This window comes from Pseudophryne corroboree, chromosome 5 (assembly GCF_028390025.1).
Source record: "Pseudophryne corroboree isolate aPseCor3 chromosome 5, aPseCor3.hap2, whole genome shotgun sequence".
NCBI lineage: Eukaryota > Metazoa > Chordata > Amphibia > Anura > Myobatrachidae > Pseudophryne > Pseudophryne corroboree.
This window is the reverse complement of record NC_086448.1, coordinates 13,285,389-13,357,298: the sequence shown is the minus strand read 5'-3', so window position 1 is coordinate 13,357,298 and position 71,910 is coordinate 13,285,389. Positions and strand designations below refer to the sequence as shown.

At 52.5% G+C, this 71,910-nt stretch overlaps 1 protein-coding gene across 1 annotated transcript; it reads left to right on the top strand.

Moving 5' to 3' along the window:
• Positions 1-32,744: 32,744 nt before the first annotated feature.
• On the top strand, positions 32,745-44,469 carry LOC134928741 (forkhead activin signal transducer 3-like). The gene is made up of 3 exons (XM_063924757.1): positions 32,745-33,291; positions 35,070-35,174; positions 43,560-44,469. Exons 1-3 carry the CDS (start codon positions 33,022-33,024, stop codon positions 44,295-44,297), a joined length of 1,113 nt encoding a protein of 370 aa, XP_063780827.1. The 5' UTR covers positions 32,745-33,021; the 3' UTR covers positions 44,298-44,469.
• The last annotated feature ends 27,441 nt before the right edge of the window (positions 44,470-71,910 follow it).

Genomic DNA, 71,910 nt, shown 5'->3' with positions numbered 1-71,910 from the left:
GACCCGAGTGCAGTGATGAACTGACACCTGTTTTAGCTTTAATAGGTTTTTTACCAGAGTCATTAGTTCCTGGGCCTTCTCTATCGGAAGATAAACCCATTTCTGGTCCGTATTCAGAATAATACCCAAGGAGGGCAGACGAGTCATAGGAACCAACTGTGACTTCGGGATAATGAGAATCCAGCCGAGTTGCTGTGACACCTTCAGCGAAAGTGACACTCTGTTCAACAACTGCTCTTTTGATCTCGCCCTTATTAGGAGATCGTCCAAGTATGGGATAATTGTGACTCCTTGCTTGCGTAGGAGCACCATCATTTCCGCCAATTACCCTGAAATTGGTAATGACAATATTGTATCGCAATTCTCAGGTACGCCTGATGGTGTGGATAAACGGGAACATGAAGGTATGCAGCCTTTATGTCTAGATACCCCATAAAATCCCCCCTTTTCCAGGCTGGCGATGATCGCACTGAGCGATTCCACCTTGAATTTGAACCTTTTCAAGTATAGGTTCAGAGATTTTAATCATATATTGAATACTTTTCTGCCAGTTTTGGCTGTAACTTTGCATCATCGTAGTCGACACTGGAGTCAGACTCCGTGTCGGTATCAGTGTCTATTATTTTGGATAGTGGGCGTTTTGAGACTCTGAAGGTCTCTGCGACATAGGGACAGACATGGGTAGATTCCCTGTCTGTTCTCTAATCTTTTGTGCAATAAATTTACCTCAGCACTTAATTCCACAAATCCAGTCAGGTGTCGGCGTTGTCGAAGGAGACACCACACACACACACACACATTTGCTCCATCTCCTCCTTAGAAGAGCCTTTTACCTCAGACATGTTGACACACACGTACCGACACACCACACACTCAGGGAATCCTCTTATCTGAAGACAGTTCCCCCACAAGGCCCTTTGGAGAGACAGAGTATGTCAGCACACACCCAGCGCCAATACCCCAGGAAAAAACACACAATATGTTTACCCAGTAGCGCTGTAATACTATTATTTGCTGCCAATTATGTGCCCCCCCCCCCCCTCTTCTCTGAAACCCTCTTTCACCGTGTGTCAAGCAGGGGAGAGTCCGGGGAGCTTCCTCTCAGCTGTGCTGTGGAGAAAATGGCGCTGGTGAGTGCTGAGGGAGAATTCCCGCCCCCTCGGCGGCAGGCTTCTGTCCCGCTTAAATGTAATAAAAACTGGCGGGGGCTCTTTATATATATATATATACAGTGCCTAGCTGTATATATATCTCTTTTGCCAGAAATGAGGTTTATATTGCTGACCAGGGCGCCCCCCCCCCTGCGCCCTGCACCCTTACAGTGACCGGAGTATGTGAGGTGTGTGGGAGCAATGACGCACAGCTGCACTGCTGTGCGTTACCTCAGTGAAGATCATGAAGTCTTCTGCCGCCTCTGAAGTCTTCTTTTTCTTCTCATACTCACCCGGCTTCTATCTTCCGGCTCTGTGAGGAGGACGGCGGCACGGCTCCGGGACGAACTCCGGGGTGAGACCTGTGTTTTGACTCCCTCTGGAGCTAATGGTGTCCAGTAGCCTAAGAAGTAGAGCCTTGAAACTCAGAGAAGTGGGTCTGTTTCTCTCTCCTCAGTCCCTCGATGCAGGGAGTGTGTTGCCAGCAGGCTCCCTGAACATAAAAAACCTAACAAATATACTTTCTGTCAGGAAGCTCAGGAGAGCTCCCTGAAGTGCACCCATCTCCTCTGGGCACAGTATCAAACTGAGGTCTGGAGGAGGGGCATAGAGGGAGGAGCCAGTGCACACCAGATCTAAAGTCTTTCTTAAAGTGCCCATGTCTCCTGCGGAGCCCGTCTATACCCATGGTCCTTACGGAGTCCCCAGCATCCTCTAGGACGTAAGAGAAAGTAGGGATACGTAGGTGTGATCAGCCCCCTGCGGAGGGAGAGTAGGGATACGTCGGGTGTCATCAGCCCCCTGAGGAGGGAGAGTAGGGATACGTCGGGTGTGATCAGCCCCCTGTGGAGGGAGAGTAGGGATACGTCAGGTGTGATCAGCCCCCTGTGAAGGGAGAGTAGGGATACGTCAGGTGTGATCAACCCCCTGTGGAGGGAGAGTAGGGATACGTCGGGTGTGACCAGCCCCTGTGTAGGGATAGTAGGGATACGTCGGGTGTGATCAGCCCCTGGTGGAGGGAGAGTAGGGATAAGTCAGGTGTGATCAGCCCCCTGTGGAGGGAGAGTAGGGATACGTCAGGTGCGATCCAGGGCCGGTTCTGGCGCTCTGTGCGCTCCGGGCGGCAATAGGGGCGTGGCTTCGTGCAGGGGGCGTGGTCATCCACGCCCCCTGTGCAGACTGAAATGATGTGCGGTGCGCGATGACGTCATCGCGCACCGCACAGTAAAGGACCTCTCCACGAAGGGAAACTAGACGCGTACGCGTCTTGTTTCCCTTCACAGCGGCGGGGGGGGGGGGGGCAGCGGCCAGCGGCAGCAGGGGGGCAGCGGGCAACGGGGGGCACACAGCAGCAGCCGATCTTGCCCTGGTACGGCGCCCTCCGGAAGGCGGCGCCCCGGGCAAAAGTCCTGCTTGCCCGTGGCAAGATCCGCTACTGGTGTGATCATCCCCCTGTGGAGGGAGAGTAGGGATACGTCGGGTGTGATCAGCCCCCTGTGGAGGGAGAGTAGTGATACGTCAGGTGTGATCAGCCCCCTGTGGAGGGAGAGTAGGGATACATCAGGTGTAATCAGCCCCCTGTGGAGGGGGAGTAGGGATAAATCAGGTGTGATCAGCCACCTGTGGAGGGGGAGTAGGGATACGTCAGGTGTGATCAGCCCCCTGTGGAGGAAGAGTAGGGATACGTCAGGTGTGATCAGCCCCCTGTGGAGGGGGAGTAGGGATACGTCAGGTGTGATCAGCCCCCTGTGGAGGGGGAGTAGTGATATGTCAGGTGTGATCAGCCCCCTGTGGAGGGGGAGTAGGGATACGTCAGGTGTGATCAGCCCCCTGTGGAGGGAGAGTAGGGATACGTCCGGTGTGATCAGCCCCCTGTGGAGGGGGAGTAGGGATACATCAGGTGTGATTAGCCCCCTGTGGAGGGAGAGTAGGGATACGTCCGGTGTAATCAGCCCCCTGTGTAGGGAGAGTAGGGATACATCAGGTGTGATCAGCCCCCTGTGGAGGGAGAGTAGGGATATGTCAGGTGTGATCAGCCCCCTGTTATGGGAGAGTAGGGATACATCAGGTGTGATCAGCCCCCTGTGGAGGGAGAGTAGGGATACATCAGGTGTGATCAGCCCCCTGTGTAGGGAGAGTAGGGATACGTCAGGTGTGATCAGCCCCCTGTGGAGGGAGAGTAGGGATACGTCAGGTGTGATCAGCCCCCTGTGGAGGGAGAGTAGGGATACGTCAGGTGTGATCAGCCCCCTGTGGAGGGAGAGTAGGGATATGTCAGGTGTGATCAGCCCCCTGTGGAGGGGGAGTAGTGATTCGTCAGGTGTGATCAGCCCCCTGTGGAGGGAGAGTAGGGAGACATCAGGTGTAATCAGCCCCCTGTGGAGGGAGAGTAGGGATACATCAGGTGTGATCAGCCCCCTGTGTAGGGAGAGTAGGGATACATCAGGTTTGATCAGCCCCCTGTGTAGGGAGAGTAGGGATACATCAGGTGTGATCAGCCCCCTGTGGAGGGAGAGTAGGGATACGTCAGGTGTGATCAGCCCCCTGTGTAGGGAGAGTAGGGATACGTCAGGTGTGATCAGCCCCCTGTGTAGGGAGAGTAGGGATACATCAGGTGTGATCAGCCCCCTGTGGAGGGAGAGTAGGGATATGTCAGGTGTGATCAGCCCCCTGTGGAGGGGGAGTCGGGATACGTCAGGTGTGATCAGCCCCCTGTGTAGGGAGAGTAGGGATACGTCAGGTGTGATCAGCCCCCTGTGGAGGGGGAGTAGGGATATGTCAGGTGTGATCAGCCCCCTGTGGAGGGAGAGTAGGGATATGTCAGGTGTGATCAGCCCCCTGTGGAGGGGGAGTTGGGATACGTCAGGTGTGATCAGCCCCCTGTGGAGGGAGAGTAGGGATACGTCAGGTGTGATCAGCCCCCTGTGGAGGGAGAGTAAGGATACATCAGGTGTGATCAGCCCCCTGTGGAGGGAGAGTAGGGATTCGTCAGGTGTGATCAGCCCCCTGTGTAGGGAGAGTAGGGATACGTCAGGTGTAATCAGCCCCCTGTGGAGGGAGAGTAGGGATACGTCAGGTGTGATCAGCCCCCTGTGTAGGGAGAGTAGGGATACGTCAGGTGTAATCAGCCCCCTGTGGAGGGAGAGCACTGGGATAAAGGAGTGCTGATGAGATAGTACAGGGGTCTCTGATGGGGAAATGAGTGTACACAAGCAGCAGCCTGGGGCTAGGGGCTGGTACAGTAAGCGGGAGGGGCGCTGATGGAGGTCACAGGGAGTGTGTTACTATTTGTATTGTAATGTGTTACTATTGGTACATTAGCTGCTATAATTGGGCAATTACTCTGGCATGTAAGAGGTTAATGATGTATGCAATAGATCTGAGTGTAAGCTCTCTGAGCTAGGAATGTGCCGGCCCCCATCTAGCCCAGTTGCACTATTGTGCTGCTGCATAGCCAACCAACTGGACTTAAGGGCCCCATACACTAGAACGATAATGCCCAATTTCATCCAATTTCTGGCATTCGGGCCGATATATCGGGTGATATCGGGCATTTTGGAGGTGTTTCTGATCCGATGCGCGTTCCCGTGAGGGTCGGATCGGCTCCCCTAGATCGTTAGTGCTGCGCTCGTGATATGTCGGTTCCCGCAGGCATGGCTGGGATCTCATACGATACATCGCATGCAAAATGTACCGAATGGTATTGAATCGTATGGAACCAGTCCTGGGAAGCTCCCGGGACAGTTCAAGGGAAATCGCCTCCAACTTCAGCCTCAGACATATTGCTGTAGTGTATGGGGGACTTACACTAGGGGACTCAGAATTACAGACCAGTGATCGTGTGCGGAATCTTGGCGTTGTCCTGGATGGTGGCTTCTGACACTTAAACATCAGATATCAGCCACAATCACATCCTCATTCTTTCACCTGAGGAACATAGCCAGAATCAAGCACTTAATTCCCTCAGATGATCTGCCAAAAGTCATACATGCATTTGTATCATCTCGATTAGACTACTGTAATGCCCTCTACCTGGGTCTCCCAGCAAAAGAACTGCACCGCTTACAGCTGCCAGGCTGTTACCCAACCAGCCCCGTTCTAGCCACATAACACCCATCCTCTACTCCCTTCACTGGCTGCCTGTAAAATGGCGAATCATCTTCAAGATTGGCTTACTGAGTTTCAAAGCATTACATGACCAGGGCCCAAGGTACCTGAAGCAGCTACTGACCCCATACTGCCCCACTCCATTACTGCGATCTGTAGATGAAGGACTTTTAGCAGCACCTAGAATCTCACGTAATTCATCTGGGGGTGGAGCTTTTAGTCATGCGGCTCCGACTCTATGGAACTCACTTCCCCGCACAGTGCGAGAGGCCCCAACTATAGAATCCTTCAAAAGAAGACTCAAGACTTTCCTGTTTACTCAGCGTTTCCATAATGTCCCCATAGTATCTTCATGTTCTCTGTGTTTTATGAAAATGTTCTTCATTATTTCTCTGACGTCCTAAGTGGATGCTGGGGACTCCGTCAGGACCATGGGGAATAGCGGCTCCGCAGGAGACAGGGCACAAAATTTAAAAGTTTGACCACTAGGTGGTGTGCACTGGCTCCTCCCCCTATGACCCCCCTCCAAGCCTCAGTTAGGTTTTTGTGCCCGTCCGAGCAGGGTGCAATCTAGGTGGCTCTCCTAAAGAGCTGCTTAGAAAAAGTTTTTAGGTTTTTTATTTTCAGTGAGTCCTGCTGGCAACAGGCTCACTGCAACGAGGGACTTAGGGGAGAAGAAGTGAACTCACCTGCGTGCAGGATGGATTGGCTTCTTAGGCTACTGGACACTAGCTCCAGAGGGACGATCACAGGTACAGCCTGGATGGGTCACCGGAGCCGCGCCGCCGACCCCCTTGCAGATGCCGAAAAGAGAAGAGGTCCAGAAACCGGCGGCTGAAGACTTCTCAGTCTTCATGAGGTAGCGCACAGCACTGCAGCTGTGCGCCATTGCTCTCGGCACACTTCACACCAACGGTCACTGAGGGTGCAGGGCGCTGGGGGGGGCGCCCTGGGCAGCAATGAAAAGTACCTATTCTGGCTAAAATACATCACATATAGCCCCTGGGGCTATATGGATGTATTTAACCCCTGCCAGGTTTTCAGAAAAACCGGGAGAAGAAGCCCGCCGAAAAGGGGGCGGGGCCTATTCTCCTCAGCACACAGCGCCATTTTCCTACACAGCTCCGCTGCTAGGAAGGCTCCCAGGCTCTCCCCTGCACTGCACTACAGAAACAGGGTAAAAACAGAGAGGGGGGGCACTTATTTGGCGATATTAATAATATTTAAGCTGCTATAAGGGGAACACACTTATTTAAGGTTGTCCCTATATATTTATAGCGCTTGGGTGTGTGCTGGCAAACTCTCCCTCTGTCTCCCCAAAGGGCTAGTGGGGTCCTGTCTTCTATCAGAGCATTCCCTGTGTGTCTGCTGTGTGTCGGTACGCGTGTGTCGACATGTATGAGGACGATGTTGGCGTGGAGGCGGAGCAATTGCCTGTAATGGTGATGTCACCCCCTAGGGAGTCGACACCGGAATGGATGGCTTTGTTTATGGAATTACGTGATAGTGTCAGCACGCTGCAAAAGTCGGTTGACGACATGAGACGGCCGGCAAACCAGTTAGTACCTGTCCAGGCGTCTCAAACACCGTCAGGGGCTGTAAAACGCCCTTTACCTCAGTCGGTCGACACAGACACAGACACGGACACCGAATCCAGTGTCGACGGTGAAGAAACAAATGTATTTTCCAGTAGGGCCACACGTTATATGATCACGGCAATGAAGGAGGCTTTGCATATCTCTGATACTGCAAGTACCACAAAAAGGGGTATTATGTGGGGTGTGAAAAAACTACCTGTAGTTTTTCCTGAATCAGAGGAGTTGAATGAAGTGTGTGATGAAGCGTGGGTTACCCCCGATAGAAAACTGCTAATTTCAAAGAAGTTATTGGCATTATACCCTTTCCCGCCAGAGGTTAGGGCGCGCTGGGAAACACCCCCTAGGGTAGATAAGGCGCTCACACGCTTATCAAAACAAGTGGCGTTACCGTCTCCAGAAACGGCCGCCCTCAAGGATCCAGCTGATAGGAGGCTGGAGAATACACTAAAAAGTATATACACACATACGGGTGTTATACTGCGACCAGCAATCGCCTCAGCCTGGATGTGCAGTGCTGGGGTGGCTTGGTCGGAGTCACTGACTGAAAATATTGATACCCTGGATAGGGACAGTATTTTATTGACTATAGAGCATTTAAAGGATGCATTTCTTTATATGCGAGATGCACAGAGAGATATTTGCACTCTGGCATCAAGAGTAAGTGCGATGTCCATATCTGCCAGAAGAAGTTTATGGACGCGACAGTGGTCAGGTGATGCGGATTCCAAACGGCATATGGAAGTATTGCCGTATAAGGGGGAGGAATTATTTGGGGTCGGTCTATCGGATTTGGTGGCCACGGCAACAGCCGGGAAATCCACCTTTTTACCTCAGGTCACCTCCCAGCAGAAAAAGACACAGTCTTTTCAGCCGCAGTCCTTTCGTTCCTATAAGAACAAGCGGGCAAAAGGACATTCATATTTGCCCCGAGGCAAAGGAAAGGGTAAGAGACTGCAGCAAGCATCTCCTTCCCAGGAGCAGAAGCCCTCCCCGGCTTCTGCAAAGGCCTCAGCATGACGCTGGGACCTTACAAGCGGACTCAGGGGCGGTGGGGGGTCGCCTCAAGAATTTCAGCGCACAGTGGGCTCACTCGAAGGTGGACCCCTGGATCCTGCAGGTAGTATCTCAGGGTTACAGGTTGGAATTCGAGAAGTCTCCCCCTCGCCGGTTCCTAAAGTCTGCTTTGCCAACGTCTCCCTCCGACAGGGCGACGGTATTGGAAGCCATTCACAAGCTGTATTCTCAGCAGGTGATAGTCAAGGTACCCCTTTTACAACAGGGAAAGGGGTATTACTCCACGCTATTTGTGGTACCGAAGCCGGACGGCTCGGTAAGACCTATTCTAAATCTGAAATCTCTGAACCTGTACATACAAAAATTCAAGTTCAAGATGGAGTCACTCAGAGCAGTGATAGCGAATCTGGAAGAAGGGGATTTTATGGTGTCCTTGGACATCAAAGATGCTTACCTTCATGTCCCAATTTGCCCTTCACACCAAGGGTACCTCAGGTTCGTGGTACAAAACTGTCATTATCAGTTTCAGACGCTGCCGTTTGGATTGTCCACGGCACCCCGGGTCTTTACCAAGGTAATGGCCGAAATGATGATCCTTCTTCGAAGAAAAGGCGTATTAATTATCCCTTACTTGGACGATCTCCTGATAAGGGCAAGGTCCAGAGAACAGCTGGAGGTCGGAGTAGCACTAACCCAAGTAGTGCTCCAACAGCACGGGTGGATTCTGAATTTTCCAAAATCCCAACTGATCCCGACGACACGTCTGCTGTTCCTAGGGATGATTCTGGACACTGTTCAGAAAAAGGTATTTCTTCCGGAGGAGAAAGCCAGGGAGTTATCCGAACTCGTCAGGAACCTCCTAAAACCAGGGAAAGTGTCTGTGCATCAATGCACAAGAGTCCTGGGAAAAATGGTGGCTTCTTACGAAGCGATTCCATTCGGCAGATTCCATGCACGAATTTTTCAGTGGGATCTACTGGACAAATGGTCCGGATCGCATCTGCAGATGCATCAGCGGATAAATTTGTCGACAAGGACAAGGGTGTCTCTGCTATGGTGGTTGCAGAGTGCTCATCTGTTAGAGGGCCGCAGATTCGGCATACAGAACTGGGTCCTAGTGACCACGGATGCCAGCCTGAGAGGCTGGGGAGCGGTCACACAGGGAAGAAACTTCCAGGGCTTGTGGTCAAGCCTGGAAACGTCTCTTCACATAAATATACTGGAACTAAGAGCAATTTACAATGCTCTAAGCCTGGCAAAACCTCTGCTTCAGGGTCAGCCGGTGTTGATCCAGTCGGACAACATCACGGCAGTCACCCACGTAAACAGACAGGGCGGCACAAGAAGCAGTAGGGCAATGGCAGAAGCTGCAAGGATTCTTCGCTGGGCAGAAAATCATGTGATAGCACTGTCAGCAGTGTTCATCCCGGGAGTGGACAACTGGGAAGCAGACTTCCTCAGCAGACACGATCTTCACCCGGGAGAGTGGGGACTTCATCCAGAAGTCTTCCACATGATTGTGGTCCATTGGGAAAGACCAATGGTGGACATGATGGCGTCCCGCCTCAACAAAAAACTGGACAGGTATTGCGCCAGGTCAAGAGACCCTCAGGCAATAGCTGTGGACGCTCTGGTAACACCATGGGTGTACCAGTCAGTGTATGTGTTCCCTCCTCTGCCTCTCATACCCAAGGTACTGAGAATTATACGGCAAAGGGGAGTAAGAACGATACTCGTGGCTCCGGACTGGCCAAGAAGGACTTGGTACCCGGAACTTCAGGAGATGCTCACGGAAGATCCGTGGCCTCTACCTCTAAGAAGGGACCTGCTTCAGCAGGGACCGTGTCTATTCCAAGACTTACCGCGGCTGCGTTTGACGGCATGGCGGTTGAACGCCGGATCCTAAGGGAAAAAGGCATTCCGGAAGAGGTCATCCCTACCCTGGTCAAAGCCAGGAAGGAGGTGACTGCACAACATTATCACCGTATTTGGAGAAAATATGTTGCGTGGTGTGAGGCCAGGAAGGCCCCGACGGAGGAATTTCAACTGGGTCGATTCCTACATTTCCTGCAAACAGGATTGTCTATGGGCCTCAAATTGGGGTCCATTAAGGTTCAAATTTCGGCTCTGTCGATTTTCTTCCAGAAAGAATTGGCTTCAGTTCCTGAAGTCCAGACTTTTGTAAAAGGAGTACTACATATACAGCCCCCGATTGTGCCTCCAGTGGCACCGTGGGATCTCAATGTAGTTTTGAATTTTCTCAAATCCCATTGGTTTGAGCCACTCAAATCGGTGGATTTGAAATATCTTACATGGAAAGTAACCATGCTACTGGCCCTGGCTTCGGCCAGGAGAGTGTCAGAATTGGCGGCTTTATCGTACAAAAGCCCATATCTGATTTTCCATTCGGACAGGGCAGAACTGCGGACGCGTCCTCAGTTTCTCCCTAAGGTGGTATCAGCGTTTCACCTGAACCAGCCTATTGTGGTGCCTGCGGCTACTAGCGATTTGGAGGACTCCAAGTTGCTGGACGTTGTCAGAGCATTAAAAATATATATTTCAAGGACGGCTGGAGTCAGGAAGTCTGACTCGCTGTTTATACTGTATGCACCCAACAAGCTGGGTGCTCCTGCGTCTAAGCAGACGATTGCTCGTTGGATTTGTAGCACAATTCAACTTGCACATTCTGTGGCAGGCCTGCCACAGCCTAAATCTGTCAATGCCCACTCCACAAGGAAGGTGGGCTCATCTTGGGCGGCTGCCCGAGGGGTCTCGGCATTACAACTCTGCCGAGCAGCTACGTGGTCAGGGGAGAACACGTTTGTAAAATTCTACAAATTTGATACCCTGGCTAAGGAGGACCTGGAGTTCTCTCATTCGGTGCTGCAGAGTCATCCGCACTCTCCCGCCCGTTTGGGAGCTTTGGTATAATCCCCATGGTCCTGACGGAGTCCCCAGCATCCACTTAGGACGTCAGAGAAAATAAGAATTTACTCACCGGTAATTCTATTTCTCGTAGTCCGTAGTGGATGCTGGGCGCCCATCCCAAGTGCGGATTGTCTGCAATACTTGTACATAGTTATTGTTACAAAAATCGGGTTATTATTGTTGGGAGCCTTCGTTTAAGAGGCTCTTTTCGGTTATCATACTGTTAACTGGGTTCAGATCACAAGTTGTACAGTGTGATTGGTGTGGCTGGTATGAGTCTTACCCGGGATTCAATATCCTTCCTTATTGTGTACGCTCGTCCGGGCACAGTATCCTAACTGAGGCTTGGAGGAGGGTCATAGGGGGAGGAGCCAGTGCACACCACCTAGTGGTCAAACTTTTAAATTTTGTGCCCTGTCTCCTGCGGAGCCGCTATTCTCCATGGTCCTGACGGAGTCCCCAGCATCCACTACGGACTACGAGAAATAGAATTACCGGTGAGTAAATTCTTATTTTTCTGTACTATATTATGTTATGTATCTGTTAAGCGCCTTGAGTCCTATTGGAGAAAGAGCGCTATATAAATAAAATTATTATTATTTACCCGCAGCCGTGGGGCTTTGCTATTCATTTGCCGGACTGAGAATGAGACGCTGCGGTTTCTAGAATAATCTCCCTCCAGAGCTAGTCTGATTCTTCCTACAATCATTCATTTCAGGAAAACTCGCCGGGACTTGATCTGTGGCCCCGGCGGAACTCCCCCAGAGGACTTATTAAACAGTTGGAAGTTTCCAATTAGCTTAATGAGTGTGTAATTAGTCACCCTCTGAAGTGGTGCGCTCTTCATCTGGCGCTGGGAGCCGGGTCCTCTGCCGCAGCGGCGTGACTGTTCGTGTGTAAAGCTATGTACACATTACAATGATACTGCAGGTCCGATGGGCGATGTCGCAGATGACCCGCGGGACTGCGCATCGTGCGATATATCATCTGTACACACTAGCTAGACAATATCATTCTGAACATTTAATGCAGGCCGACCGCATTAACTGCACGTGCAGGACAGGAGCCGCGCATGCACAGAGCTTGCCCGTCGCTGAAATTGCCGCGCGACCTGAAGAAGACCCACAGTCCGAACCTGAACTCATTTATTGCTGGAAACTTATGTAGAAAGTGGGGATCGGAACTTTGTTTCTCAGCAACCTGACCTGGGGCCTCATCCAGTAAGGATTGCAAAATGTGCGAATCGCAATCCGCCCCATTATCGAACAACTGCACACGCATGACCAAAAATAGCAACAGAATCTGCATACACATTGTGATCGCAATGCAGCCGCTGTTTCACTGACAGGAAGCCGCCGTTTCTGGGCGGAAACCTGACGTTTTCTGGGTGTGTCTGAATAAACGCAGGCATTTTTAAAGGAGGGCCTCTGACGTCGGCGATGACCACTTCCAGTCTCTTGTGTCGCAGGAATTGTGGACGACTTCGCCTGGCGCAGAAGAACCTCTGATGTTCCGGTAATTGTGCGTGGTTCTGCGATCAGTCCGCATATTGCGATGCATTCACAATCTCTGCAATGGGCGGTTTTTCTCTCTTTCTGGGCGGCGGCTATTTGATCGCAGAAACTGCAAACCTTACTGAATGCGGTCCTAAGACTGCACATATATCTCTGTCTCCATTCTCCTATATACACCCTATGGAGATATGTGCTGTAATAACTCTACACCTGATTATAAGTACCCAGAGTACAGTACCCTCTACTAAGAAGGCGTCAGAAAATGTTCTAGAGCGACTAAAATTGGTTGAAAGAGATAGTGACAGTCAGGAAGAGGAATATGAAAATCTGGGATTATTATTCGGATATGGGGCTGAACCTGAGAAATGCATAAAAATCAGGAGTACTAGGCCCCTAGGGTCCCCTTACATTTATAACTCCAGATAACTCAGGAGATATTGGGCGGGATGTACTAAAGCAAAAATGCGGTAAACCCCCCGAAAACGGGGGTTTTACCGCACTTTCATATTTACTAACACCCTACCGCTGCGTTTTCGCTGTCCAGGGTATTGCCACCTCTGCATGGCGATACCCTATAGAAGCCTATGGGCTTCTTTTCACCGACCGACGCAACCCAGCGACTCTGCCGACACCGCCGAAGACGCCTCCCCCCATGGCTTACCTTCCTCCAGGCTGCTCTGGACCCGGAAGGTAATCTCCTACTCCCCCTAGCAACGCAGCCGGAGGTCCTTCCGGCTGCAGGGGGGAGGAGGAGGCGCCGGGGGCAGCCTGCTGCTGCTGCTTCCCGGCGTCTAGCCAGTGTGGGGACCCCTGGGAGGTGACGGAGACCCCCCCGCAGACCACCTCACAGGCATCGCGAGGGGCCTCCGTCACCGCATCGCGATGTTGATCGCTTATGTTAGTACATATGTATGTTAGTACATATGCGATCAACATCGCTGCGGTAACCGGCGAGGGGCGGCGATGTATCTTAATACATCCCGCCCATTACATGAGAACCTAGTGGGTTAGTTAATAACTCTATAAGTGACGGGAATGAGGGAGAATGGTTCAGATTGCTGTTCTATGGGGGTGATTCAGACCTGATCGCAGCAGCAAATTTGTTAGCAGTTGGGCAAAACCATGTGCAGTGCAGGTGGGGCAGATGTAACATGTGCAGAGAGAGTTAGAGTTAGATAGCGCAGCGAATGACCACTCTATGGCCCTCATTCCGAGTTGTTCGCTCGCTAGCTGCTTTTAGCAGCCGTACAAACGCTGAGCCGCCGCTCCCTGGGAGTGTATCTTAGCTTAGCAGAAGTGCGAACGAAACGATCGTAGCGCTGCTACAAAAAAAGATTGTGCAGTTTCAGAGTAGCTGCAGACCTACTCCTAGCTTGCGATTACTTCAGACTATTTAGTTCCTGTTTTGACGTCACAAACACGCCCTGCATTCGGCCAGCCACGCCTACGTTTTCCAGGCCACTCCTGCGTTTTTATCTGGCACGCCTGCGTTTTTTCACACACACTCCCTGAAAACGGTCAGTTACCTCCCAGAAACCACCAACAACAAAATCCCGGCGCCTTTATTGCCCAGAGAAAACCTAGCAGCCTTCCCAGGGGTAATTGGTTTAAACACCCCTTTTTTAAAACCAAGAAAAAATAGAAAAAGACAATGGGAGGCGCAGATTTAATCTGTTTGCAGATTTTATTATATGATTATTATATATTAAAAGACAAATTCATACCGGCCGGTATGCGTAAATTATACATATTTAAACATCTCAATAAAATTAATATCCTTCAAACCCCCACAGTATATATTCCTCTCAAACCTAGAAACAATTAGATATGCTTCAGGTGATACTTTATATTGCCTCACTAGTAGCTCACTTGCTACCTAGTGGATAGATAACATAGTAACAATTAGAAGTGCACTTCAGCAACTCTTTCTTGTATATTTAATATGAATCTGTGATTTAAAAACTGCAGTTGAATATCTTATTTGTCAGACAGTGCCAATGTTCCATGCAATAATAGTATGTATTCCTGTATGTCCATACAATGTATTTTGGAAAGTTCAGAGCTCTTATACACACATCCAAATCACAGCGTGATATTACTTATTTGGCAAACCTGTCACGACTCCCAGCAGGGTAAGCTATTCGTCCTCCCGGCTATTGGTCTCACATACAGCCTTGTCTGGAGTTCATGGAACAACTCACTTCGGATGTTGTCCCTCCCGGCTGTTTGTGTAGCCTCAGCCTTATCCGGAGTATATGTACCCTTCTGCTCCTCTAATCACTGTTTAGCAATGAGTCACTCATCAGCCGGCCGGCTAGTAGTTATGCAGCACTCGATCCCGTCAGTGGGAGAAAAACACAGACGCGTTTCCCTGCCTTCCAACCTCGGCAGCTTCCTCAGTGTGAATGCAGATTCATATTAAATATACAAGAAAGAGTTGCTGAAGTGCACTTCTAATTGTTACTATGTTATCTATCCACTAGGTAGCAAGTGAGCTACTAGTGAGGCAATATAAAGTATCACCTGAAGCATATCTAATTGTTTCTAGGTTTGAGAGGAATATATACTGTGGGGGTTTTAAGGATATTAATTTTATTGAGATGTTTAAATATGTATAATTTACGCATACCGGCCGGTATGAATTTGTCTTTTAATATATAATAATCATATAATAAAATCTGCAAACAGATTAAATCTGCGCCTCCCATTGTCTTTTTCTACCTCCCAGAAACACCCACTTCCTGTCAACCACTCTGCGGCCAGCAGTGCGACTGAAAAGCGTCGCTCGACCTTGTGTGAAACTGCAATGGCTTTTGTGAAAGTACGACGCGCATGCGCACTGCGCCCCATACGCATGCGCAGAAGTGCTGTTTTTTTACCTAATGGCTGCGCTGCGAACGAAAGCAGCTAGCGATCAACTCGGAATGAGGGCCTATAGCCGATAATGAGAGAGAAAAGGAACTTTATGAAGGGAGAACTAAAAGGCTACGTCAGCCCCCATCAATACTTACCTGTGAGCAATTAGGGGTACGTAGCATTGTAACAAGGACATCGCAGCCACATACTGTGTGGACTTGGCCGTATTATGGAAGGTCCCCGGTGTATTACTGTTTATTGAAGTAAAGTGGTGATCTAGTTTGAACTAATTGCAGAAGATCCAGATATGATCACTGTAATAGATATTTTACCCCCTGCGAGTGTCTCTGCTCAGTGATTGGAGGCTGATGCTACAACTGTGCCAGTGTTTGTTTTGGCTTATTCCCCCCCCCCCCTCCCCCAGGCTCCTGACCCCCCCCCCCCCCCCCCCTTCCCGCAGGTGCTCAGTCATCAGTGCAGTCCCAGCTTTTCTTATGGTAATCTCTTGGGATGTAACATTTGTCCTGAATATCTGACTTGTGCCATTGATACTATAATGGAGGAGGTTTCGGAGTAACCAGGAGAGAGAGATCACTGACCATGCACACAATACAGAATGCAGCCCCTCCCACTAGAGTGCAAGCTCCTTGGGAGAGAGTTGTGATTAGCAGTAGAACAATATTCTAAAACATTTATTGCTGTTATATATTTATTATTTCTCCTAAATAATTTTTATTTAAATTTATACAAATGCTATAAGAAAATGGAGCTCTTGAATATGTCATTGAACACTCATACCTGTATAAAAGAATGGTCAGTGTAATGTAAACGGCTCTTTTATGAATTACCATATTGTGGAGATTGAGTTTTAGCTTTTTGTATGTCGGGGGATTCCAATGGAATAACATGCTCAGCCGAACAAGTAATCATCGTGCAAACTGGCTTCAAAACATTCTAAATGGCTTCCACCAAGAAACACATCATCAGCAAAGTGAAATCGTGAAAAATACATTTGTGGACAGAGGATATAAAGATACAGTTTTGCAGAAGGAGATTGAACATATGTCATCTATCGATAGAAAGACCATGATTCAATGTAGACACGGGCCCTCATTCCGAGTTGATCTGCTTTTAGCAGCATTGCACACGCTAGGCCGCCGCCCTCTGGGAGTGTATCTAAGCTTAGCAGAAGTGCGAACGAAAGGATCGCAGAACAGTGTTGAATTTTTTCCAAGCAGTTTCAGAGTACCTCCAGACCTACTCCTTCCTTGCGACCACTTCAGTCCGTTTAATTCCTGTTTTGACGTCACAAACACGCCCTGCGTTCGTCCAGCCACTCCCCCGTTTCCCCAGGCACGCCTGCGTTTTTACCTGACACGCCTGCGTTTTTTAGCACACTCCCAGAAAACGGGCAGTTACCTCCCAGAAACACCCCTTTCCTGTCAATCACTCACCGATCAACAGAGCGACGGTAAAGAGTCGCTCGTCCTTGTGTAAAACTGCATAGTTTTGTGTGAAAGTACGTCGCGCGTGCGCTCTGCGGCCCATACGCATGCGCAGTTTTGACGTTTTTTAACCTGATCGCTGCGCTGCGAAAATCGGCAGCGAGCGATCAACTCGGAATGAGGGCCACAGAATGAATGAAAATAATTTTAATACTGCCATCATAACACAATTTAACAGCCAACATCATCAGTTCCAATCTATATTACAGAAACATTGACACATTTTGCATTTGGATACACAATTGGCTCTATACATAAAGGAGAAACCACAAATCATATAACAAAAAGCGAGAAACTTAAAACAGAACCTTGTAAAAAGCTACGTACAAATAGAAACAAATAACCACGTTGAAGCGAAAGGGAATTTTATTGTTTAAATTGTCGAGCTTGTAAGATAATAAGAAACAAATCCACAAAACCTACAACGGAATTCATGTCTAATATAACAACAAAAAAAACGTACAAAATAAAAAAAAGAATTACCTGCGAGTCGGAAGGAGTAATCTATCTTCTACAATGCCCATTGGGACACCAATACACTGGGCAGACAAAAAGAAAATTAAGAATAAGGATCTCGGAACATATAAATAATATACAGAGAGGATTGGAGACTCATAGGGGTCTATTTATTAAAATTATTTTTACTAAAAATAAGAATTTACTTACCGATAATTCTATTTCTCGGAGTCCGTAGTGGATGCTGGGGTTCCTGAAAGGACCATGGGGAATAGCGGCTCCGCAGGAGACAGGGCACAAAAAGTAAAGCTTTAGGATCAGGTGGTGTGCACTGGCTCCTCCCCCTATGACCCTCCTCCAAGCCTCAGTTAGGATACTGTGCCCGGACGAGCGTACACAATAAGGAAGGATTTATGAATCCCGGGTAAGACTCATACCAGCCACACCAATCACACTGTACAACCTGTGATCTGAACCCAGTTAACAGTATGATAACAGCGGAGCCTCTGAAAGATGGCTCACAACAATAATAACCCGATTTTTGTAACTATGTACAAGTATTGCAGATAATCCGCACTTGGGATGGGCGCCCAGCATCCACTACGGACTCCGAGAAATAGAATTATCGGTAAGTAAATTCTTATTTTCTCTATCGTCCTAGTGGATGCTGGGGTTCCTGAAAGGACCATGGGGATTATACCAAAGCTCCCAAACGGGCGGGAGAGTGCGGATGACTCTGCAGCACCGAATGAGAGAACTCCAGGTCCTCCTTAGCCAGGGTATCAAATTTGTAGGATTTTACAAACGTGTTTGCCCCTGACTAAATAGCCGCTCGGCAAAGTTGTAAAGCCGAGACCCCTCGGGCAGCCGCCCAAGATGAGCCCACCTTCCTTGTGGAATGGGCATTTACATATTTTGGCTGTGGCAGGCCTGCCACAGAATGTGCAAGCTGAATTGTATTACACATCCAACTAGCAATAGTCTGCTTAGAAGCAAGAGCACCCAGTTTGTTGGGTGCATACAGGATAACAGCAAGTCAGTTTTCCTGACTCCAGCCGTCCTGGAACCTATATTTTCAGGGCCCTGACCACATCTAGCAACTTGGAGTCCTCCAAGTCCCTAGTAGGCGCAAGACACCACAATAAGCTGGTTCAGGTGAAACACTGACACCACCTTAGGGAGAGAACTGGGGACGAGTCCGCAGCTCTGCCCTGTCCGAATGGACAAACAGATATGGGCTTTTTTGAGAAAAAAACCACCAATTTGACACTCGCCTGGTCCAGGCCAGGTCCAAGAGCATGTTCACTTTTCATGTGAGATGCTTCAAATCCACAGATTTGACTGGTTTTAAACCAATGTGTTTTGAGGAATCCCAGAACTACGTTGAGATCCCACAGTGCCACTGGAGGCACAAAAGGGGGTTGTATATGCAATACTCCCTTGACAAACTTCTGGACTTCAGGAACTGAAGCCAATTCTTTCTGGAAGAAAAATCGACAGGGCCGAAATTTGAACCTTAATGGACCCCAATTTGAGGCCCATAGACACTCCTGTTTGCAGGAAATGCAGGAATCGACCGAGTTGAAATTTCTTCGTGGGGCCTTCCTGGCCTCACACCACGCAACATATTTTCGCCACATGTGGTGATAATGTTGTGCGGTCACCTCCTTTCTGGCTTTGACCAGGGTAGGAATGACCTCTTCCTGAATGCCTTTTCCCTTAGGATCCGGCGTTCCACCGCCATGCCGTCAAACGCAGCTGCGGTAAGTCTTGGAACAGACATGGTACTTGCTGAAACAAGTCCCTTCTTAGCGGCAGAGGCCATAAGTCCTCTGTGAGCATCTCTTGAAGTTCCGGGTACCAAGTCCTTCTTGGCCAATCCGGAGCCATGAGTATAGTTCTTACTCCTCTACGTCTTATAATTCTCAGTACCTTAGGTATGAAAAGCAGAGGATGAAACACATACACCGACTGGTACACCCACGGTGTTACCAGAACATCCACAGCTATTGCCTGAGGGTCTCTTAACCTGGCGCAATACCTGTCCCGTTTTTTTGTTCAGACGGGACGCCATCATGTCCACCTTTGGTAATTCCCAACGGTTTACAATCATGTGGAAAACTTCCCCATGAAGTTCCCACTCTGCCGGGTGGAGGTCGTGCCTACTGAGGAAGTCTGCTTCCCAGTTTCCATTCCCGGAATGAAACACTGCTGACAGTGCTATCACATGATTTTCCGCCCAGCGAAAAGTCCTTGCAGTTTTTGCCACTGCCCTCCTGCTTCTTGTGCCGCCCTGTCTATTTACGTGGGCGACTGCCGTGATGTTTTATCCCACTGGATCAATACCGGCTGACCTTGAAGCAGAGGTCTTGTTAAGCTTAGAGCATTATAAATTTACCCTTAGCTATATTTATGTGGAGAAAAGTCTCCAGACTTGATCACACTCCCTGGAAATTTTTTCCTTGTGTGACTGCTCCCCAGCCTCTCGGGCTGGCCTCCGTGGTCACCAACATCCAATCCTGAAATGCCGAATCTGCGGCCCTCTAGAAGATGAGCACTCTGTAACCACCACAGGAGAGACACCCTTGTCCTTGGATATAGGGTTATCCGCTGATGCATCTGAAGATGCGATCCGGACCATTTGTCCAGCAGATCCCACTGAAAAGTTCTTGCATGAAATCTGCCGAATGGAATTGCTTCGAAGGAAGTCACCATTTTTTTACCATGGCCCTTGTGCAATGATGCACTGATTTTAGGAGGTTCCTGACTAGCTCGGATAACTCCCTGGCTTTCTCTTCCGGGAGAAACACCTTTTTCTGGACTGTGTCCAGAATCATCCCTAAGCACAGGAGACTTGTCGTCGGGATCAGCTGCGATTTTGGAATATTTAGAATTCACCCCTGCTGTTGTAACAGTATCCGAGATAGTGCTACTCCGACCTCCAACTGTTCCCTGGACTTTGCCCTTATCAGGAGATCGTCCAAGTAAGGGATAATTAAGACGCCTTTTCTTCGAAGAAGAACCATCATTTCGGCCATTACCTTGGTAAAGACCCGGGGTGCCGTGGACAATCCAAACGGCAGCGTCTGAAACTGATAGTGACAGTTCTGTACCACAAACCTGAGGTACCCTTAGTGATAAGGGCAAATTTGGGACATGGAGGTAAGCATCCCTGATGTCTCGGGACACCATATAGTCCCCTTCTTCCCGGTTCGTTATCACTGCTCTGAGTGACTCCATCTTGATTTGAACCTTTGTAAGTGTTCAAATTTTTTTAGATTTAGAATAGGTCTCACCTAGCCTTCTGGCTTCAGTACCACAATATAGTGTGGAATAATACCCCTTTTCTTGTTGTAGGAGGGGTAATTTAATTATCACCTGCTGGGAATACAGCTCGTGAATTGTTTCCCATACTGCCTCCTTGTCGGAGGGAGACCTTGGTAAAGCAGACTTCAGGAGCCTGCGCAGGGGAAACGTCTCGACATTCCAATCTGTACCCCTGGGATACTACTTGTAGGATCCAGGGGTCCTGTACGGTCTCAGCGTCATGCTGAGAGCTTGTCAGAAGCGGTGGAACGCTTCTGTTCCTGGGAATGGGCTGCCTGCTGCAGTCTTCTTCCCTTTCCTCTATCCCTGGGCAGATATGATCTTATAGGGACGAAAGGACTGAGGCTGAAAAGACGGTGTCTTTTTCTGCAGAGATGTGACTTAGGGTAAAAACGGTGGATTTTCCAGCAGTTGCCGTGGCCACCAGGTCCGATGGACCGACCCCAAATAACTCCTCTTCCTTTATACGGCAATACACCTTTGTGCCGTTTGGAATCTGCATCACCTGACCACTGTCGTGTCCATAAACATCTTCTGGCAGATATGGACATCGCACTTACTCTTGATGCCAGAGTGCAAATATCCCTCTGTGCATCTCGCATATATAGAAATACATCCTTTAAATGCTCTATAGTCAATAAAATACTGTCCCTGTCAAGGGTATCAATATTTTTAGTCAGGGAATCCGACCAAGCCACCCCAGCTCTGCACATCCAGGCTGAGGCGATCGCTGGTCGCAGTATAACACCAGTATGTGTGTATATACTTTTTATGATATTTTTCCAGCCTCCTGTCAGCTGGCTCCTTGAGGACGGCCCTATCTATAGACTGTACCGCCACTTGTTCTGATAAGCGTGTGAGCGCCTTATCCACCCTAAGGGGTGTTTCCCAACGCGCCCTAACTTCTGGCGGGAAAGGGTATACCGCCCATATTTTCTATCGGGGGGAACCCACGCATCATCACACACTTCATTTAATTTATCTGATTCAGGAAAAACTACGGTAGTTTTTTCACATCCCACATAATACCCTCTTTTGTGGTACTTGTAGTATCAGAAATATGTAACACCTCCTTCATTGCCCTTAACGTGTGGCCCTAATAAGGAATACGTTTGTTTATTCACCGTCGACACTGGATTCAGTGTCCCTGTCTGTGTCTGTGTCGACCGACTAAAGTAAACGGGCGTTTTAAAACCCCTGACGGTGTTTTTGAGACGTCTGGACCGGTACTAATTGTTTGTCGGCCGTCTCATGTCGTCAACCGACCTTGCCGCGTGTTGACATTATCACGTAATTCCCTAAATAAGCCATCCATTCCGGTGTCGACTCCCTAGAGAGTGACATCACCATTACAGGCAATTGCTCCGCCTCCTCACCAACATCGTCCTCATACATGTCGACACACACGTACCGACACACAGCACACACACAGGGAATGCTCTGATAGAGGACAGGACCTACTAGCCCTTTGGAGAGACAGAGGGAGAGTTTGCCAGCACACACCAAAAACGCTATAATTATATAGGGACAACCTTATATAAGTGTTTTCCCTTATAGCATCTTTTTTATATATTTCTAACGCCAAATTAGTGCCCCCCCTCTCTGTTTTAACCCTGTTTCTGTAGTGCAGTGCAGGGGAGAGCCTGGGAGCCTTCCCTCCAGCCTTTCTGTGAGGGAAAATGGCGCTGTGTGCTGAGGAGATAGGCCCCGCCCCTTTTTCGGCGGCCTCGTCTCCCGCTCTTAACGGATTCTGGCAGGGGTTAAATATCTCCATATAGCCCCCGGAGGCTATATGTGAGGTATTTTTAGCCAAAAATAGGTTTTCATTGCCTCCCAGGGCGCCCCCCTCCCAGCGCCCTGCACCCTCAGTGACTGCCGTGTGAAGTGTGCTGAGAGGAAATGGCGCACAGCTGCAGTGCTGTGCGCTACCTTAAGAAGACTGAGGAGTCTTCATGCCGCCGATTCTGGACCTTCTTCTTGTTTCAGCATCTGCAAGGGGGCCGGCGGCGAGGCTCCGGTGACCATCCAGGCTGTACCTGTGATCGTCCCTCTGGAGCTGATGTCCAGTAGCCAAGAAGCCAATCCATCCTGCACGCAGGTGAGTTCACTTCTTCTCCCCTAAGTCCCTCGTTGCAGTGATCCTGTTGCCAGCAGGACTCACTGTAAAATAAAAAACCTAAGCTAAACTTTTCTAAGCAGCTCTTTAGGAGAGCCACCTAGATTGCACCCTTCTCGGCCGGGCACAAAAATCTAACTGAGGCTTGGAGGAGGGTCATAGGGGGAGGAGCCAGTGCACACCACCTGATCCTAAAGCTTTACTTTTTGTGCCCTGTCTCCTGCGGAGCCGCTATTCCCCATGGTCCTTTCAGGAACCCCAGCATCCACTAGGACGATAGAGAAATAATGTGAAAAGGGTGTGAAAATACCCTTTTTCACATTATTTTAGTATCACCTGAATGTAATAAAGGGCATTTGGAGCAGATTTCATGAAAAACTGCTCCAAACCCTTTTTTCACTTTTTTTTAGTAACCCGCATCGCATTCTCCTCCCCCCATACTTATAATGGTAAATGTAATGTGGTCAAATTTACTAAAAAAGAAATGTGAAAAAATCCGGCAGTGTTCCCTGTGATAATAGCAGCTCAGGCTGGCGAGATCACAGGGCAGCACTGCGAAAAGCAGCGTTTTGCCCCTGGCAGAGAAAGCTGAGCGGGGACCCGGCAGAGTGATACAAGCTGATCACAGAGTAAAAATAAATAAATCATACTCACCAGTCCAGGGAGCCGGTCCGCGCTGTTCCTGCGGGGCTGCCGGGTCCCCCATGTGCTGCAAAGTGACCCTGGTGCAGTAAAGTGACGCTGCAAAGCAGCAGCGCACTTTACAGCACCGGGGGTCACCGCAGCACACAGTATCCGGCGCCGGGCAGTCCAGCATGAACAGTGTTGACCGGCTCCCTGGACTGGTGAGTATATTGATCTTCTGAAGGGGGTCTGCGGCGGTAGCGGTGATGTCGGCGGGGGCGGTGCATGCGCAGCAGGACATCGGGGTATTTTTTCAGAAAAATACCCCGATGATGCTGCGGAGTATCATCGCAGGGACAGAGCTTGATCGCAACCCCTGTTCCTTCCTGCACGCGATAATTGATACGTCCCTGCGATGTAGTCAATTATCGCAGTGCGAGTTGGGGCGATTTTATCACCTGTCATCCGCATCCTGGATGCGGATGGTGATAAATAGGCCCCATAGTGTCTCCAAGCATTATAAAGATTGCCATGGCAAAGATACGGGATACGGTCTCTAGGTCGACATGAGTTTTTCACATTTTTTTTAACCTTTTCATACTTAATGATCCATGTGGACTACAATTGGAACAGTAATCTGGGCTGAGCGCAGCGTTAGCGGAGCGAGGCACCTTGACCGAAGCATGGTGAGCGAAGCGAGGGGACACGGCGCACTAATTGGGATTCCCGGTCACTCTACGAAGAAAACGACACCAAAAAAACATAAAAAACTAATGTCGACATTTTGACCTGTCGACCTAGTTACTGTCTACCTTCCATACCACACCCCAAAGATCCATCCAGTCTGACATTCATAGGCATACAGAAAGTGCAAAACAACTGGCGGGGAGGCGATATAGGCTTAGAACACAATGGATATACTACACGCAGACCCTGCAGCCTGAAGGATTAAAGGTAGAAATTGACATAAATGCATTTTTAATAGATCAATAAGTTTTTTAATCCACATATTTACATATATCTTTTAATAATTGACCATACTGCACAATTAATTATCAACGCCATAACAAATTAACAGAAAATAACAGTATTTTTACTGTGCTCTACATATGCCTCATTGAGGCGCCGCACAGGGTTTGCCGCTGTTTATTGTAACATTCGGTTTTTACATTTCCTGTTTTAATGGAGAAACAATAAAGATTTTGAAGTATATAACGGAGACCAGAATCCTAGATAAAGGGCGCGCCAGCCCGAAAGGCGTTGTTATTTTTATCATGGAGCTGCTATAGAACACATACACAGTAGCGCGGTATTATTTTACCAAAATATATACCGTAGCCCTGTACAGTGAGAAACCAGGCCCCTGGGAGAAGAATAGGTCCCAAGTCATACATCCAATGGTCCAGCATGTATATATGTATAATGTGTTTGCATGCAATGATATATACTGTCGGTCAGTTACATAAATCAGGGTTTCCCCTCGGAAAGGTGGGCAAGTATCCCACATCGACGCAGCCCCCCCTACCCTCGGCCGCCCACTCACAGGGCATAAGTAGCAATCCGAGGGAACCAGATAACGTGATACGTCATTGTAGCCCCGCCCACCACTATACAATGCCTCTAACAGCAGCATTGTATAGCAGGGGCGTGGCCACGATGAAGCAGCTGCTAACACCACACCCCTATGCCGCTTCACGTCCACCCACACCGCCCCCGGCAGCGCAGACCTGGCTGCCCTATCCAGGAGGGGGCAGCCAGAATGTCAGCAACCCTGGGTTATCCAAATCCATTCCACAGTGGCACCTGCAGGACATGTTATCCGTACTTCTCTATTCATGCACACACTGGTTCATTTCTTACCATTGGTCAGCAATTATCCCACCTGTTTCTACAGACAGAAATCCCGAAAAGGTGGCCTGTTGTGGGTAATACAGAGCTGAAGCTGGAAACTCCTTAGACAAATGATTATTGTCATGTTCAAGTAGAAAAAGTCCTGCTATGGGCGCATTCCGTGTCTCCCCCCCGTCCCCCATTCCCTACATTATGTGAGGTGAAATCAGTTCCCAGACTCTGGGCCTGATACAAGCTAAGGGGCTTATTCTGCAATATCTCGCACTGCGCACGCTCATGAGCAGGGGCAGATTGGGAACAAGAAGCGTCCCTGGATAAATTTGTACCAGTGGCCCCACTTGGGCAGCACCAGAGGTGTAAGGTCTAGCCATGGGCCATGGCAGCAGCACCCTCCCCCCAAGACTTTCCAGATAGTGGGCATGTCCAGCATCAAGGGGGAAGTTAAAAAGAAATAAAATTAAATATTATGAGCACATTATATGATACACCTTCAGAATTTAGGAAACTATATCATTCTATAGAAAGATATATTTTCTTGCTTATTACACCAACCGTATCCCAATCACTATTCCCTCAATCTTATATGTCAGCCAAGCAGGCAGACAGAGTATACACTAGATCAGAGGTTCTCAAACTCAGTCCTCGGGAGCCCACACAGTGCATGTTTTGCAGGTAACCCAGCAGGTGCACAGGTGTATTAATTATTCACTGACACATTTTAAAAGGTCCACAGGTGGAGCTAATTATTTGACTTGCGATTCTGTGAGGAGACCTGCAAAACATGCACCGTGTGGGGTCCTGAGGACCGAGTTTGAGAACCTGTGCACTAGATCATCTGCAATCACAGGCTAAGTGGCAAAGTCATTTTCATATATGCAAATTATTTTGCATCTTATTCATTAGGTCTATAAAAAGGACCACATGTCTTCAAACAAAACAGGCCCCACGGGTGTGCTGGCCAACCGGGAATCTTCCCTGTGAACCCTATGGCCAATCCGCCTCTGCTCATGAGACCAGACAAGGTGACCCTCTGCACCTATCTGCTCCTGTGTGACAATTCAGGGTCACACGGAAGTCCATCAGAGTTGGGGTGTGTGCACTCAGAATAAGCTGGTCGCGGGCGTGTAGGCAGAACTGTGGCCTGATGAGAGGTGAGCGTACGCAATGATGCGCCAGTGTAGCTGGATCTATAGGTCCCAGGATTGTGCTGATAGTGATGACAACGTGGATGTATAGGGACGATGCAGGCCCCCATATATAACTATGTGCTGGAAAGTGTCCCTAGATCCACCAATAGCTGTATCTGGGTTCCTGCATCTGGTGTACCATGGTGATGGTGATGCTTTAGGTAAGAGGGAGTATACACTGAGCTGGGAAAGTAGGGATACGTCAGGTGTGATCAGCCCCCTGTGGAGGGAGAGTAGGGATACGTCAGGTGTGATCAGCCCCCTGTGGAGGGAGAGTAGGGATATGTCAGGTGTAATCAGCCCCCTGTGGAGGGAGAGTAGGGATACCTCAGGTGTGATCAGCCCCCTGTGTAGGGAGAGTAGGGATACGTCAGGTGTGATAAGCCCCCTGTGGAGGGAGAGTAGGGATATGTCAGGTGTGATCAGCCCCCTGTGGAGGGGGAGTAGGGATATGTCATGTGTGATCAGCCCCCTGTGTAGGGGGAGTAGGGATACATCAGGTGTAATCTGCCCCCTGTGGAGGGAGAGTAGGGATACGTCGGGTGTGATTAGCCCCCTGTGTAGGGAGAGTAGGGATACGTCAGGTGTGATCAGCCCCCTGTGGAGGGAGAGTAGGGATACGTTGGGTTTGATCAGCCCCTGTGGAGGGAGAGTAGGGATATGTCAGGTGTGATCAGGCCTCTGTGTAGGGAGAGTAGGGATATGTCAGGTGTGATCAGCCCCCTGTGGAGGAAGAGTAGGGATACGTCAGGTGTGATCAGCCCCCTGTGGAGGGGGAGTAGGGATACATCAGGTGTGATCAGCCCCCTGTGGAGGGAGAGTAGGGATACGTCAGGAGTGATCAGCCCCCTGTGGAGGGAGAGTAGGGATACGTCAGGTGTGATCAGCCCCCTGTGTAGGGAGAGTAGGGATACGTCAGGTGTGATCAGCCCCCTGTGTAGGGAGAGTTTGGATATGTCAGGTGTGATCAGCCCCCTGTGTAGGGAGAGTAGGGATACGTCAGGTGTGATCAGCCCCCTGTGGAGGGAGAGTAGGGATACATCGGGTGTGATCAGCCCCCTGTGGAGGGGGAGTAGTGATACGTCAGGTGTAATCAGCCCCCTGTGTAGGGAGAGTAGGGATACGTCGGGTGTGATCAGCCCCTGTGTAGGGAGAGTAGTGATACGTCAGGTGTAATCAGCCCCCTGTGGAGGGAGAGTAGGGATACATCAGGTGTGATCAGCCCCCTGTGGAGGGAGAGTAGGGATACGTCAGGTGTGATCAGCCCCCTGTGGAGGGGGAGTAGTGATACGTCAGGTGTGATCAGCCCCCTGTGGAGGTTGAGTAGTGATACGTCAGGTGTGATCAGCCCCCTGTGTAGGGAGAGTAGGGATACGTCAGGTGTGATCAGCCCCCTGTGGAGGGAGAGTAGGGATACATCAGGTGTGATCAGCCCCCTGTGTAGGGAGAGTAGTGATACGTCAGGTGTAATCAGCCCCCTGTGGAGGGAGAGTAGGGATACATCAGGTGTGATCAGCCCCCTGTGGAGGGAGAGTAGGGATACGTCAGGTGTGATCAGCCCCCTGTGGAGGGAGAGTAGGGATATGTCAGGTGTGATCAGCCCTCTGTGGAGGGAGAGTAGGGATATGTCAGGTGTGATCAGCCCCCTGTGGAGGGAGAGTAGGGATAATTCAGGAGTGATCAGCCCCCTGTGTAGGGAGAGTAGGGATACATCAGCTGTGATCAGCCCCCTGTGGAGTGAGAGTAGGGATACGTCAGGTGTGATCAGCCCCCTGTGGAGGGAGAGTAGGGATACGTTGGGTGTGATCAGCCCCTGTGGAGGGAGAGTAGGTATATGTCTGGTGTGATCAGGCCTCTGTGTAGGGAGAGTAGGGATATGTCAGGTGTGATCAGCCCCCTGTGGAGGAAGAGTAGGCATACGTCAGGTGTGATCAGCCCCCTGTGTAGGGAGAGTAGGGATATGTCAGGTGTGATCAGCCCCCTGTGGAGGGAGAGTAGGGATACATCAGGTGTGATCAGCCCCCTGTGGAGGGGGAGTAGGGATACGTCGGGTGTAATCAGCCCCTGTGGAGGGAGAGTAGGGATATGTCAGGTGTGATCAGCCCCCTGTGGAGGGAGAGTAGGGATACGTCAGGTGTGATCAGCCCCCTGTGGAGGGAGAGTAGGGATATGTCAGGTGTGATCAGCCCCCTGTGTAGGGAGAGTAGGGATACATCAGGTGTAATCAGGCCCCTTTGGAGGGGGAGTAGGGATACATCAGGTGTGATCAGCCCCCTGTGTAGGGAGAGTAGGGATACATCAGGTGTAATCAGGCCCCTGTGGAGGGAGAGTAGGGATACATCAGGTGTGATCAGCCCCCTGTGTAGGGGGAGTAGGGATACATCAGGTGTAATCAGCCCCCTGTGGAGGGAGAGTAGGGATACATCAGGTGTAATCAGCCCCCTGTGTAGGGAGAGTAGGGATATGTCAGGTATGATCAGCCCCCTGTGGAGGGAGAGTAGGGATACATCAGGTGTAATCAGCCCCCTGTGGAGGGGGAGTAGGGATACATCAGGTGTGATCAGCCCCCTGTGTAGGGAGAGTAGAGATACATCGTGTGTAATCAGGCCCCTGTGGAGGGAGAGTAGGGATACATCAGGTGTAATCAGCCCCCTGTGTAGGGGGAGTAGGGATACATCAGGTGTGATCAGCCCCCTGTGGAGGGAGAGTAGGGATACATCAGGTGTAATCAGCCCCCTGTGGAGGGAGAGCACTGGGATAAAGGAGTGATGATGAGATAGTACAGGGGTCTCTGATGGGGAAATGAGTGTACACAAGCAGCAGCCTGGGGCTAGGGGCTGGTACAGTAACCGGGAGGGGCGCTGATGGAGGTCACAGGGATTGTGTTACTGTTTGTATTGTAATGTGTTACTATTGGTACATTAGCAACCAGAGTTGTGTAATAAATCATGTATAATGTAATGGATGTGAGTGTAAGCTCTGTGAGCTAGGAATGTGCCCTGAATAGACAGCGGCCTGTAACCGGCATCTTCTGGAGACAGCGGGTACACGGGGGTCTCTGGATTACAGCGGATGATAATAATGCAGGGACTGGGATATACTGTACATACCTGTGTTATATACAGTGATATCGGGGGTCATTCTGACCCGTTCGCACGCAGCGGTTTGGTTCGGAATGTGCATGCGCGTCGTTGTCCGGCGACAGGGGTCGCCGGGTTACGACGCGGATTACGAAGAAAGCGGTCACTGCGGCGGCCGCAAGAAGATTGACAGAAAGAAGGCGTTACTTCCTGGGCGTCACCAGACCATTGGCGGACGTTTTCGGGAAGTGGTGGAGAAAACGCAGGCGTGGTCAGAAGAACGGAGGGCGGATGTCTGACGTCAAAGACGGGACCTGCATCGCTGGATCCATCGCACAGGGTAAGTATGTCCAGGGCTGGTCTTGTTTTGCAGGAAACTTTTTTAGCTTCGCACCCTGCTATGCAGAAATACTCTCCCCCATAGGCGGGGACTAGTAGATCGCACCAGCAGCAAAAAGTTGCTGGCTGCGATCAACTCGGAATGAGGACCCATGTGCAGTAATGTATATCCCAGTATTATACGCTGCAGTCAGTATATAGGGGTCCGCTCAGTTAGGGGTGAATCGTGGGCACCATCCGCCCCTATAGTGATGTTACCGTATACACCGGAACCTATATACTATATCTGAGCTGCACAAACTTTGCGTTGGCACAAATGGGATCCCAGGAATATGTTCCTGCAGTCCGCTGATTGTTCCGCATGCAGACAAATGTGTGGGGGCAGAATATACAATATAGTGTATGCAGAATGATGTAGGATGGGGAAGTGTATCAAGCCTTGGCGAGAGATAAAGTTCTCACCAATCAGCCCCTGACTGCCATGTTACAGGCTGTGGTAGAAAGAGGACAAGAGATGAGGGGTTGTTTGTGCATTGCACATGGACAGGGTGTTCACACGTCGCACGTTCTATGGGCCTAATTCAGACCTGATCGCTAGGGTGCGTTTTTTGCGTCCCTGCGATCAGGTAGTCTTCGCCTACAGGGGGAGGGGTAATCACTGCGCAGGGGTGCGATGGCATGTGCAGGAGAGTCTCTGCACAGCCCAGGACTTACTCTTCCAGTGCGATGATTGAGGCCGGAGCTGACGTCAGAAGCCCTACCTCCAAACGCCTGGTCCCTCCTGCGTTTCTCCGGACCCTCCTTAATAACGGTCAGTTGCCACCCACACACGGCCTCTTGTCAGTCACTTTGCGATCGCCTGTGCGATCGCTTTTCTCGCACATCCCGTCGCTGCCCGCCGACCCATGTCGCTACGGACCGACGCGCCTGCGCATTGCGGTGCATTCGTATGCACAGTTCAGACCTGATCACTGGCTGTGTCTGCTCTGATTTACTAATGTAACTATACAACTTTTCCACTAAATCCAGGAGTGCCTCCTGGTTCCTTCATGTCTGTCTGTCTGTCTGTCTATCTATCTATCTCAAATCTATCTATCTATCTATCTATCCTTCTAATATCTATCTATCTATCTAATATTTATCTATCTATATATCTATCTATCTATCTATCTATCTAATATCTATCTATCTAATATCTATCTATCTATCTATATACAGTATATACAGTTTCTATCTATCTATCTATCTATATACAGTATCTATATACAGTATCTATCTATCTATCTATCTAATATCTGTCTATCTATACAGTATCTATATACAGTATCTATCTATCTATACAGTATCTATATACAGTATCTATCTGTCTATCTATCTATCTATCTAATATCTATCTATCTATCTATCTAATATCTATCTATCTATCTATCTATCTATCTATCTCAAATCTATCTATCCATCTAATATCTATCTATCTATCTAATATCTATCTATCTATCTATCTATACAGTATCTATATACAGTATCTACCTATCTATATACAGTATCTACAGTATATACAGTATCTATCTATCTATCTATCTACAGTATCTATATACAGTATCTATCTATCTATCTATACAGTATCTATATACAGTATCTATCTGTCTATCTATCTATCTAATATCTATCTATCTATCTATCTATCTAATATCTATCTACCTATCTATCTAATATCTATCTATCTATCTACCTATCTCAAATCTATCTATCCATCTAATATCTATCTATCTATCTAATATCTATCTATCTATCTATCTATCTATCTATCTATCTATCTATCTATCTATCTATCTATCTATCTATCTAGTATCTATATACAGTATCTACCTATCTATCTATATACAGTATCTATCTATCTATCTATATACAGTATCTATATATCTAATATCTGTCTATCTATCTATCTATACAGTGTCTATATACAGTATCTATATATCTAATATCTATCTATCTATCTATCTAATATCTATCTATCTAATATCTATCTATCTATCTATCTATCTATCTATCTATATACAGTATATACAGTTTCTATCTATCTATCTATCTATCTATATACAGTATCTATATACAGTATCTATCTATCTATCTATCTATCTAATATCTGTCTATCTATCTATACAGTATCTATATACAGTATCTATCTATCTATCTATCTATACAGTATCTATATACAGTATCTATCTATCTATCTATCTATCTAATATCTATCTATCTATCTAATATCTATCTATCTATCTATCTCAAATCTATCTATCCATCTAATATCTATCTATCTATCTATCTATACAGTATCTATATACAGTATCTACCTATCTATATACAGTATCTACAGTATATACAGTATCTATCTATCTACAGTATCTATATACAGTATCTATCTATCTATCTATACAGTATCTATATACAGTATCTATCTGTCTATCTATCTATCTAATATCTATCTATCTATCTATCTATCTATCTATCTATCTATCTAATATCTATCTACCTATCTATCTAATATCTATCTATCTATCTATCTCAAATCTATCTATCCATCTAATATCTATCTATCTATCTATCTAATATCTATCTATCTATCTATCTATCTATACAGTATCTACCTATCTATATACAGTATCTACAGTATATACAGTATCTATCTATCTATCTATATACAGTATCTATATACAGTATCTATCTATCTAATATCTGTCTATCTATCTATCTATCTATACAGTGTCTATATACAGTATCTATATATCTAATATCTATCTATCTATCTATCTAATATCTATCTACCTATCTAGCTAATATCTAGCTACCTACCTATCTATCTATATACAGTATCTATATACAGTATCTATATACAGTATCTATCTATCTATCTAATAGTGTCCCTGTGTATACAGTATTATATATATATATATATATATATATATATATGTATATGTGTGTGTGTGTGTGTGTGTGTGTGTGTGTGTGTGTGTGTGTATGTATATATATATATATATATTTATATACACTGTATATACACATACTGTGTACAATTAGGTGTAGGTCAGTATGAAAGGTGAGTATAACAGAAGGCTATACACAATGAGTGAATGGCATACACACCCCATATACATAGTGTATACATAACAATACCCATCTCACACACATATCACGCCCAGGAGCTGACACTTTATGCGTGACTGTTACATGAAGCCTCTCTGTGCCAGCACCAGCTCTGGAGATGGGGCATTTACATAAGAAAGCACTAGGTGGGGTGCCCTGTGCTACATCTGCCGGGCGCAGTATCACAGGAGAAACAGTGGTCCACCTGAGGACACCAGTGAGACATGACCTTCATGCTGAGCCCCTGGGAGCCCACCTATGTGTCAGGCTTTGACTTTCCATGCATGGAGCCCCTTCTTCTGGAGGAGAACTGCCCCAGAGATGTGAGTAGGGTCCTGAGGGAGGCAGACTCCACCGAGGAGCTGAAGAAGAAGGACAAGGCCTGTGTGAGGAAGAAGAACTACCAGCGCTACGGCAAGCCCCCCTACTCCTACCTGGCCATGATTGCCATGGTTATCAGGTCTTCCCCCGACAGGAGGCTCAAGCTCTCCCAGGTAAGTGCAGATGATGTGGGGGGATAACACACCTGGGTGATAGGGGGTCTCTAACATATGTTAGAGGCATGAATTGTTTTGGGCATGGATTGTTTTAGGGGACAGGCTGGGGTTTAGGGGACACGATGGGGGTTGGAGTGTGATGGGGTTTGGGGGACAGGATAGGGGTTGGAGGTGTGATATGGTTTAAAGGACAGGATGGGGTTTGGGGGACAGGATGTAGTGTGATGGGGTTTGGGGGACAGGATGGGAGTTGGGGATGTGATGGGGTTTGGGGAACAGGATGGGGGTTGGGGTGTGATGGGGTTTGGGGAACAGGATGGGGGTTGGGGTGTGATGGTGTTTGGGGGACAGGATGGGGGTTGGGGATGTGATGGGGTTTGGAGGACAGGATGGGGGTTGGGGTGTGATGGGGTTTGGGGGACAGGATGGGGGTTGGGGTGTGATGGGGTTTGGGGAACAGGATGGAGGTTGGGGGTGTGATTGGGTTTGGGGTACAGGATGGAGGTTGGGGTGTGATGGGGTTTGGGGGACAGGATGAGGGTTGGGGGTGTGATGGTGTCTGGGGGACAGGATGGGGGTTGGGGTGTGATGGGGTTTGGGGGACAGGATGGGGGTTGGGGTGTGATGGGGTTTGGGGAAAAGGATGGGGGTTGGGGTGTGATGGGGTTTGGGGAACAGGATGGATGTTTGGGGTGTGATGGGGTTTGGGGGACAGGATGGTGGTTGTGGTGTGATGGGGTTTGGGGAACAGGATGGAGGTTGGGGGTGTGATGGTGTTTGGGGAACAGGATGGAGGTTGGGGGTGTGATTGGGTTTGGGGAACAGGATGGGTGTTTGGGGTGTGATGGTGTTTGGGGTACAGGATGGTGTTTGGGGTTGTGATTGGGTTTGGGGTACAGGATGGTGTTTGGGGTGTGATGGTGTTTGGGGGACAGGATGGTGTTTGGGGTGTGATGGGGTTTGGAGGACAGGATGGGGGTTCGGGGTGTGATTGGGTTTGGAGGACAGGATGGGGTTTGGGGTGTGATGGGGTTTGGAGGACAGGATGGGGGTTGGGGTGTGATGGGGTTTGGGGGACAGGATGGTGTTTGGGGTGTGATGGGGTTTGGGGGATAGGATGTGGGTTGGGGGTGTGATGGGGTTTGGGGGACAGGATGAGGGTTGGGGGTGTGATTGGGTTTGGAGGACAGGATGGGGGTTGGGGGTGTGATGGGGTTTTGGGGGATAGGATGTGGGTTGGGGGTGTGATGGGGTTTGGGGGACAGGATGAGGGTTGGGGGTGTGATTAGGTTTGGAGGACAGGATGGGGTTTGGGGTGTATTGGGGTTTGGAGGACAGGATGGGGGTTGGGGTGTGATGGGGTTTGGGGGACAGGATGGTGTTTGGGGTGTGATGGGGTTTGGAGGACAGGATGGGGGTTGGGGTGTGATTGGGTTTGGAGGACAGGATGGGGTTGGGGTGTGATGGGGTTTGGAGGACAGGATGGGGGTTGGGGTGTGATTGGGTTTGGAGGACAGGATGGGGTTGGGGTGTGATTGGGTTTGGAGGACAGGATGGGGTTTGGGGTGTGATGGGGTTTGGAGGACAGGATGGGGTTCAGGGGACAGGATGGGGTTTAGGGGAGTGATGGGGTTTGGGGGACAGGATGGGGATTGGAGGTGTGATGGGGTTTGGGGGACAGGATAGGGACTGGAGTAACAATCTCACATTACAGGGGGTGCAGCAATGAATGTGGCTTCTGTGATGAATATCTGACTGTCTCTTTGTACCCCCAGATTCTGGATGGAATCAGCACCCTGTTCCCCTTTTTCCGGGGAAACTATCAGGGGTGGAAGGACTCGGTCAGACACAACCTGTCCTCCAATGGCTGCTTCAGAAAGGTGAGGAGTGGTGAGGTATACGGGGGCACTGTCATGTATTGGTGGGGTATATGAGGGCACTGTCATGTATTGGTGTGGTATACGAGGTTACTGTAATGTAATGGTGGGGTATACGGGGGCACTATAATGTAATGGTGGGGTATACGGGGGCACTGTCATGTATTGGTGGGGTACAAGGGCACTGTCATGTAATGGTGGGGTATATGGGGGCACTGTCATGTAATGGTGGGGTATACGGAGGCATTGTCATGTATTGGTGGGGTATATGGGGGCACTGTAATGTAATATTGGGGTATATGGGGGCACTGTCATGTAATAGCAGGGTATACGGGGGCATTGTAATGTAATGGCGGGGTATATGGGGCACTGAAATGTAATGGTGGGATATACGGGGGCACTGTCATGTAATGGTGGGGTATACGGGGGCATTGTCATGTAATGGTAAGGTATACGGGGGCACTGTAATGTAATAGCAGGGTATACGGGGCACTGTCATGTAATAGCAGGGTATACAGGCCATCGTAATGTAATGGCGGGGTATACGGGACCAGTGTAATGTAATAGCAGGGTATACGGGGGCATTGTAATGTAATAGCAGGGTATACGGGGCACTGTCATGTAATAGCAGGGTATACGGGGGCATCGTAATGTAATGGTGGGGTATACGGGGCCACTGTAATGTAATGGCGGGGTATACGGGGGCAGTGTAATGTAATAGCAGGGTATACGGGGGCACTCTCATGTAATGGTAAGGTATACGGGGGCACTGTCATGTAATGGTGGGGTATACGTGGGCACTGTAATGTAATAGCAGGGTTTACGGGGGCATCGTAATTTAATGGCGGGGTATACGGGGGCAGTGTAATGTAATAGCAGGGTATACGGGGGCACTGTCATGTAATGGTAAGGTATACGGGGGCACTGTAATGTAATGGTGGGGTATACGGGGCCCTGACATGTAATGGTGGGGTATACAGGGGCACTGTAATGTAATAGCAGGGTATACGGGGGCACTGTAATGTAATAGCAGGGTATACGGGGGCACTGTAATGTAATGGTAAGGTATACGGGGGCATTGTCATGTAATGGTGGGGTATACGTGGGCACTGTAATGTAATAGCAGGGTATACGGGGGCACTGTAATGTAATGGTAAGGTATACGGGGGCATTGTCATGTAATGGTGGGGTATACTGGGGCACTGTAATGTAATAGCAGGGTATACGGGGGCACTGTAATGTAATATCAGGGTATACGGGGGCACTGTATAATGGCAGGGTATATGGGGCACTGACATGTAATGGTGGGGTATATGGGGCACTGTAATGTAATAGCAGGGTATACGGGTGCACTGTAATGTAATGGCAGGGTATATGGGGCACTGACATGTAATGGTGGGGTATATGGGGCACTGTAATGTAATGGCAGGGTATACAGGGGCACTGTAATGTAATGGCAGGGTATATGGGGCACTGACATGTAATGGTGGGGTATATGGGGCAGTGTAACGTAATAGCAGGGTATACGGGGGCACTGTAATGTAATGGTGGGGTATACGAGGCCACTGTAATGTAATGGCGGGGTATACGGGGGCAGTGTAATGTAATAGCAGGGTATACGGGGGCACTCTCATGTAATGGTAAGGTATACGGGGGCACTATCATGTAATGGTGGGGTATACGTGGGCACTGTCATGTAATGGTGGGGTATACGTGGGCACTGTAATGTAATAGCAGGGTTTACGGGAGCATCGTAATTTAATGGCGGGGTATACGGGGGCAGTGTAATGTAATAGCAGGGTATACGGGGGCACTGTCATGTAATGGTAAGGTATACGGGGGCACTGTAATGTAATGGTGGGGTATACGGGGGCCCTGACATGTAATGGTGGGGTATACAGGGGCACTGTAATGTAATAGCAGGGTATACGGGGGCACTGTAATGTAATAGCAGGGTATACGGGGGCACTGTAATGTAATGGTAAGGTATACGGGGGCATTGTCATGTAATGGTGGGGTATACGTGGGCACTGTAATGTAATAGCAGGGTATACGGGGGCACTGTAATGTAATGGTAAGGTATACGGGGGCATTGTCATGTAATGGTGGGGTATACTGGGGCACTGTAATGTAATAGCAGGGTATACGGGGGCACTGTAATGTAATATCAGGGTATACGGGGGCACTGTATAATGGCAGGGTATATGGGGCACTGACATGTAATGGTGGGGTATATGGGGCACTGTAATGTAATAGCAGGGTATACGGGGGCACTGTAATGTAATGGCAGGGTATATGGGGCACTGACATGTAATGGTGGGGTATATGGGGCACTGTAATGTAATAGCAGGGTATACGGGGGCACTGTAATGTAATGGCAGGGTATATGGGGCACTGACATGTAATGGTGGGGTATATGGGGCACTGTAATGTAATGGCAGGGTATACGGGGGCACTGTAATGTAATGGCAGGGTAAATGGGGCACTGACATGTAATGGTGGGGTATATGGGGCACTGTAATGTAATAGCAGGGTATACGGGGGCACTGTAATGTAATGGCAGGGTATATGGGGCACTGTAATGTAATAGCAGGGTATACGGGGGCACTGTAATGTAATGGCAGGGTATATGGGGCACTGACATGTAATGGTGGGGTATATGGGGCACTGTAATGTAATGGCAGGGTATACGGGGGCACTGTAATGTAATGGTGGGGTATATGGGGCAGTGTAATGTAATGGTGGGGTATATGGGGCACTGACATGTAATGGTGGGGTATATGGGGCACTGTAATGTAATAGCAGGGTATATGGGGCACTGTAATGTAATGGCAGGGTATACGGGGGCACTGTAATGTAATGGTGGGGTATATGGGGCAGTGTAATGTAATGGTGGGGTATATGGGGCACTGACATGTAATGGTGGGGTATATGGGGCACTGTAATGTAATAGCAGGGTATATGGGGCACTGTAATGTAATGGTGGGGTATATGGGGCACTGTAATGTAATAGCAGAGTATACGGGGGCACTGTAATGTAATGGTGGGGTATATGGGGCAGTGTAATGTAATGGTGGGGTATATGGGGCACTGACATGTAATGGTGGGGTATATGGGGCACTGTCATGTAATAGCAGGGTATATGGGGCACTGTAATGTAATGGTGGGGTATATGGGGCACTGTAATGTAATAGCAGGGTATACGGGGGCACTGTAATGTAATGGCAGGGTATATGGGGCACTGGCATGTAATGGTGGGGTATACGGGGGCACTGTAATGTAATGGCAGGGTATACGGGGGCACTGTAATGTAATAGCAGGGTATATGGGGCACTGTAATGTAATGGCAGGGTATATGGGGCACTGACATGTAATGGTGGGGTATATGGGGCACTGTAATGTAATAGCAGGGTATACGGGGGCACTGTAATGTAATGGTGGGGTGCACGTGGGCACTGTAATGTAATGGTGGGGTATACAGGGGCATTGTAATGTAATGGTGGGGTATACGGGGGCACTGTAATGTAATGGCAGGGTATACGGGGCATTGTAATGTAATAGCAGGGTATACGGGGGCACTGTAATGTAATGGCAGGGTATACAGGGGCACTGTAATGTAATGGCAGGGTATATGGGGCACTGTAATGTAATGGCGGGGTATATGGGGCACTGTAATGTAATGGCAGGGTATACGGGGGCACTGTAATGTAATGGCGGGGTATACGGGGCACTGACATGTAATGGTGGGGTATATGGGGCACTGTAATGTAATAGCAGGGTATACGGGGGCATTGTAATGTAATGGTGGGGTGTACGTGGGCACTGTAATGTAATATCAGGGTATACAGGGGCACTGTAATGTAATAGCAGGGTATACGGGGGCACTGTAATGTAATAGCAGGGTATACGTGGGCATTATAATGTAATGGCAGGGTATATGGGGCACTGTAATGTAATGGTGGGGTATACGGGGCACTGTAATGTAATGGCAGGGTATACGGGGGCACTGTAATGTAATAGCAGGGTATATGGGGCACTGTAATGTAATGGCAGGGTATATGGGGCACTGACATGTAATGGTGGGGTATATGGGGCACTGTAATGTAATAGCAGGGTATACGGGGGCACTGTAATGTAATGGTGGGGTGCACGTGGGCACTGTAATGTAATGGTGGGGTATACAGGGGCATTGTAATGTAATGGTGGGGTATACGGGGGCACTGTAATGTAATGGCAGGGTATACGGGGCATTGTAATGTAATAGCAGGGTATACGGGGGCACTGTAATGTAATGGCAGGGTATACAGGGGCACTGTAATGTAATGGCAGGGTATATGGGGCACTGTAATGTAATGGCGGGGTATATGGGGCACTGTAATGTAATGGCAGGGTATACGGGGGCACTGTAATGTAATGGCGGGGTATACGGGGCACTGACATGTAATGGTGGGGTTTATGGGGCACTGTAATGTAATAGCAGGGTATACGGGGGCATTGTAATGTAATGGTGGGGTGTACGTGGGCACTGTAATGTAATATCAGGGTATACAGGGGCACTGTAATGTAATATCAGGGTATACGGGGGCACTGTAATGTAATATCAGGGTATACGGGGCACTGTAATGTAATGGCAGGGTATACGGGGCATTGTAATGTGATGGCGGGGTATACGGGGGCACTGTAATGTAATGGCAGGGTATACGGGGCATTGTAATGTGATGGCGGGGTATACGGGGGCATTGTAATGTAATATCAGGGTATACGGGGGCATTGTAATGTAATGGCAGGGTATACGGGGGCACTGTAACGTAATGGCGGGGTCCCTGGGATGTGAGATATATATATCACCTGTCATTGCTGGGTGATCAGTGTCTCTCTGAGGTGCGTTGCCCCTGGTTACTGGCTTAGTTACTATGTACATGTGTGGCTGTGATTGCAGATAGGGGTCATTCCGAGTTGACCGCACGCTGACGATTTTCGCAGCGCAGTGATCAGGTTACTGCTGCGCATGCGTATGCACCGCAATACGCATGCGCATCGTACGGGTACAAATAGCTTTGTTGCTGTGCAATGTTTCTAGGGACCAATCCATTCGCACGGGTGATCGCAAGGAGATTGACAGGAAGAAGGCGTTTGTGGGCGGCAACTGACCGTTTTCTGGGAGTGGTAGGGAAAACGCAGGCGTGTCCAGGCATTTGTAGGGCGGGTGTCTGACGTCAATTCCGGGCCCGGACAGCCTGAAGTGATCGCAGCGGCTGAGTAAGTCCTGGGCTACTCAGAAACTGCACAAAACTTTTTCGGCCCGCTCAGCTGCACATGCGATCGCACACTTGCAAAGCAAAAATACACTCCCCTATAGGCGGCGACTATGCGTTTGCACGGCTGCTAAAAGTAGCTAGCGAGCAATCAACTCGTAATGACCCCCATAGTGCTGAGGAGGTGTCAGTGGACGTTATAGGAACAATGGGCGCTCAGTGTAATCACAAATAGGATTTATTGAATATACAGTAGGGCCTTATTCAGACCTGATTGCAACAGCAAAATCTCTAATGTGTAAAATCATGTGCACTGCAGGTGGGGTAGATGTAACACGTGCAGAGAGAGTTAGATTTGGGTGTGGTGTGGCAGGTGGGGCAGATGTAACATGTGCAGACAGAGTTAGATTGGGTGGGGTGTGTTCAAACTGAAATCTAAATAGCAGTGTAAAAATAAAGCAGCCAGTATTTACCCTGCACAGAAACAATATAACCCACCCAAATCTAACTCTCTCTGCACATGTTACATCTGCCCCACCTGCAGTACACATACAGCGTGATAATGTTCTCACAGGGAAGGGGCGTAGCCATACAATAGGGTATCCTGTCTCTAGGTCCAATAAACTTAGGTTGACAGTCATTAGGTCGACCACTATTGGTCAACATGCATTAGGTCGACATGGTTTATATATGTCGATATGTTCTAGGTTGACATTACAAAAGGTCGACATGAGTTTTTCACAATTTTTTTCATTTTTTAAAACTTTTACATACTTTACGATCCACGTGGACTACAATTGGGAATGGTAACCTGTGCAGAGTGCAGCGAGCCATGCGAGGGGACACACTGGACAAATTGGGGTTCCAGGTCACTCTACGAAGAAAACAACACCAATTTTTTTTTTAAAACTCATGTAGACCTTTTGTCATGTCAACCTAATGCTTGTGTCGACCTATTTCAGGTATCGACCTAGTTACTGTCGACCAATAGTGGTCGACCCAGACACTGTCAACCTAAATCTGGTTGACCCTATGATCCACACCCGCATAATAATGCCCCCAATTCACATTACATCACACAGTAGTACCACTTTACCTTATATACATTACTCCTCACAGTAGTGCCCCTTGTTCACATTACACCACACAGTAGTACCACTTTACCTTCTATACATTACTCCTCACAGTAGTGCCCTTTGTTCACATTACACCACACAGTAGTACCACTTTACCTTATATACATTACTCCTCACAGTAGTGACCCTTGTTCACATTACACCACACAGTAGTACCACTTTACCTTCTATACATTACTCCTCACAGTAGTGACCCTTGTTCACATTACACCACACAGTAGTACCACTTTACCTTCTATACATTACTCCTCACAGTAGTGCCCCTTGTTCATATTACACCACACAGTAGTACCACTTTACCTTCTATACATTACACCACACAGTAGTACCACTTTACCTTATACACATTACTCCTCACAGTAGTGCCCCTTGTTCACATTACACCACACCATATTGCTCTTTATTCACATTAGACCACACAGTAGTGCCCTTTCTATACGTTACGCCTTATACACATAATGCCACACATTAGTAATGCATTTATACACATAATGCCGCACACTAATGCCCCTTACACATGACACACATTATTAATGTCCTTATAAACATAATGCACCTTACACATTATACCAACCTTTATTAATGCCCTTATATACATAATGTCCCTTACACATATGCTGCACATTATTAATGCCCTTATACACATAATGGGGGTCATTCCGAGATGATCGTAGCTGTGCTAAATTTAACAGAGCTACGATCATTCACACTGACATGCAGGGGGACGCCCAGCAGAGGGCTGCCCCCCCCCCCCCCCCCCCCGCAGAAGTGCAAAGTCATCGCACAGCGGCAATGCCTCTGCACTTCAAGAGTAGCTCCCGACCAGCGCAGCTTTAGCGTGCTGGCCAGGACCTACTCATCGCTCCCCGACCTGCAGTGGCTGCGTGTGACGTCACGCAGCCGCTGCTGCGCCCACGAAACGGTGGGCAAACGGCGGCCAAACGCTGCCGTTCCGCCTTCCCCCGCCAAGCGACCGCCTCTGCCTGTCAATCAGGCAGAGGCAATCGTAGCGGCGCGACGGCCTTCGGCCGTCTGGCATGTGCCGGCGCACTGCGGCACCGGCGCATGCGCAGTTCTGACCCGATCGCACCGCTGCGATGAAGTGCAACGTACGATCGGGTCAGAATGACCCCCAATGTCCCTTACACATATGCCGCACATTATTAATGCCCTTATACACATAATGATACACAGAATGCCCCTTACATATATGACATACATTATTAATGCCCTTATACACATAATGATACACATTGTGCCCCTTACACATATGCGCACATTATTAATGCCCTTATACACATAATGATACACATTGTGCCCCTTACACATATGCCGCACATTATTAATGCATTTATACACATGACATATGTAATGCCTCTCACACATACTGTATGTAGAACATTATTGCACAACCAACCCACCCGCACACAGCACTCACATGGCTGCTAACACTGTGACCTCCGCTTGTATACAGATGTGTCCTCATACATCGTGCCTTAATATGCCATGCAGCAGGAGATGTCTGGCGTGAGTCAGCTGGCAGCTCTAGGCTAGCTCTGCTACCTTGGGCGCCTTTTTTGCCGAAAATGTTTTTTTTTTTTGCATTGCTATGTGACTAGGATGCACAAGCAGCTTCTGCTGATTAAAATGAAATGCGACATGCCTATATTCTGTGTGCGACTGCGGCTGTATCCGCATACGAAATGCTGCGTTATAATGATTTTCAGGAATACACTGTAACGTAGCATTTTGTATGCAGATACAGCTGCAATTACACCGAATATAGGCATGCCGCATATCATTTTACTCAGCAGAAGCTGCTCTTGCCCCTAGGCATTCCAAATGCCTTAACCGCCCTATATATGGTAATTGCGCTGGTTTTCATGTAATGCCGCAAATATAATCAAGAAACGCTGCACAAAAATATTTGTATTTCCTTTTTGAAAATGCAACTTTTTGGTGGAACTTCCTCTAAACTCCTCCGACCATTCCCGCAGGTTCTGAAAGACCCACTGAAGCCTCACGCTAAAGGGAACTACTGGACCGTGGACATTACCCAGATTCCGGCAGAGGCCATGAAGCTCCAGAACACGGCTGTTACCCGGCAATACATCTATCCGCATGATCTGTCCCCTTACATTATCCACGGGCGGCCGTACCCGTCCCTAGGGTCCTACCACAATCACCCGCAGAGAGGCAGCACTCCCATCAGTGCCGAACCAGAGCTCCAACCACCGGCAACGGCTCAGCCTCTGGCACCGGCTCAGTCTCCAGCACTGGCTCAGCCTCCGGCACCGTCACAACCTCCGGTACCGCCACAGCCTCTGCATATGGACCCAGCAGTTACTTTCCCAATGATTCTCTGGAATCTCCCCACATCTTACTCCAAATGTGTGGCCCCCAATGTGGTGGCCCCTCCTAGTATCCACCCACTCATGCTGTACTCCAGCTTCCCATCCCTTCCTCTCTATAACTACATGCCCTCCCCTTACACTGGCACCGCCTACCCAGAGAGGAGGGAAGCCTTCTCCTCCAGCCTCCAGCCACAAACGCCCCTCCCACAGCGACCAGCCGAAATAAGAAACACTTCCGCTGATTACCCCCCCAATAAAACGGTGTTTGATGTCCCGGCGTATTCCATGCACCCCGGCTACATGGCCCACCATAGTGTATACGGCCACCCCATGGCACACGTTGGCTCCCCTCTCACTGGGTACCGGCCCGCGGGATACTGACTTGTTAGGAGATCAGACAAAGCTGTTTCTAGGCCAAGTGATAACACTTTAGTCCTATGTACATACTGGCACTTGCCGCTTCCCGCGCCCCCGGGAGATGGAGTTTCTGTTTATGTCCTGTCGTCTTTTCTTTTCACCCTTCTCATTCTCTCTTCATTATGTAAATAAATGTTTTCCCCTCAGGCTTGGGAATTGTTATTTCTACACATATTGGGGACTATGTACTAAGAGCCTTATTCACTTTGCATCGCTACTGCAATGCGATCGCAATATTCCCGTATAAGTGCGCGGCCCAGGAAGCGTGATTGCATCGTAGTGATGCGAACGCCTCTTCCTGATTGACAGACAGAGGCATTCATAGGGCGATCGGGGGCGGCAACATGGTGTTGTGTGGGCATGTCGACGGAAACATGGGGGGTCGTATGATGTCATATGCAACAACTGCTAGAAAAAAACATGGCGGTGGAGAGCCTACCTTCGCAGCCTGAGTGAGCAGGCAGGGGCTACGCTTATTTTGCCAGGTCTGCGATGCGATCATCTGTATTAGCTGTATTGGGGTCCCTATATAAGGTGCATAGTGAAGGGGGACGAGGGGGTTCAGTTTGGGGCAGTGTTATACACAAAGCTGGGAGAGTAGGGATACGTCAGGTGTGATCAGCCGCCTGTGGAGGGAGAGTAGGGATACGTCAGGTGTGATCAGAGCCCTGTGGAGGGAGAGTAGGGATACGTCAGGTGTGATCATACCCCTGTGGAGGGAGAGTAGGGATACGTCAGGTGTGATCAGCCCCCTGTGGAGGGAATGTAGGGATACGTCGGGAGTGATCATCCCCCTGTGGAGGGGGAGTAAGGATACGTCAGCTGTGATCAGCCCCCAATGGAGGGGGAGTAGGGATACGTCAGGTGTGATCAGCCCCCTGTGGTGGGAGAGTAGGAATACGTCAGGTGTGATCAGCTCCCTGTGGAGGGGGAGTAGGGATACGTCGGGTGTTATCAGCCCCCTGTGGAGGGAGAGTAGGGATACGTCGGGTGTTATCAGCCCCCTGTGGAGGGAGAGTAGGGATACGTCAGGTGTGATCAGTCCCCTGCGGAGGGGGAGTAGGGATACGTCAGGTGTGATCAGCCCCCTGTGGAGGGAGAGTAGGGATACGTCAAATGTGATCAGCCCCCTGTGGAGGGAGAGTAAGGATACGTTGCGTGTGATCAGCCCTTTGTGGCGGGAGAGTAGGGATACGTCAGGTGTGATCAGCCACCTGTAGAGGGAGAGTAGGGATACGTTGGGTGTGATCAGCCACCTGTGGAGGGAGAGTAGGGATACGTCGGGTGGGATCAGCCACCTGTGGAGGGAGAGTAGGGATACGTCAGGTGTGATCAGCCACCTGTGGAGGGTGAGTAGGGATACGTCAGGTGTGATCAGCTCCCTGTGGAGGGGGAGTAGGGATACGTCGGGTGTTATCAGCCCCCTGTGGAGGGAGAGTAGGGATACGTCGGGTGTGATCAGCCCCCTGTGGAGGGAGAGTAGGGATACGTCGGGTGTGATCAGCCCCCTGTGGAAGGAGAGTAGGGATACGTTGGGTGTGATCAGCCCCCTGTGGAGGGAGAGTAGGGATACGTCGGGTGTGATCAGCCCCCTGTGGAGGGAGAGTAGGGATACGTCAAGTGTGATCAGTCCCCTGCGGACGGGGAGTAGGAATACGTCAGGTGTGATCAGCCCCCTGTGGAGGGAGAGTAGGGATACGTCAGATGTGATCAGCCCCCTGTGGAGGGAGAGTAAGGATATGTTGCATGTGATCAGCCCCTTGTGGCGGGAGAGTAGGGATACGTCAGGTGTGATCAGCCACCTGTGGAGGGAGAGTAGGGATACGTTGGGTGTGATCAGCCACCTATGGAGGGAGAGTAGGGATACGTCGGGTGTGATCAGCCACCTGTGGAGGGAGAGTAGGGATACGTCAGGTGTGATCAGCCACCTGTGGAGGAGGAGTAGGGATACGTCGGGTGTGATCAGCCCCCTGTGGAGGGAGAGTAGGGATACGTCAGGTGTGATCAGCCCCCTGCGAAGGGAAAGTAGGGATACGTCGGGTGTGATCAGCCACCTGTGGAGGGAGAGTAGGGATACGTTGCGTGTGATCAGCTCCTTGTGGCGGGAGAGTAGGGATACATCAGGTGTGATTAGCCACCTGTGGAGGGGGAATAGGGATACGTCGGGTGTGATCAGCCCCCTGTGGAGGGGGAGTAGTGATACGTCAGGTGTGATCAGCCCCCTGTGGAGGGAAAGTAGTGATACGTCAGGTGTGATCAGCCCCCTGTGGAGGGAGAGTAGGGATACGTCAGGTGTGATCCGCGGCCTGTGTAGGGGGAGTAGGGATACGTCAGGTGTGATCAGCCCCCTGTTGAGGGAGAGTAGGGATACGTCAGATGTGATCAGCCCCCTGTGGAGGGGGAGCAGGGATACGTCAGTTGTGATCAGCGCCCTGTGGAGGGGGAGTAGGGATACGTCAGGTGTGATCAGCCACCTGTGGAGGGTGAGTAGGGATACGTCAGGTGTGATCAGCTCCCTGTGGAGGGGGAGTAGGGATACGTCGGGTGTTATCAGCCCCCTGTGGAGGGAGAGTAGGGATACGTCGGGTGTGATCAGCCCCCTGTGGAGGAAGAGTAGGGATACGTCGGGTGTGATCAGCCCCCTGTGGAAGGAGAGTAGGGATACGTTGGGTGTGATCAGCCCCCTGTGGAGGGAGAGTAGGGATACGTCGGGTGTGATCAGCCCCCTGTGGAGGGAGAGTAGGGATACGTCAAGTGTGATCAGTCCCCTGCGGACGGGGAGTAGGAATACGTCAGGTGTGATCAGCCCCCTGTGGAGGGAGAGTAGGGATACGTCAGATGTGATCAGCCCCCTGTGGAGGGAGAGTAAGGATATGTTGCGTGTGATCAGCCCCTTGTGGCGGGAGAGTAGGGATACGTCAGGTGTGATCAGCCACCTGTGGAGGGAGAGTAGGGATACGTTGGGTGTGATCAGCCACCTATGGAGGGAGAATAGGGATACGTCGGGTGTGATCAGCCACCTGTGGAGGGAGAGTAGGGATACGTCAGGTGTGATCAGCCACCTGTGGAGGAGGAGTAGGGATACGTCGGGTGTGATCAGCCCCCTGTGGAGGGAGAGTAGGGATACGTCAGGTGTGATCAGCCCCCTGCGAAGGGAAAGTAGGGATACGTCGGGTGTGATCAGCCACCTGTGGAGGGAGAGTAGGGATACGTTGCGTGTGATCAGCTCCTTGTGGCGGGAGAGTAGGGATACATCAGGTGTGATTAGCCACCTGTGGAGGGGGAATAGGGATACGTCGGGTGTGATCAGCCCCCTGTGGAGGGGGAGTAGTGATACGTCAGGTGTGATCAGTCCCCTGTGGAGGGAAAGTAGTGATACGTCAGGTGTGATCAGCCCCCTGTGGAGGGAGAGTAGGGATACGTCAGGTGTGATCCGCGGCCTGTGTAGGGGGAGTAGGGATACGTCAGGTGTGATCAGCCCCCTGTTGAGGGAGAGTAGGGATACGTCAGATGTGATCAGCCCCCTGTGGAGGGGGAGCAGGGATACGTCAGGTGTGATCAGCGACCTGTGGAGGGGGAGTAGGGATACGTCAGGTGTGATCAGTCCCCTGTGGAGGGGGAGTAGGGATACGTCAGGTGTGATCAGCCCCCTGTGGAGGGGGAGCAGGGATACGTCAGGTGTGATCAGCCACCTGTGGAGGGGGAGTAGGGATACGTCGGGTGTGATCAGCCCCCTGTGGAGGGAGAGTAGGGATACGTTGGGTGTGATCAGCCCCCTGTGGAGGGAGAGTAGGGATACGTCGGGTGTGATCAGCCCCCTGTGGAGGGAGAGTAGGGATACGTCAGGTGTGATCAGTCCCCTGCGGAGGGGGAGTAGGGATACGTCAGGTGTGATCAGCCCCCTGTGGAGGGAGAGTAGGGATACGTCAGATGTGATCAGCCCCCTGTGGAGGGAGAGTAAGGAAGGATACGTTGCATGTGATCAGCCCCTTGTGGCGGGAGAGTAGGGATATGTCAGGTGTGATCAGCCACCTGTGGAGGGAGAGTAGGGATACGTTGGGTATGATTAGCCCCCTGTGGAGGGAGAGTAGGGATTCGTCAGATGTGATAAGCCCCCTGTGGAGGGAGAGTAAGGATACGTTGCGTGTGATCAGCCCCTTGTGGCGGGAGAGTAGGGATACGTCAGGTGTGATCAGCCACCTGTGGAGGGAGAGTAGGGATACGTTGGGTGTGATCATCCACCTGTGGAGGGAGAGTAGGGATACGTCGGGTGTGATTAGCCACCTGTGGAGGGAGAGTAGGGATACGTTGCGTGTGATCAGCTCCTTGTGGCGGGAGAGTAGGGATACGTCAGGTGTGATCAGCCACCTCTGGAGGGTGAGTAGGGATACGTCGGGTGTGATCAGCCCCCTGTGGAGGGGGAGTAGTGATAAGTCAGGTGTGATCAGCCCCCTGTGGAGGGAGAGTAGGGATACGTCAGATGTGATCAGCCCCCTGTGGAGGGAGAGTAGGGATACGTCAGGTGTGATCAGCCACCTGTGGAGGGGGAGTAGGGATACGTCGGGTGTGATCAGCCCCCTGTGGAGGGAGAGTAGGGATACGTCGGGTGTGATCAACCCCCTGCGAAGGGAAGGTAGGGATACGTCAGGTGTGATCAGCCACCTGTGGAGGGAGAGTAGGGATACGTCAGGTGTGATCAGCGCCCTGTGGAGGGGGAGTAGGGATACGTCAGGTGTGATCAGCCCCCTGTGGAGGGAGAGTAGGGATACGTCAGGTGTGATGAGCCACCTGTGGAGGGAGAGTAGGGATACGTCGGGTGTGATCAGCCCCCTTTGGAGGGGGAGTAGTGATACGTCAGGTGTGATCAGCCCCCTGTGGAGGGAGAGTAGTAATACGTCAGGTGTGATCAGCCCCCTGTGGAGGAAGAGTAGGGATACGTCAGGTGTGATCCGCAGCCTGTGTAGGGGGAGTAGGGATACGTCAGGTGTGATCAGCCCCCTGTGGAGGGAGAGTAGGGATACGTCAGATGTGATCAGCCCCCTGTGGAGGGGGAGCAGGGATACGTCAGATGTGATCAGCCACCTGTGGAGGGGGAGAAGGGATATGTCTGGTGTGATCAGCCCCCTGTGGAGGGAGAGTAGGGATACGTCGGGTGTGATCAACCCCCTGCGAAGGGAAGGTAGGGATACGTCGGGTGTGATCAGCCACCTGTGGAGGGAGAGTAGGGATACGTCAGGTGTGATCAGCCCCCTGTGGAGGGAGAGTAGGGATACGTCAGGTGTGATTAGCCCCCTGTGGAGGGAGAGAAGGAATACGTCGGGTGTGATCAGCCCCCTGTGGAGGGGGAGTAGTGATACGTCAGGTGTGATCAGCCCCCTGTGGAGGGAGAGTAGGGATATGTCAGGTGTGCTCAGCCACCTGTGGAGGGGGAGTAGGGATACGTCGGGTGTGATCAGCCCCCTGTGGAGGGAGATAGGGATGCGTTGGGTGCGATCAGCCCCCTGTGGAGGGAGAGTAGGGATACGTCGGGTGTGATCAGCCCCCTGTGGAGGGAGAGTAGGGATACGTCAGGTGTGATCAGCCCCCTGTGGAGGGAGAGTAGGGATGCGTCAGATGTGATCAGCCCCCTGTGGAGGGGGAGTAGGGATACGTCAGGTGTGATCAGCGCCCTGTGGAGGGAGAGTAGGGATACGTCAGGTGTGATCAGCCCCCTGTGGAGGGAGAGTAGGGATATGTCAGGTGTGTTCAGCCACCTGTGGAGGGGGAGTAGGGATACGTCGGGTGTGATCAGCCCCCTGTGGAGGGAGATAGGGATACGTTGGGTGCGATCAGCCCCCTGTGGAGGGAGAGTAGGGATACGTCGGGTGTGATCAGCCCCCTGTGCAGGGAGAGTAGGGATACGTCAGGTGTGATCAGTCCCCATGCGGAGGTGGAGTAGGGATACGTCAGGTGTGATCAGCCCCCTGTGGAGGGAGAGTAGGGATACGTCAGATGTGATCAGCCCCCTGTGGAGGGAGAGTAAGGATACGTTGCATGTGATCAGCCCCTTGTGGCGGGAGAGTAGGGATGCGTCAGGTGTGATCAGCCACCTGTGGAGGGTGAGTAGGGATACGTCGGGTGTGATCAGCCCCCTGTGGAGGGGGAGTAGTGATAAGTCAGGTGTGATCAGACCCCTGTGGAGGGAGAGTAGGGATACGTCAGATGTGATCAGCCCCCTGTGGAGGGAGAGTAGGGATACGTCGGGTGTGATCAACCCCCTGCGAAGGGAAGGTAGGGATTCGTCGGATGTGATCAGCCACCTGTGGAGGGAGAGTAGGGATACGTCAGGTGTGATCAGCGCCCTGTGGAGGGAGAGTAGGGATACGTCAGGTGTGATCAGCCCCCTGTGGAGGGAGAGTAGGGATACGTCGGGTGTGATCAGCCCCCTGTGGAGGGGGAGTAGTGATACGTCAGGTGTGATCAGCCCCCTGTGGAGAGAGAGTAGTGATACGTTAGGTGTGATCAGCCCCCTGTGGAGGGAGAGTAGGGATACGTCAGGTGTGATCCGCGGCCTGTGTAGGGGGAGTAGGGATACGTCAGGTGTGATCAGCCCCCTGTGGAGGGAGAGTAGGGATACGTCAGATGTGATCAGCCCCCTGTGGAGGGGGAGCAGGGATACGTCAGGTGTGATCAGCGCCCTGTGGAGGGAGAGTAGGGATACGTCAGGTGTGATCAGCGCCCTGTGGAGGGAGAGTAGGGATACGTCAGGTGTGATCAGCGCCCTGTGGAGGGGGAGTAGGGATACGTCAGGTGTGATCAGTCCCCTGTGGAGGGAGAGTAGGGATACGTCAGGTGTGATTAGCCACCTGTGGAGGGAGAGTAGTGATACGTCGGGTGTGATCAGCCCCCTGTGGAGGGAGAGTAGTGATACGTCTGGTGTGATCAGCCCCCTGTGAAGGGAGAGTAGGGATACGTCAGGTGTGATCAGCGCCCTGTGGAGGGGGAGTAGGGATACGTCGGGTGTGATCAGCCCCCTGTGGAGGGAGAGTAGGGATACGTCGGGTGTGATCAACCCCCTGCGAAGGGAAGGTAGGGATACGTCGGGTGTGATCAGCCACCTGTGGAGGGAGAGTAGGGATACGTCAGGTGTGATCAGCGCCCTGTGGAGGGGGAGTAGGGATACGTCAGGTGTGATCAGCCCCCTGTGGAGGGAGAGTAGGGATACGTCAGGTGTGATTAGCACCTGTGGAGGGAGAGTAGGGATACGTCGGGTGTGATCAGCCCCCTGTGGAGGGGGAGTAGTGATACGTCGGGTGTGATCAGCCCCCTGTGGAGGGAGAGTAGTGATACGTCGGGTGTGATCAGCCCCCTGTGGAGGGAGAGTAGGGATACGTTGGGTGTGATCAGCCCCCTGTGGAGGGAGAGTAGGGATACGTCGGGTGTGATCAGCCACCTGTGGAGGGAGAGTAGGGATACGTCAGGTGTGATCAGCGCCCTGTGGAGGGGGAGTAGGGATACGTCAGGTGTGATCAGCCCCCTGTGGAGGGAGAGTAGGGATACGTCAGGTGTGATGAGCCACCTGTGGAGGGAGAGTAGGGATACGTCGGGTGTGATCAGCCCCCTTTGGAGGGGGAGTAGTGATACGTCAGGTGTGATCAGCCCCCTGTGGAAGGAGAGTAGTAATACGTCAGGTGTGATCAGCCCCCTGTGGAGGAAGAGTAGGGATACGTCAGGTGTGATCCGCAGCCTGTGTAGGGGGAGTAGGGATACGTCGGGTGTGATCAGCCCCCTGTGGAGGGAGAGTAGGGATACGTCGGGTGTGATCAGCCCCCTGTGGAGGGAGAGTAGGGATACGTCAGGTGTGATCAGTCCCCTGCGGAGGGGGAGTAGGGATACGTCAGGTGTGATCAGCCCCCTGTGGAGGGAGAGTAGGGATACGTCAGATGTGATCAGCCCCCTGTGGAGGGAGAGTAAGGATATGTTGCGTGTGATCAGCCCCTTGTGGCGGGAGAGTAGGGATACGTCAGGTGTGATCAGCCACCTGTGGAGGGAGAGTAGGGATACGTCGGGTGTGATCAGCCACCTGTGGAGGGAGAGTAGGGATACGTCAGGTGTGATCAGCCACCTGTGGAGGGTGAGTAGGGATACGTCAGGTGTGATCAGCTCCCTGTGGAGGGGGAGTAGGGATACGTCGGGTGTTATCAGCCCCCTGTGGAGGGATAGTAGGGATACGTCGGGTGTGATCAGCCCCCTGTGGAGGGAGAGTAGGGATACGTCGGGTGTGATCAGCCCCCTGTGGAGGGAGAGTAGGGATACGTCGGGTGTGATCAGCCCCCTGTGGAGGGAGAGTAGGGATACGTCAGGTGTGATCAGTCCCCTGCGGAGGGGGAGTAGGGATACGTCAGGTGTGATCAGCCCCCTGTGGAGGGAGAGTAGGGATACGTCAGATGTGATCAGCCCCCTGTGGAGGGAGAGTAAGGATACGTTGCGTGTGATCAGCCCTTTGTGGCGGGAGAGTAGGGATACGTCAGGTGTGATCAGCCACCTGTGGAGGGAGAGTAGGGATACGTTGGGTGTGATCAGCCACCTGTGGAGGGAGAGTAGGGATACGTCGGGTGGGATCAGCCACCTGTGGAGGGAGAGTAGGGATACGTCAGGTGTGATCAGCCACCTGTGGAGGGTGAGTAGGGATACGTCAGGTGTGATTAGCTCCCTGTGGAGGGGGAGTAGGGATACGTCGGGTGTTATCAGCCCCCTGTGGAGGGAGAGTAGGGATACGTCGGGTGTGATCAGCCCCCTGTGGAGGGAGAGTAGGGATACGTCGGGTGTGATCAGCCCCCTGTGGAGGGAGAGTAGGGATACGTCGGGTGTGATCAGCCCCCTGTGGAAGGAGAGTAGGGATACGTTGGGTGTGATCAGCCCCCTGTGGAGGGAGAGTAGGGATACGTCGGGTGTGATCAGCCCCCTGTGGAGGGAGAGTAGGGATACGTCAAGTGTGATCAGTCCCCTGCGGACGGGGAGTAGGAATACGTCAGGTGTGATCAGCCCCCTGTGGAGGGAGAGTAGGGATACGTCAGATGTGATCAGCCCCCTGTGGAGGGAGAGTAAGGATATGTTGCGTGTGATCAGCCCCTTGTGGCGGGAGAGTAGGGATACGTCAGGTGTGATCAGCCACCTGTGGAGGGAGAGTAGGGATACGTTGGGTGTGATCAGCCACCTATGGAGGGAGAGTAGGGATACGTCGGATGTGATCAGCCACCTGTGGAGGGAGAGTAGGGATACGTCAGGTGTGATCAGCCACCTGTGGAGGAGGAGTAGGGATACGTCGGGTGTGATCAGCCCCCTGTGGAGGGAGAGTAGGGATACGTCAGGTGTGATCAGCCCCCTGCGAAGGGAAAGTAGGGATACGTCGGGTGTGATCAGCCACCTGTGGAGGGAGAGTAGGGATACGTTGCGTGTGATCAGCTCCTTGTGGCGGGAGAGTAGGGATACATCAGGTGTGATTAGCCACCTGTGGAGGGGGAATAGGGATACGTCGGGTGTGATCAGCCCCCTGTGGAGGGGGAGTAGTGATACGTCAGGTGTGATCAGCCCCCTGTGGAGGGAAAGTAGTGATACGTCAGGTGTGATCAGCCCCCTGTGGAGGGAGAGTAGGGATACGTCAGGTGTGATCCGCGGCCTGTGTAGGGGGAGTAGGGATACGTCAGGTGTGATCAGCCCCCTGTTGAGGGAGAGTAGGGATACGTCAGATGTGATCAGCCCCCTGTGGAGGGGGAGCAGGGATACGTCAGGTGTGATCAGCGCCCTGTGGAGGGGGAGTAGGGATACGTCAGGTGTGATCAGCCACCTGTGGAGGGTGAGTAGGGATACGTCAGGTGTGATCAGCTCCCTGTGGAGGGGGAGTAGGGATACGTCGGGTGTTATCAGCCCCCTGTGGAGGGAGAGTAGGGATACGTCGGGTGTGATCAGCCCCCTGTGGAGGGAGAGTAGGGATACGTCGGGTGTGATCAGCCCCCTGTGGAAGGAGAGTAGGGATACGTTGGGTGTGATCAGCCCCCTGTGGAGGGAGAGTAGGGATACGTCGGGTGTGATCAGCCCCCTGTGGAGGGAGAGTAGGGATACGTCAAGTGTGATCAGTCCCCTGCGGACGGGGAGTAGGAATACGTCAGGTGTGATCAGCCCCCTGTGGAGGGAGAGTAGGGATACGTCAGATGTGATCAGCCCCCTGTGGAGGGAGAGTAAGGATATGTTGCGTGTGATCAGCCCCTTGTGGCGGGAGAGTAGTGATACGTCAGGTGTGATCAGCCACCTGTGGAGGGAGAGTAGGGATACGTTGGGTGTGATCAGCCACCTATGGAGGGAGAGTAGGGATACGTCGGGTGTGATCAGCCACCTGTGGAGGGAGAGTAGGGATACGTCAGGTGTGATCAGCCACCTGTGGAGGAGGAGTAGGGATACGTCGGGTGTGATCAGCCCCCTGTGGAGGGAGAGTAGGGATACGTCAGGTGTGATCAGCCCCCTGCGAAGGGAAAGTAGGGATACGTCGGGTGTGATCAGCCACCTGTGGAGGGAGAGTAGGGATACGTTGCGTGTGATCAGCTCCTTGTGGCGGGAGAGTAGGGATACATCAGGTGTGATTAGCCACCTGTGGAGGGGGAATAGGGATACGTCGGGTGTGATCAGCCCCCTGTGGAGGGGGAGTAGTGATACGTCAGGTGTGATCAGCCCCCTGTGGAGGGAAAGTAGTGATACGTCAGGTGTGATCAGCCCCCTGTGGAGGGAGAGTAGGGATACGTCAGGTGTGATCCGCGGCCTGTGTAGGGGGAGTAGGGATACGTCAGGTGTGATCAGCCCCCTGTGGAGGGAGAGTAGGGATACGTCAGATGTGATCAGCCCCCTGTGGAGGGGGAGCAGGGATACGTCAGGTGTGATCAGCGACCTGTGGAGGGGGAGTAGGGATACGTCAGGTGTGATCAGTCCCTGTGGAGGGGGAGTAGGGATACGTCAGGTGTGATCAGCCCCCTGTGGAGGGGGAGCAGGGATACGTCAGGTGTGATCAGCCACCTGTGGAGGGGGAGTAGGGATACGTCGGGTGTGAAAAGCCCCCTGTGGAGGGAGAGTAGGGATACGTTGGGTGTGATCAGCCCCCTGTGGAGGGAGAGTAGGGATACGTCAGGTGTGATCAGTCCCCTGCGGAGGGGGAGTAGGGATACGTCAGGTGTGATCAGCCCCCTGTGGAGGGAGAGTAGGGATACGTCAGATGTGATCAGCCCCCTGTGGAGGGAGAGTAAGGAAGGATACGTTGCATGTGATCAGCCCCTTGTGGCGGGAGAGTAGGGATATGTCAGGTGTGATCAGCCACCTGTGGAGGGAGAGTAGGGATACGTTGGGTGTGATTAGCCCCCTGTGGAGGGAGAGTAGGGATTCGTCAGATGTGATAAGCCCCCTGTGGAGGGAGAGTAAGGATACGTTGCGTGTGATCAGCCCCTTGTGGCGGGAGAGTAGGGATACGTCAGGTGTGATCAGCCACCTGTGGAGGGAGAGTAGGGATACGTTGGGTGTGATCATCCACCTGTGGAGGGAGAGTAGGGATACGTCGGGTGTGATTAGCTCCTTGAGGCGGGAGAGTAGGGATACGTCAGGTGTGATCAGCCACCTCTGGAGGGTGAGTAGGGATACGTCGGGTGTGATCAGCCCCCTGTGGAGGGGGAGTAGTGATAAGTCAGGTGTGATCAGCCCCCTGTGGAGGGAGAGTAGGGATACGTCAGATGTGATCAGCCCCCTGTGGAGGGAGAGTAGGGATACGTCAGGTGTGATCAGCCACCTGTGGAGGGGGAGTAGGGATACGTCGGGTGTGATCAGCCCCCTGTGGAGGGAGAGTAGGGATACGTCGGGTGTGATCAACCCCCTGCGAAGGGAAGGTAGGGATACGTCGGGTGTGATCAGCCCCCTGTGGAGGGAGAGTAGGGATACGTCAGGTGTGATCAGCGCCCTGTGGAGGGGGAGTAGGGATACGTCAGGTGTGATCAGCCCCCTGTGGAGGGAGAGTAGGGATACGTCAGGTGTGATGAGCCACCTGTGGAGGGAGAGTAGGGATACGTCGGGTGTGATCAGCCCCCTTTGGAGGGGGAGTAGTGATACGTCAGGTGTGATCAGCCCCCTGTGGAGGGAGAGTAGTAATACGTCAGGTGTGATCAGCCCCCTGTGGAGGAAGAGTAGGGATACGTCAGGTGTGATCCGCAGCCTGTGTAGGGGGAGTAGGGATACGTCAGGTGTGATCAGCCCCCTGTGGAGGGAGAGTAGGGATACGTCAGATGTGATCAGCCCCCTGTGGAGGGGGAGCAGGGATACGTCAGATGTGATCAGCCACCTGTGGAGGGGGAGTAGGGATATGTCTGGTGTGACCAGCCCCCTGTGGAGTGAGAGTAGGGATACGTCGGGTGTGATCAACCCCCTGCGAAGGGAAGGTAGGGATACGTCGGGTGTGATCAGCCACCTGTGGAGGGAGAGTAGGGATACGTCAGGTGTGATCAGCGCCCTGTGGAGGGGGAGTAGGGATACGTCAGGTGTGATCAGCCCCCTGTGGAGGGAGAGTAGGGATACGTCAGGTGTGATTAGCCCCCTGTGGAGGGAGAGTAGGAATACGTCGGGTGTGATCAGCCCCCTGTGGAGGGGGAGTAGTGATACGTCAGGTGTGATCAGCCCCCTGTGGAGGGAGAGTAGGGATATGTCAGGTGTGCTCAGCCACCTGTGGAGGGGGAGTAGGGATACGTCGGGTGTGATCAGCCCCCTGTGGAGGGAGAGTAGGGATACGTCAGGTGTGATCAGCCCCCTGTGGAGGGAGAGTAGGGATGCGTCAGATGTGATCAGCCCCCTGTGGAGGGGGAGTAGGGATACGTCAGGTGTGATCAGCGCCCTGTGGAGGGGTAGTAGGGATACGTCAGGTGTGATCAGCCCCCTGTGGAGGGAGAGTAGGGATATGTCAGGTGTGTTCAGCCACCTGTGGAGGGGGAGTAGGGATACGTCGGGTGTGATCAGCCCCCTGTGGAGGGAGATAGGGATACGTTGGGTGCGATCAGCCCCCTGTGGAGGGAGAGTAGGGATACGTCGGGTGTGATCAGCCCCCTGTGCAGGGAGAGTAGGGATACGTCAGGTGTGATCAGTCCCCTGCGGAGGTGGAGTAGGGATACGTCAGGTGTGATCAGCCCCCTGTGGAGGGAGAGTAGGGATACGTCAGATGTGATCAGCCCCCTGTGGAGGGAGAGTAAGGATACGTTGCATGTGATCAGCCCCTTGTGGCGGGAGAGTAGGGATGCGTCAGGTGTGATCAGCCACCTGTGGAGGGTGAGTAGGGATACGTCGGGTGTGATCAGCCCCCTGTGGAGGGGGAGTAGTGATAAGTCAGGTGTGATCAGACCCCTGTGGAGGGAGAGTAGGGATACGTCAGATGTGATCAGCCCCCTGTGGAGGGAGAGTAGGGATACGTCAGGTGTGATCAGCCACCTGTGGAGGGGGAGTAGGGATACGTCAGGTGTGATCAGCCCCCTGTGGAGGGAGAGTAGGGATACGTCGGGTGTGATCAACCCCCTGCGAAGGGAAGGTAGGGATACGTCGGATGTGATCAGCCACCTGTGGAGGGAGAGTAGGGATACGTCAGGTGTGATCAGCGCCCTGTGGAGGGAGAGTAGGGATACGTCAGGTGTGATCAGCCCCCTGTGGAGGGAGAGTAGGGATACGTCAGGTGTGATTAGCCACCTGTGGAGGGAGAGTAGGGATACGTCGGGTGTGATCAGCCCCCTGTGGAGGGGGAGTAGTGATACGTCAGGTGTGATCAGCCCCCTGTGGAGAGAGAGTAGTGATACGTCAGGTGTGATCAGCCCCCTGTGGAGGGAGAGTAGGGATACGTCAGGTGTGATCCGCGGCCTGTGTAGGGGGAGTAGGGATACGTCAGGTGTGATCAGCCCCCTGTGGAGGGAGAGTAGGGATACGTCAGATGTGATCAGCCCCCTGTGGAGGGGGAGCAGGGATACGTCAGGTGTGATCAGCGCCCTGTGGAGGGAGAGTAGGGATACGTCAGGTGTGATCAGCGCCCTGTGGAGGGAGAGTAGAGATACGTCAGGTGTGATCAGCGCCCTGTGGAGGGGGAGTAGGGATACGTCAGGTGTGATCAGCCCCCTGTGGAGGGAGAGTAGGGATACGTCAGGTGTGATTAGCCACCTGTGGAGGGAGAGTAGTGATACGTCGGGTGTGATCAGCCCCCTGTGGAGGGAGAGTAGTGATACGTCAGGTGTGATCAGCCCCCTGAGAAGGGAGAGTAGGGAAACGTCAGGTGTGATCAGCGCCCTGTGGAGGGGGAGTAGGGATACGTCGGGTGTGATCAGCCCCCTGTGGAGGGAGAGTAGGGATACGTCGGGTGTGATCAACCCCCTGCGAAGGGAAGGTAGAGATACGTCGGGTGTGATCAGCCACCTGTGGAGGGAGAGTAGGGATACGTCAGGTGTGATCAGCGCCCTGTGGAGGGGGAGTAGGGATACGTCAGGTGTGATCAGCCCCCTGTGGAGGGAGAGTAGGGATACGTCAGGTGTGATTAGCACCTGTGGAGGGAGAGTAGGGATACGTCGGGTGTGATCAGCCCCCTGTGGAGGGGGAGTAGTGATACGTCGGGTGTGATCAGCCCCCTGTGGAGGGAGAGTAGTGATACGTCAGGTGTGATCAGCCCCCTGTGGAGGGAGAGTAGGGATACATCAGGTGTGATCAGCCCCCTGTGGAGGGAGAGTAGGGATATGTCAGGTGTGATCAGCCCCCTGTGGAGGGAGAGTAGGGATACATCAGGTGTGATCAGCCCCCTGTGGAGGGAGAGTAGGGATACGTCGGGTGTGATCAGCCCCCTGTGGAGGGGGAGTAGGGATACATCAGGTGTGATCAGCCCCCTGTGGAGGGAGAGTAGGGATACATCAGGTGTGATCAGCCCCCTGTGGAGGGAGAGTAGGGATACGTCAGGTGTGATCAGCCCCCTGTGGAGGGAGAGTAGGGATACATCAGGTGTGATCAGCCCCCTGTGGAGGGGGACAAGGGATACATCAGGTGTGATCAGCCCCCTGTGTAGGGAGAGTAGGGATACGTCAGGTGTGATCAGCCCCCTGTGTAGGGAGAGTAGGGATATGTCAGGTGTGATCAGCCCCCTGTGGAGGGAGAGTAGGGATACATCAGGTGTGATCAGCTCCCTGTGGAGGGAGAGTAGGGATACATCAGGTGTGATCAGCCCCCTGTGGAGGGGGAGTAGGGATACGTCAGGTGTGATCAGCCCCCTGTGGAGGGAGAGTAGGGATACATCAGGTGTGATCAGCCCCCTATGGAGGGGGAGTAGGGATACATCAGGTGTGATCAGCCCCCTGTGGAGGGAGAGTAGGGATACATCAGGTGTGATCAGCCCCCTGTGGAGGGGGAGTAGGGATACGTCAGGTGTGATCAGCCCCCTGTGTAGGGAGAGTAGGGATACGTCTGGTGTGATCAGCCCCCTGTGGAGGGAGAGTAGGGATACGTCAGGTGTGATCAGCCCCCTGTGGAGGGAGAGTAGGGATACGTCAGGTGTGATCAGCCCCCTGTGTAGGGAGAGTAGGGATATGTCAGGTGTGATCAGCCCCCTGAGTAGGGATATGTCAGGTGTGATCAGCCCCCTGTGGAGGGAGAGTAGGGATACGTCAGGTGTGATCAGCCCCCTGTGGAGGGAGAGTAGGGATACGTCAGGTGTGATCAGCCCCCTGTGAGGCAGAGTAGGGATACGTCAGGTGTGATCAGCCCCCTGTGTAGGGAGAGTAGGGATATGTCAGGTGTGATCAGCCCCCTGAGTAGGGATATGTCAGGTGTGATCAGCCCCCTGTGGAGGGAGAGTAGGGATACGTCAGGTGTGATCAGCGCCCTGTGGAGGGAGAGTAGGGATACGTCAGGTGTGATCAGCCCCCTGTGGAGGGAGAGTAGGGATACGTCAGGTGTGATCAGCCCCCTGTGGAGGGAGAGTAGGGATACGTCAGGTGTGATCCGCGGCCTGTGTAGGGGGAGTAGGGATACGTCAGGTGTGATCAGCCCCTGTGGAGGGAGAGTAGGGATACGTCAGGTGTGATCAGCCCCCTGTGTAGGGAGAGTAGGGATACGTCTGGTGTGATCAGCCCCCTGTGGAGGGAGAGTAGGGATACGTCAGGTGTGATCAGCCCCCTGTGGAGGGAGAGTAGGGATACGTCAGGTGTGATCAGCCCCCTGTGTAGGGAGAGTAGGGATATGTCAGGTGTGATCAGCCCCCTGAGTAGGGATATGTCAGGTGTGATCAGCCCCCTGTGGAGGGAGAGTAGGGATATGTCAGATGTGATCAGCCCCCTGTGGAGGGAGAGTAGGGATACGTCAGGTGTGATCAGCCCCCTGTGAGGCAGAGTAGGGATACGTCAGGTGTGATCAGCCCCCTGTGTAGGGAGAGTAGGGATATGTCAGGTGTGATCAGCCCCCTGAGTAGGGATATGTCAGGTGTGATCAGCCCCCTGTGGAGGGAGAGTAGGGATACGTCAGGTGTGATCAGCGCCCTGTGGAGGGAGAGTAGGGATACGTCAGGTGTGATCAGCCCCCTGTGGAGGGAGAGTAGGGATACGTCAGGTGTGATCAGCCCCCTGTGGAGGGAGAGTAGGGATACGTCAGGTGTGATCCGCGGCCTGTGTAGGGGGAGTAGGGATACGTCAGGTGTGATCAGCCCCCTGTGGAGGGAGAGTAGGGATACGTCAGATGTGATCAGCCCCCTGTGGAGGGGGAGCAGGGATACGTCAGGTGTGATCAGCGCCCTGTGGAGGGAGAGTAGGGATACGTCAGGTGTGATCAGCGCCCTGTGGAGGGAGAGTAGGGATACGTCTGGTGTGATCAGCGCCCTGTGGAGGGGGAGTAGGGATACGTCAGGTGTGATCAGCCCCCTGTGGAGGGAGAGTAGGGATACGTCAGGTGTGATTAGCCACCTGTGGAGGGAGAGTAGTGATACGTCGGGTGTGATCAGCCCCCTGTGGAGGGAGAGTAGTGATACGTCAGGTGTGATCAGCCCCCTGTGAAGGGAGAGTAGGGATACGTCAGGTGTGATCAGCGCCCTGTGGAGGGGGAGTAGGGATACGTCGGGTGTGATCAGCCCCCTGTGGAGGGAGAGTAGGGATACGTCGGGTGTGATCAACCCCCTGCGAAGGGAAGGTAGGGATACGTCGGGTGTGATCAGCCACCTGTGGAGGGAGAGTAGGGATACGTCAGGTGTGATCAGCGCCCTGTGGAGGGGGAGTAGGGATACGTCAGGTGTGATCAGCCCCCTGTGGAGGGAGAGTAGGGATACGTCAGGTGTGATTAGCACCTGTGGAGGGAGAGTAGGGATACGTCGGGTGTGATCAGCCCCCTGTGGAGGGGGAGTAGTGATACGTCGGGTGTGATCAGCCCCCTGTGGAGGGAGAGTAGTGATACGTCAGGTGTGATCAGCCCCCTGTGGAGGGAGAGTAGGGATACATCAGGTATGATCAGCCCCCTGTGGAGGGAGAGTAGGGATATGTCAGGTGTGATCAGCCCCCTGTGGAGGGAGAGTAGGGATACATCAGGTGTGATCAGCCCCCTGTGGAGGGAGAGTAGGGATACGTCGGGTGTGATCAGCCCCCTGTGGAGGGGGAGTAGGGATACATCAGGTGTGATCAGCCCCCTGTGGAGGGAGAGTAGGGATACATCAGGTGTGATCAGCCCCCTGTGGAGGGAGAGTAGGGATACGTCAGGTGTGATCAGCCCCCTGTGGAGGGAGAGTAGGGATACATCAGGTGTGATCAGCCCCCTGTGGAGGGGGACAAGGGATACATCAGGTGTGATCAGCCCCCTGTGTAGGGAGAGTAGGGATACGTCAGGTGTGATCAGCCCCCTGTGTAGGGAGAGTAGGGATATGTCAGGTGTGATCAGCCCCCTGTGGAGGGAGAGTAGGGATACATCAGGAGTGATCAGCTCCCTGTGGAGGGAGAGTAGGGATACATCAGGTGTGATCAGCCCCCTGTGGAGGGGGAGTAGGGATACGTCAGGTGTGATCAGCCCCCTGTGGAGGGAGAGTAGGGATACATCAGGTGTGATCAGCCCCCTATGGAGGGGGAGTAGGGATACATCAGGTGTGATCAGCCCCCTGTGGAGGGAGAGTAGGGATACATCAGGTGTGATCAGCCCCCTGTGGAGGGGGAGTAGGGATACGTCAGGTGTGATCAGCCCCCTGTGTAGGGAGAGTAGGGATACGTCTGGTGTGATCAGCCCCCTGTGGAGGGAGAGTAGGGATACGTCAGGTGTGATCAGCCCCCTGTGGAGGGAGAGTAGGGATACGTCAGGTGTGATCAGCCCCCTGTGTAGGGAGAGTAGGGATATGTCAGGTGTGATCAGCCCCCTGAGTAGGGATATGTCAGGTGTGATCAGCCCCCTGTGGAGGGAGAGTAGGGATACGTCAGGTGTGATCAGCCCCCTGTGGAGGGAGAGTAGGGATACGTCAGGTGTGATCAGCCCCCTGTGGAGGCAGAGTAGGGATACGTCAGGTGTGATCAGCCCCCTGTGTAGGGAGAGTAGGGATATGTCAGGTGTGATCAGCCCCCTGAGTAGGGATATGTCAGGTGTGATCAGCCCCCTGTGGAGGGAGAGTAGGGATACGTCAGGTGTGATCAGCGCCCTGTGGAGGGAGAGTAGGGATACGTCAGGTGTGATCAGCCCCCTGTGGAGGGAGAGTAGGGATACGTCAGGTGTGATCAGCCCCCTGTGGAGGAAGAGTAGGGATACGTCAGGTGTGATCAGCCCCCTGTGGAGGGAGAGTAGGGATACGTCAGGTGTGATCAGCCCCCTGTGGAGGGGGAGTAGGGATACATCAGGTGTGATCAGCCCCCTGTGGAGGGAGAGTAGGGATACATCAGGTGTGATCAGCCCCCTGTGGAGGGGGAGTAGGGATACGTCAGGTGTGATCAGCCCCTGTGGAGGGAGAGTAGGGATACATCAGGTGTGATCAGCCCCCTGTGGAGGGGGAGTAGGGATACATCAGGTGTGATCAGCCCCCTGTGGAGGGAGAGTAGGGATACATCAGGTGTGATCAGCCCCCTGTGGAGGGGGAGTAGGGATACATCAGTTGTGATCAGCCCCCTGTGGAGGGAGAGTAGGGATACGTCAGGTGTGATCAGCCCCCTGTGTAGGGAGAGTAGAGATACGTCTGGTGTGATCAGCCCCCTGTGGAGGGAGAGTAGGGATACGTCAGGTGTGATCAGCCCCCTGTGGAGGGAGAGTAGGGATACGTCAGGTGTGATCAGCCCCCCGTGTAGGGAGAGTAGGGATATGTCAGGTGTGATCAGCCCCCTGAGTAGGGATATGTCAGGTGTGATCAGCCTCCTGTGGAGGGAGAGTAGGGATACGTCAGGTGTGATCAGCCCCCTGTGGAGGGAGAGTAGGGATACGTCAGGTGTGATCAGCCCCCTGTGGAGGGAGAGTAGGGATACGTCAGGTGTGATCAGCCCCCCTGTGGAGGGAGAGTAGGGATACGTCAGGTGTGATCAGCCCCCTGTGGAGGGAGAGTAGGGATACGTCAGGTGTGATCAGCCCCCTGTGGAGGGGGAGTAGGGATACATCAGGTGTGATCATCTCCCTGTGGAGGGAGAGTAGTGATACATCAGGTGTGATCAGCCCCCTGTGGAGGGGGAGTAGGGATACGTCAGGTGTGATCAGCCCCCTGTGGAGGGAGAGTAGGGATACATCAGGTGTGATCAGCCCCCTGTGGAGGGGGAGTAGGGATACATCAGGTGTGATCAGCCCCCTGTGGAGGGAGAGTAGGGATACATCAGGTGTGATCAGCCCCCTGTGGAGGGGGAGTAGGGATACATCAGTTGTGATCAGCCCCCTGTGGAGGGAGAGTAGGGATACGTCAGGTGTGATCAGCCCCCTGTGTAGGGAGAGTAGGGATACGTCTGGTGTGATCAGCCCCCTGTGGAGGGAGAGTAGGGATACGTCAGGTGTGATCAGCCCCCTGTGGAGGGAGAGTAGGGATACGTCTGGTGTGATCAGCCCCCTGTGTAGGGAGAGTAGGGATATGTCAGGTGTGATCAGCCCCCTGTGGAGGGGGAGTAGGGATACATCAGGTGTGATCAGCCCCCTGTGGAGGGAGAGTAGGGATACGTCGGGTGTGATCAGCCCCCTGTGGAGGGAGAGTAGGGATACGTCGGGTGTGATCAACCCCCTGCGAAGGGAAGGTAGGGATACGTCAGATGTGATCAGCCCCCTGTGGAGGGAGAGTAGGGATACGTCAGGTGTGATCAGCCACCTGTGGAGGGGGAGTAGGGATACGTCGGGTGTGATCAGCCCCCTGTGGAGGGAGAGTAGGGATACGTCGGGTGTGATCAACCCCCTGCGAAGGGAAGGTAGCGATACGTCGGGTGTGATCAGCCACCTGTGGAGGGAGAGTAGGGATTCGTCAGGTGTGATCAGCGCCCTGTGGAGGGGGAGTAGGGATACGTCAGGTGTGATCAGCCCCCTGTGGAGGGAGAGTAGGGATACGTCAGGTGTGATGAGCCACCTGTGGAGGGAGAGTAGGGATACGTCGGGTGTGATCAGCCCCCTTTGGAGGGGGAGTAGTGATACGTCAGGTGTGATCAGCCCCCTGTGGAGGGAGAGTAGTAATACGTCAGGTGTGATCAGCCCCCTGTGGAGGAAGAGTAGGGATACGTCAGGTGTGATCCGCAGCCTGTGTAGGGGGAGTAGGGATACGTCAGGTGTGATCAGCCCCCTGTGGAGGGAGAGTAGGGATACGTCAGATGTGATCAGCCCCCTGTGGAGGGGGAGCAGGGATACGTCAGATGTGATCAGCCACCTGTGGAGGGGGAGTAGGGATATGTCTGGTGTGATCAGCCCCCTGTGGAGGGAGAGTAGGGATACGTCGGGTGTGATCAACCCCCTGCGAAGGGAAGGTAGGGATACGTCGGGTGTGATCAGCCACCTGTGGAGGGAGAGTAGGGATACGTCAGGTGTGATCAGCCCCCTGTGGAGGGAGAGTAGGGATACGTCAGGTGTGATTAGCCCCCTGTGGAGGGAGAGAAGGAATACGTCGGGTGTGATCAGCCCCCTGTGGAGGGGGAGTAGTGATACGTCAGGTGTGATCAGCCCCCTGTGGAGGGAGAGTAGGGATATGTCAGGTGTGCTCAGCCACCTGTGGAGGGGGAGTAGGGATACGTCGGGTGTGATCAGCCCCCTGTGGAGGGAGATAGGGATACGTTGGGTGCGATCAGCCCCCTGTGGAGGGAGAGTAGGGATACGTCGGGTGTGATCAGCCCCCTGTGGAGGGAGAGTAGGGATACGTCAGGTGTGATCAGCCCCCTGTGGAGGGAGAGTAGGGATGCGTCAGATGTGATCAGCCCCCTGTGGAGGGGGAGTAGGGATACGTCAGGTGTGATCAGCGCCCTGTGGAGGGGTAGTAGGGATACGTCAGGTGTGATCAGCCCCCTGTGGAGGGAGAGTAGGGATATGTCAGGTGTGTTCAGCCACCTGTGGAGGGGGAGTAGGGATACGTCGGGTGTGATCAGCCCCTTGTGGAGGGAGATAGGGATACGTTGGGTGCGATCAGCCCCCTGTGGAGGGAGAGTAGGGATACGTCGGGTGTGATCAGCCCCCTGTGCAGGGAGAGTAGGGATGCGTCAGGTGTGATCAGTCCCCTGCGGAGGTGGAGTAGGGATACGTCAGGTGTGATCAGCCCCCTGTGGAGGGAGAGTAGGGATACGTCAGATGTGATCAGCCCCCTGTGGAGGGAGAGTAAGGATACGTTGCATGTGATCAGCCCCTTGTGGCGGGAGAGTAGGGATGCGTCAGGTGTGATCAGCCACCTGTGGAGGGTGAGTAGGGATACGTCGGGTGTGATCAGCCCCCTGTGGAGGGGGAGTAGTGATAAGTCAGGTGTGATCAGACCCCTGTGGAGGGAGAGTAGGGATACGTCAGATGTGATCAGCCCCCTGTGGAGGGAGAGTAGGGATACGTCAGGTGTGATCAGCCACCTGTGGAGGGGGAGTAGGGATACGTCAGGTGTGATCAGCCCCCTGTGGAGGGAGAGTAGGGATACGTCGGGTGTGATCAACCCCCTGCGAAGGGAAGGTAGGGATACGTCGGATGTGATCAGCCACCTGTGGAGGGAGAGTAGGGATACGTCAGGTGTGATCAGCGCCCTGTGGAGGGAGAGTAGGGATACGTCAGGTGTGATCAGCCCCCTGTGGAGGGAGAGTAGGGATACGTCAGGTGTGATTAGCCACCTGTGGAGGGAGAGTAGGGATACGTCGGGTGTGATCAGCCCCCTGTGGAGGGGGAGTAGTGATACGTCAGGTGTGATCAGCCCCCTGTGGAGAGAGAGTAGTGATACGTTAGGTGTGATCAGCCCCCTGTGGAGGGAGAGTAGGGATACGTCAGGTGTGATCCGCGGCCTGTGTAGGGGGAGTAGGGATACGTCAGGTGTGATCAGCCCCCTGTGGAGGGAGAGTAGGGATACGTCAGATGTGATCAGCCCCCTGTGGAGGGGGAGCAGGGATACGTCAGGTGTGATCAGCGCCCTGTGGAGGGAGAGTAGGGATACGTCAGGTGTGATCAGCGCCCTGTGGAGGGAGAGTAGGGATACGTCAGGTGTGATCAGCGCCCTGTGGAGGGAGAGTAGGGATACGTCAGGTGTGATCAGCGCCCTGTGGAGGGGGAGTAGGGATACGTCAGGTGTGATCAGCCCCCTGTGGAGGGAGAGTAGGGATACGTCAGGTGTGATTAGCCACCTGTGGAGGGAGAGTAGTGATACGTCGGATGTGATCAGCCCCCTGTGGAGGGAGAGTAGTGATACGTCAGGTGTGATCAGCCCCCTGTGAAGGGAGAGTAGGGATACGTCAGGTGTGATCAGCGCCCTGTGGAGGGGGAGTAGGGATACGTCGGGTGTGATCAGCCCCCTGTGGAGGTAGAGTAGGGATACGTCGGGTGTGATCAACCCCCTGCGAAGGGAAGGTAGGGATACGTCGGGTGTGATCAGCCACCTGTGGAGGGAGAGTAGGGATACGTCAGGTGTGATCAGCGCCCTGTGGAGGGGGAGTAGGGATACGTCAGGTGTGATCAGCCCCCTGTGGAGGGAGAGTAGGGATACGTCAGGTGTGATTAGCACCTGTGGAGGGAGAGTAGCGATACGTCGGGTGTGATCAGCCCCCTGTGGAGGGGGAGTAGTGATACGTCGGGTGTGATCAGCCCCCTGTGTAGGGAGAGTAGTGATACGTCGGGTGTGATCAGCCCCCTGTGGAGGGAAAGTAGGGATACGTTGGGTGTGATCAGCCCCCTGTGGAGGGAGAGTAGGGATACGTCGGGTGTGATCAGCCACCTGTGGAGGGAGAGTAGGGATACGTCAGGTGTGATCAGCGCCCTGTGGAGGGGGAGTAGGGATACGTCAGGTGTGATCAGCCCCCTGTGGAGGGAGAGTAGGGATACGTCAGGTGTGATGAGCCACCTGTGGAGGGAGAGTAGGGATACGTCGGGTGTGATCAGCCCCCTTTGGAGGGGGAGTAGTGATACGTCAGGTGTGATCAGCCCCCTGTGGAGGGAGAGTAGTAATACGTCAGGTGTGATCAGCCCCCTGTGGAGGAAGAGTAGGGATACGTCAGGTGTGATCCGCAGCCTGTGTAGGGGGAGTAGGGATACGTCAGGTGTGATCAGCCCCCTGTGGAGGGAGAGTAGGGATACGTCAGATGTGATCAGCCCCCTGTGGAGGGGGAGCAGGGATACGTCAGATGTGATCAGCCCCCTGTGGAGGGAGAGTAAGGATATGTTGCGTGTGATCAGCCCCTTGTGGCGGGAGAGTAGGGATACATCAGGTGTGATCAGCCACCTGTGGAGGGAGAGTAGGGATACGTCGGGTGTGATCAGCCACCTGTGGAGGGAGAGTAGGGATACGTCAGGTGTGATCAGCCACCTGTGGAGGGTGAGTAGGGATACGTCAGGTGTGATCAGCTCCCTGTGGAGGGGGAGTAGGGATACGTGGGGTGTTATCAGCCCCCTGTGGAGGGAGAGTAGGGATACGTCGGGTGTGATCAGCCCCCTGTGGAGGGAGAGTAGGGATACGTCGGGTGTGATCAGCCCCCTGTGGAGGGAGAGTAGGGATACGTTGGGTGTGATCAGCCCCCTGTGGAGGGAGAGTAGGGATACGTCGGGTGTGATCAGCCCCCTGTGGAGGGAGAGTAGGGATACGTCAGGTGTGATCAGTCCCCTGCGGAGGGGGAGTAGGGATACGTCAGATGTGATCAGCCCCCTGTGGAGGGAGAGTAAGGATACGTTGCGTGTCATCAGCCCTTTGTGGCGGGAGAGTAGGGATACGTCAGGTGTGATCAGCCACCTGTGGAGGGAGAGTAGGGATACGTTGGGTGTGATCAGCCCCCTGTGGAGGCAGAGTAGGGATACGTTGGGTGGGATCAGCCACCTGTGGAGGGAGAGTAGGGATACGTCAGGTGTGATCAGCCACCTGTGGAGGGTGAGTAGGGATACGTCAGGTGTGATCAGCTCCCTGTGGAGGGGGAGTAGGGATACGTCGGGTGTTATCAGCCCCCTGTGGAGGGAGAGTAGGGATACGTCGGGTGTGATCAGCCCCCTGTGGAGGGAGAGTAGGGATACGTCGGGTGTGATCAGCCCCCTGTGGAAGGAGAGTAGGGATACGTTGGGTGTGATCAGCCCCCTGTGGAGGGAGAGTAGGGATACGTCGGGTGTGATCAGCCCCCTGTGGAGGGAGAGTAGGGATACGTCAAGTGTGATCAGTCCCCTGCGGACGGGGAGTAGGAATACGTCAGGTGTGATCAGCCCCCTGTGGAGGGAGAGTAGGGATACGTCAGATGTGATCAGCCCCGTGTGGAGGGAGAGTAAGGATATGTTGCGTGTGATCAGCCCCTTGTGGCGGGAGAGTAGGGATACGTCAGGTGTGATCAGCCACCTGTGGAGGGAGAGTAGGGATACGTTGGGTGTGATCAGCCACCTATGGAGGGAGAGTAGGGATACGTCGGATGTGATCAGCCACCTGTGGAGGGAGAGTAGGGATACGTCAGGTGTGATCAGCCACCTGTGGAGGAGGAGTAGGGATACGTCGGGTGTGATCAGCCCCCTGTGGAGGGAGAGTAGGGATACGTCAGGTGTGATCAGCCCCCTGCGAAGGGAAAGTAGGGATACGTCGGGTGTGATCAGCCACCTGTGGAGGGAGAGTAGGGATACGTTGCGTGTGATCAGCTCCTTGTGGCGGGAGAGTAGGGATACATCAGGTGTGATTAGCCACCTGTGGAGGGGGAATAGGGATACGTCGGGTGTGATCAGCCCCCTGTGGAGGGGGAGTAGTGATACGTCAGGTGTGATCAGCCCCCTGTGGAGGGAAAGTAGTGATACGTCAGGTGTGATCAGCCCCCTGTGGAGGGAGAGTAGGGATACGTCAGGTGTGATCCGCGGCCTGTGTAGGGGGAGTAGGGATACGTCAGGTGTGATCAGCCCCCTGTGGAGGGAGAGTAGGGATACGTCGGGTGTGATCAACCCCCTGCGAAGGGAAGGTAGGGATACGTCGGGTGTGATCAGCCCCCTGTGGAGGGAGAGTAGGGATACGTCAGGTGTGATCAGCGCCCTGTGGAGGGGGAGTAGGGATACGTCAGGTGTGATCAGCCCCCTGTGGAGGGAGAGTAGGGATACGTCAGGTGTGATGAGCCACCTGTGGAGGGAGAGTAGGGATACGTCGGGTGTGATCAGCCCCCTGTGGAGGGAGAGTAGGGATACGTCAGGTGTGATGAGCCACCTGTGGAGGGAGAGTAGGGATACGTCGGGTGTGATTAGCCACCTGTGGAGGGAGAGTAGGGATACGTTGCGTGTGATCAGCTCCTTGTGGCGGGAGAGTAGGGATACGTCAGGTGTGATCAGCCACCTCTGGAGGGTGAGTAGGGATACGTCGGGTGTGATCAGCCCCCTGTGGAGGGGGAGTAGTGATAAGTCAGGAGTGATCAGCCCCCTGTGGAGGGAGAGTAGGGATACGTCAGATGTGATCAGCCCCCTGTGGAGGGAGAGTAGGGATACGTCAGGTGTGATCAGCCACCTGTGGAGGGGGAGTAGGGATACGTCGGGTGTGATCAACCCCCTGCGAAGGGAAGGTAGGGATACGTCGGGTGTGATCAGCCCCCTGTGGAGGGAGAGTAGGGATACGTCAGGTGTGATCAGCGCCCTGTGGAGGGGGAGTAGGGATACGTCAGGTGTGATCAGCCCCCTGTGGAGGGAGAGTAGGGATACGTCAGGTGTGATCAGCGCCCTGTGGAGGGGGAGTAGGGATACGTCAGGTGTGATCAGCCCCCTGTGGAGGGAGAGTAGGGATACGTCAGGTGTGATGAGCCACCTGTGGAGGGAGAGTAGGGATACGTCGGGTGTGATTAGCCACCTGTGGAGGGAGAGTAGGGATACGTTGCGTGTGATCAGCTCCTTGTGGCGGGAGAGTAGGGATACGTCAGGTGTGATCAGCCACCTCTGGAGGGTGAGTAGGGATACGTCGGGTGTGATCAGCCCCCTGTGGAGGGGGAGTAGTGATAAGTCAGGAGTGATCAGCCCCCTGTGGAGGGAGAGTAGGGATACGTCAGATGTGATCAGCCCCCTGTGGAGGGAGAGTAGGGATACGTCAGGTGTGATCAGCCACCTGTGGAGGGGGAGTAGGGATACGTCGGGTGTGATCAGCCCCCTGTGGAGGGAGAGTAGGGATACGTCGGGTGTGATCAACCCCCTGCGAAGGGAAGGTAGGGATACGTCGGGTGTGATCAGCCCCCTGTGGAGGGAGAGTAGGGATACGTCAGGTGTGATCAGCGCCCTGTGGAGGGGGAGTAGGGATACGTCAGGTGTGATCAGCCCCCTGTGGAGGGAGAGTAGGGATACGTCAGGTGTGATGAGCCACCTGTGGAGGGAGAGTAGGGATACGTCGGGTGTGATCAGCCCCCTTTGGAGGGGGAGTAGTGATACGTCAGGTGTGATCAGCCCCCTGTGGAGGGAGAGTAGTAATACGTCAGGTGTGATCAGCCCCCTGTGGAGGAAGAGTAGGGATACGTCAGGTGTGATCCGCAGCCTGTGTAGGGGGAGTAGGGATACGTCAGGTGTGATCAGCCCCCTGTGGAGGGAGAGTAGGGATACGTCAGATGTGATCAGCCTCCTGTGGAGGGGGAGCAGGGATACGTCAGATGTGATCAGCCACCTGTGGAGGGGGAGTAGGGATATGTCTGGTGTGACCAGCCCCCTGTGGAGTGAGAGTAGGGATACGTCGGGTGTGATCAACCCCCTGCGAAGGGAAGGTAGGGATACGTCGGGTGTGATCAGCCACCTGTGGAGGGAGAGTAGGGATACGTCAGGTGTGATCAGCGCCCTGTGGAGGGGGAGTAGGGATACGTCAGGTGTGATCAGCCCCCTGTGGAGGGAGAGTAGGGATACGTCAGGTGTGATTAGCCCCCTGTGGAGGGAGAGTAGGAATACGTCGGGTGTGATCAGCCCCCTGTGGAGGGGGAGTAGTGATACGTCAGGTGTGATCAGCCCCCTGTGGAGGGAG

What these genes read in the sequence shown, in the direction of transcription:
- LOC134928741 (XM_063924757.1), top strand. Translation starts at nt 33,022, where the DNA reads ATGACCTTCATGCTGAGCCCCTGGGAGCCCACCTATGTGTCAGGCTTT. An exon ending in GGAGGCTCAAGCTCTCCCAG is followed by an intron (nt 33,292 to 35,069) that starts GTAAGTGCAGAT and finishes TTGTACCCCCAG; the next exon opens with ATTCTGGATGGAATCAGCAC. An exon ending in CCAATGGCTGCTTCAGAAAG is followed by an intron (nt 35,175 to 43,559) that starts GTGAGGAGTGGT and finishes CCATTCCCGCAG; the next exon opens with GTTCTGAAAGACCCACTGAA.